Source organism: Lactuca sativa, chromosome 8, assembly GCF_002870075.4.
Source record: "Lactuca sativa cultivar Salinas chromosome 8, Lsat_Salinas_v11, whole genome shotgun sequence".
NCBI classification, from domain to species: Eukaryota; Viridiplantae; Streptophyta; class Magnoliopsida; order Asterales; family Asteraceae; genus Lactuca; species Lactuca sativa.
Genome location: NC_056630.2, coordinates 66,194,824 through 66,256,659, shown reverse-complemented (window position 1 = coordinate 66,256,659; position 61,836 = coordinate 66,194,824). Strand labels below are relative to the sequence as shown.

Genomic DNA, 61,836 nt, shown 5'->3' with positions numbered 1-61,836 from the left:
TTTTAAGTATCATTCATATATGAATATAACATATACTAAACATAGTATATTCATATTTAAATATTAGACGATTCATTCACTTGTGAATATTACATAGTATATTCACTTGTGAATATTAGATGGTATATTCACCTATGAATATTAGATAATATTTTTATATCTGAATATTACATAGTATTACATGGTATATCACATGTGAATAATACATAGTATATTCACTTGTGAATATTAGATGATATATTCACCTATGAATATTACACAGTATATTCACATATGAATATTACAATGTGTTTTCACAAATATATATAATTTTAATATATTATTCACATATGAATAACATCTAGACTTGCATATTCGTTTTTTTGTTTTAATAATCATATACTGATTTAAACGAGAAAACAAATTCATATATGAATATAACGTAGTAATTTAGTTTATGCATTTTATCAAACAGTTGGAGTGTATACAAGTTAACTATTTTAAAAATGTTAAAAACATCAAGTTATCAATTCCAAATCATCATATACTTCCGATTTCAACTTCAAATGCGACACCTATGTCTGATCGATTTCTCATTTTGATTTTGATTTCCGAAAATCAGATTGGGAACCTGTGAGTATCGATTATGAGTCCTTCAATGTCGACCGTGACTGTGAGTCAAGAACTCCGATTCCAATTTCATGAACAAAGAAGAAATTCCGATTCCAACTGATTTCGTTTGCGAATCTGGGAAATTCCAGTTCCAAACTTTAACAAATCGATGAAATTGATGAATTTGGATTGCGAATTTGTCTTGAACGACGAACCTCCCATCTATGAATATTGATGATTGATTAACACTGGATGACATTGATGATGGTTTAGGTGAAGAAATTTGGATGATTGTTGAAGGTTGGAGGAGAAATTTTGAGGATGAACGAACTGTTATCGAAATCTCTATAGTTACGTATTTGACATTGAAGGTTATTAACATATTTACAAGTTTGCCACCGTGTCTTTTTATGCTTATATAAATGAGTGGATGAGAATGATTCTCCCATTCTCAACCTTTTTTATTTTCTCAATTGAACCCATATATATATATATATATATATATATATATATATATATATATATATATATATATATATATATATATATATATATATATATATATAACATTACACATATTAACATTAATTCGTTTTTCTATATGTCATATTGACAAGAGTTGATTTGTGTCCATCAATATGGGATTTATTAAAATTTAGGGTATATATGTAAGCATAAATTTGAATTATGGCTTTATTTTTTTCTTTATATATATATATATATATATATATATATATATATATATATATATATATATATATATATATATATGTCATTATATATAATCAAAATTTATAAATATAAAAATTTATAAAAATAATATTTTATGTTTTGTTGATATTAAATTAATTCAAAATTTTATAAATAACATATTATGTCTTTTTTATATTACAATTATATATATATATATATATATATATATATATATATATATATATATATAATTGTAATATAAAAAAAACATAATATGTTATTTATAAAATTTTGAATTAATTTAATATCAACAAAACATAAAATATTATTTTTATAAATTTTTATATTTATAAATTTTGATTATATATAATGACATTTTGTTTGCATCAATATAAATTAAACATTTATCTAATGCTGATTGTTTTAATTTAAAAACTAAAGAATAACTATTCAATCAAGAAGCATGAGAATATGACTTAACTTTAAAAACTAAAGAATACCTACTATAAAGGTCTGAAAATAGAATCGGTAAAAGTGTAATGTATTTATGGAGCTTTCCCTCAATATATAAATTGTTGAAATCTTTGAAAAATCTTGGCATATATGTTGATCTTTGAAGGCTTTTAGCTACGTTTATGACTCCTGGATGTGTGTTGGTGAATCCCAAAAAATTCACGGGTCATGGTGGTTGCTTTATTATCAAATTCATTAATGTTTAAGTATTTTCTTAGGGCTAGGCTATTGTACTATTAAGCATTATCATGGTGACTTGAACTCATCATAAGTTGCTTTAATATGTGGTGTGAGTTCCTTGAGTTTTAGCTATATAAATTGTCTTCTTTTGTTGCATTGAGTTGAAGGGTATAGGGGTCATTATGATCAAATAATAGTTTTTTAAATATGAATTAGTTATTTATTCATCGTTTTATTTGTATTTATTTCAAAATTTTACTTTAAAAAATATTTCATGTTTATACCTTGATATTTAACTTTTTTTTTAATTAATTTATATAGTACACGAGTCTTACACATAGTAGAATGATAACTAACATTATTTATAATGTACCCTTGAGTGAAATGGGTCAAGAGCCAAATGACAAACCGACATACCGTAAATGCAACCTGATTGCATGTTAGAAAAAAGTTACTCAAATGGAAACCAACGAACCAAAGACATAATGTCTTCATGAGTTAGGAGATAGGTGGTCCCTGTAACAGCCCAAAAACCAGGATAATTTTTTTTTCATTTTAAAAGTAACAGTTACAATCATCACATTGTTCCAAAACCATCACATAATAACAACGTCAAATCATCAAAGTACAATATCGAAAAGTGCGGAAAACAATAAGGGAAGAATGTTGTGCCACCACGTCGGGCCCTTCCCTTTAGAACCAAAAGTACCTGAAACCAAAAATATAAACTGTAAGCAAAAGCTTAGTGACTTTCACCACATACTAACATAAATAAGTTAATGTTATGGGCCAAACCATAATATTACAAGTATTTTCTTGTTGGGGACCAAATCTTGGTCTTCTATACAGGTGTCAGGGGCTAGATCCTGGTCTTTCATACAGATTGTCAGGGGCCACATCCTGATCTTTCACATAATTTTCTGGGGCCACATCCTGGTCTTTCATACACAAATCACAAACACAGCTAGCATCCTATATCACAAGTAATGGGTCGGTCTTGGTGTCTTCGACATACTGTTACAGTGAGAAAACTCACCTCGGTCCTGCTGATAAATAACAAAATGCTCGGCTACCGAACCGAAGATCCCACGTTAAACATAAACAAATCACTCTAATCAGAAATATGTTATAAACCATAACCGTGGGCCCCAATCCCAAATCTAGACCCTTAATATAAAGGCCCACTTTGCCCTTCCCATAATAGGCCTAACCAAACTTGGCCTAATAACACAATAATGGACCCCAAGGCCTAAAAGGCCCAACTCTTGCAACAAACAGTCCAAGGCCCAAAACTTAACTAAGGCCCAAAGTCAACGGTCCAAACTCCAACAGCTGGTCCTTACGTTGTAACCAGCTCATGGTCACGTCGTAAGCACCAACTCGACCCAGTCCCGGCTCAGTGGGTTAACTCAGCCCATCATTACAATTCTAATCCTTGTTACATCCGACCACACCCTGAGTTACGTCGTGACCTAATCCGGACAAAGTGGTCCAGACGACTAGTATTGTCACAACACGATAGGCTTAATCCTCACGCCGTGAGATCTGTATTGACCATCTTTAAGCATTAAGCTCTTGTTCCTTACAACCATATCTTGGGACTTTCCATAGGGTCTTCTCTTACCTAAATGATGATAAAAATCGCAGCTTTTCAGTCATGCATGTCCAATGCATGACTCAAACTCTTACTAGGACAAGAGTCGAAAAAAAATGAGATCTAGACTCATGCTTGGAGTCTCAAACTATACCAAAACTCGGATCCAAAGACTATATTATAGAGAATGACTCAATGATCCATAAAGTTTCAAACTTTATGGATCCCAAGCATGCAATCCAGCACAAACATGCAAAAAGGAGCTTAGAACTTAGATCTAGCATGCAAGAGGTAGAAAGGTCCAAGCTTTAAGACTCACAATGGTCCAAAAGCTCCAAGTGGTTGCAAGGTAGAAGTCAAAACGCCAAGAGGTTGCTCAAACAAGGTCTTCTTTCACTTCAAAGAGTCAAAAACCACCAAAGAATGCTTCAATGATCTCAAAAATGACTAAGGACTTCAAGAGGGTCGAGATTAAGGTTTTCTGGAGGCAAAAGAGTGTTAGAGGCTAAGGATGGGCAACCCTAGCCCTCTATTTCCATTAAATACCCGAAATATTAGGGTTTAGTCATCATGCCAATCTCACGTCGTGAGCATTCAATGTCTCACGTCGTGAGAATAAAAATCATGGGTCAACTAGCAAATGGGCATTCACGATGTGACCATCATGTTTCACGTCGTGACCTTCAACCAAAGCTAACAAAATTCAAGAAATTAAATACCTCCATGATCAGAGTGTTACATTCCCCAAAGATTTTATTTTGAAAATATATAGTGAAATAGTTTAATTCAGGAATGGACATGTGTCAACACATAGCTCCAAGGAAAAACTATTAGAAACGTTGATACCATAACAAAAATATTAAAAGCCCATTCAATTTTAATAATAAATGTTTAATTAGTTTTAATCATTTAGCAATAATCTTTCCATTTATTTCTTACCATACGTGACATGTACCCAAAGTGCAAGAGTTGAGACTTTATTCATAACACTTGTGGACAATTAGCTATTACTACAAATTTTGCCTCCACAATATATAAAGATACTTAGTTGTGCATCTTTAAAGACTAACTAATAAGTTTGTCACCAAGGAACTAACATCCTTTAAATTTACTTTTCATATCCATCTTCCACTCTATATGGCCTATGTTCATAAAGTCTTGCAAGAGGAAGTCACTTTTGGTTAGGTACCAGATGCCCAAAAATGAGGTTCCCCAAAGATATCATAAATTTTTCTTGACTATGGGTAAATTAATTTCTTCATGTTTGCTTGGAAATTGGCACATAGAAAAGTAGAGAATACAATGACACGTCTCAGGTAAAGGAGTGAACTGATTATTCTTTGTTTATGCTTATGGTCAACTAAGTCTCTGTCATTAGTTTAAAATTCATCGCCTGCCTACTTTTTTTGAATTCAAAAGAAGGAGTTCATCTTGCCTGTTATGCTTAATTCAAACTTGCTTACCATAAGATTCGCAAAGTTTGTATACATAGTCTCTTCCATAGACCTAAAATTTTATGACATCCAGATAGATTTTCACAATCATAAAATGCTTATTATGAGATCTTTAGAAAAGGGTGGGGTTAGCATCTCCTTGTTTGAATCTAGAGTCATTTAAGATATTTTCACAAGGTTTCATACCAATCCCTCGATGTTAACTTTAAATCGTACATTACCTTTTCCAACTTGTATTAATAATGTGGAATTTGAGGATTATCAAACCACAATTATTGTTGTTTATAAACATCTTCCTACGGTTCTTCGTTAATTAATGCATATTTAACACCCATTTAATGGAATTTAAAGTTCTTGTGCATCACATATGCAAGGAAAGTATGTATGAACTTGAATCATGCAATGGGTGCAATTTTTTCTTTACATTAAAATACAGGCTTGCCATCATTTCTTGCATTGTCCACTTATATAAACTGATGCTCCCTAATTCAACCTAATAGGTTTGATGATAATTATTAGATTTCGTACATCATTTTAAGAGATTAATCCATACATTTTCAAAGGAAAAAACTCATATTCGAACTTAAAATATCATCTCCACTTACTTGTTTCGGTCATACCTGGTGGTGTGAATGCATTCAAGATCATTATTGTGTAAGTTTTTAAGAGTATTATGTGTGAGTGATATATTATCCTCTTGTAAAGAGTTTGAGAGTATTTGCTAAACAAATATTGTAAAAGGTTTTAAGACTACATAAAAGTATTAAATAGTTATTTAAGTGGACCAACTATCAATTTTGTATCGAGATGGAGATGGATTCTCCATCGAAGTGGAGTAAAGCTCTTGGTTAGAGGCCAAACACTATAAATACTCATGTTAAAATATTTTTCCTTAACTGTTGTGTATTCCATATTTACATATTGTTGTATTTTTGTATTGGTATTGGAAGAAAAACATTGTTTTCTTGAGTTACTATGTATCTTGTTGTTATATAAATCAAAGTATTTTGTTCATCTTTATAAACCTTATTCAGGGAGTTCAGTAATTTGTTAAAATATTTTAAAATTTCCATTAGCACGTCCTCAATGGTACACTTATAGAGCACTTGCGTCCAATTATAATATGTTACTCTCTCAATCGTTCTTTGCGGATGATGTAATTTTTCTCGATAAATATTCCTAAGAAACTACTAGGAATATTATATATTTCATTTTTTTGTCATTTTTTTGAGTTTGAAAATAGCCAAAGGTAATTTAATGAGAGTTGGCGTTTCATTTGAAGAGAAATTGAAAACGGTGAAATTTTGGGTTGTACAACATTAAAATTTCCATTGATTTATCTTTTTCTTCGGATTGCATGTAACATGTAGCAAATGGAAGGTTGGAAACTGTAGCACATGGTTCCTGGTATGTAAGATATATCTAAGGATTTTGTATTTTGGCCTTGGACTCGGCGAGTTGGAGGCCTAACTCGCCGAGTAGAGACGAGACTTGGGACGCGGTTAAGTTGGCGACTCGACGAGTCCATATTATGGACTCGGCGAGTCCGCGCTGTCTGATGAAACCCTAATTTCCAAGGGTTTGCACCCTATTTAAACGACCATTTGCGCCCCAACTCCGCCCCATTCACCCTCAGAGCCCTACCCCTCGTTCAAAGCTTTATTCCTTGAGAGTTTGAAGCATTCCTAGTGTGTTTTGAAGTTTTGGAGAAGGGAGAAGAGTGGATCAAGAAGAAGAAGAGGAGGTCAGCCATCTTTGAGCAATCTCAGAGTTTCCCTTGAGGTAAAACTCGATTTCCCCCTCTGTTTTCATGCTTATTGTTCCTTATAACTCCATTAAAGCCCTTTTGATCCATTTCTAAGCTTATGTATGCTTGTGGACTCGTAATAAGTTGGGTAACTCCTAGATCTAGGTGAGATCGAGCTCCAGGAGCTTGGATCTACTGCCTTTATGTACCCATGTTGCATGTACACCCTAGATCTACCCTTTTTGGTGCATTTTGAGCCCTAAAACCCTCATTAGTGAGTATCTACACGTAAAGTTGGAAACTTTACGTGTTATTCATGCTCTAGGAACCCAGATCTGTGGATAGCATAAGCTGGATTCAAGCGAAATCGACCATATAGAGACTGCATGGTAACGACTCGACGAGTCGTTCATCTGACTCGGCGAGTCTGCTCGCGAGTCTCCGAGTTGTCCCCTTTTCGTTGTGTCGAGTAGAGTAGTGAGTCACGGGGAGTGACTCAGTGAGTTGGAAGCCGGACTCATCCATGAAGGAACTCGGCGAGTCATTGCCCTGACTCGGCGAGTTCAAGGCAATCTTCTTAGATCAAGAACAGACTCGGCGAGTTGTTCATACAACTCGGCGAGTCTCAGCATAAGTGTTCATTGGATGAAGATGAACTCGGCGAGTTGTTCATACAACTCGGCGAGTAGGATGAAGGACTTGAACATCAGTTTGGAAGGAGAACTCGTCGAGTCAACGCCTAACTCGACGAGTAGAGACGGGATCCAGGTCAGTCGATCGGACAGGGACTCGGCGAGTTGGCGAGCCAACTCGGCGAGTCGGGTCAACTGAAAGTTGACTTTGACTTTGACTTAGGGCATGATTAGGGGTAAAATGGTCATTTTACACAAAGGGCAGTTAGCAGTGTTTGATTGAGTATCTTGTGGGAATTACAGCCGAAGGATTTCCGGAGCAGCAGCAGCAGCAGTAGACAGTTAGTTCCCGATCAGATCAACAACTACTTCGAGGTGAGTTACCTTCCAGTAGCGGTGGGTCTACGGCAACAATGTCGGCCCACCAGTAGGAGTTGTATGTAGATGATTGTCTCTGTGATATTCATCTAGGGATTACTACTACCTGTGATATGTTTATGTGCTAGTATGATATGATGCTATGTGCTAGTGACAGTAGGGGGAGATAGTCCCCGAGATATCCGGTCGATAGGGCCGAAGGGGTAGTCATACCCAACCATGATAGATAGATTCTGATATTGTGTTACATGTTATGTGGTAATAGTAGAGGGGAGAAATAGTTCCCCAGTATCCGGTCGAGAGGACCGAAGGGGAGGCCAACACCCAGATATGCTAGGCAGTATCCGGTCGAGAGGACCGAAGGGGAGGCCAGCACCCAGATATGCTAGGCAGTACCCGGTCGAAAGGACCGAAGGGGAGGCCAGCACCCAGATATGCTAGGCAGTATCCGGTCGAGAGGACCGAAGGGGAGGCCAACACCCAGATATGCTAGGCAGTATCCGGTCGAGAGGACCGAAGGGGTAGGTCGGGCACCCAAATATGCCTGACAATATATGTATGTTATGTGATTATATGGTATGTGGTATAGTGGGGGAACTCACTAAGCTTCATGCTTACGGTTTTCAGTTTTGGTTTTCAGGTACCTCTGCTTCAAAGGGGAAGGAGCCGGCACGGTAGCGGCCTATCACACACTCTCTTGTTTCCGCAGTTATGAGTTTATTCTGGGATTGATACTCTGATATTTTGGTTGTTCAAATGTTGTGGACTTCAATTTGGTTTTCGATGTGAAATGGTTTAATTAAACAATGTTTTAATTATTAATGTTTTCTAAGTAATGTTTTAAAAACGAAATTTTTGGACGTGAAAATTGGGTTGTTACAAGTTGGTATCAGAGCGGTGGTTTGAGGGATTCGGACACACCTTCGGGGGTGTCTGAACTCAAATCAAGGGGTCAAAAGATTTTGAAAAATAAAACGCTTTCTGAAAGGTCTAGTAAAGTATTTTAATAAGAAACGAAGTGTGTGATGTGCGCAACCGGCCGAGCTCAAGTAAGTATTCCCCAAAGTACCCATACAAGCTTATGTTGTGTTTATCAGTTTCAGTAGAACAGCATGCTAGAATAGGACTAAGGATCTAGTAGTGATGCCTTATGTGCCTGCTTTATGTGCTTCAGTGTATGAAAATCGCATGCTAGAATCGAGTAGACAACAGTATGATAGCCTGTTAGGTTATGCCTGATAGTATGAGTTTAGCTCTGTATGCTAGATCAATTTCTCTCTATGAGAGCGGATTTGCTTGAGATTGTTCCCTTAGTTCGAATGCTGCTTGCTTTGTGCTTTGTGGGACTCTGAGTGGTGGGAGTTAGCCATTAGGTGAATACGTCACGTCACATGTGATTAGGGTTGAATAAGAGTGCTGGATTTGGCCCTATTGCGCAGCTCTCGTTTGAGTCTAACCGTTGTAGGGATGAGCCTGTTACTCGAAGGATTATCCGAGCCTCACCACATGTGATGGTATTCAGGTAATGGTTAATTGGCACTACTAAGAGGCCTTCAGCAGCTGAGGACCTGGTAGGATGGAGCCTGAGATTCCCCTAGGGCAAGCCTAGGATGAGTATAGCAGTGATCAGCCGTAGTGGAAGGGATCTGGTGGAGTCGAGGCAGTCCTTGAAGAAGGTACGGATAGATGTGGAAGGTAGTATGGGCCCGTACTACTGAAAGCAGAGGATCCGTACCCGAACCAAGGAAGGCCAAGACAAGACCAGGGAACTTGTAAGTAGTTGTGATCCCTCAAGAAGTATCAGTATCACTAATGATTGTTATTATGTATTGCAGAATGGTGGTACTTCGATCGAGGCCGATAGATGGCGGTTTAAGAGAGGGGTCAGGTTCGGGATTAGGTTCCGAGCCGGTAGATGAGGGACTACGTGAGTTCATCGCGTCAGAGATCACCAGAGGTATCCTTGAGTCGACACGCATTCTCTTCGGGTCGATTAAGGAAGGGATCATCGAGTTGATGGAGGATCGCCTCAGGGCATTCAGGAGTGACATGGCATCTGGCCAGTCGGGATCTCGCACGCTGTCCTTTAAGGACTTCATGGGCAGTGGTGCGCCGGATTTCCACGGGGTGAAAGACCCCATAGCTGCCAGGCGATGGATTGCGGACATCGAGTCTGCACAGTTGACTAGCTTTTGCCCCGAGGGGTCGAAGGTGAGGTATGCAGCAGGGTGTTTACAAGACCGAGCTCAAGATTGGTGGGAGTCAGTGGGTGACTCGTTGGGAGCCTCAACTATTGAGGCTATGACCTGGTCGGACTTTGTGACCAGGTTCAGGGCAGTTTGCCTCGGCTGTCGAGCTTTAGCAGCTGGCCAGGGAGTTTTTGGACATGAGACAGACGACTGAGACTGTGGCGGAGATCACCGCCAAGTTCCGGGAGAGGGCACTATTGGTGCCCCAGTATGCGGGCGATGAGGACATGAGGATGACCCGCTATCATGACATGCTCCGAGCTGATATCCGGGAGCACGTTAGTTTTTCAGCTTGCCCCACCTTGGACTCTATGATTGTCAGGGCGAGGGAGATGGAGATAGATTTGGAGCACATCCGGAAACGGAAGGCAGAGGAGGGACATCCAGGAGGGGCTTCAGGGAAGAAGCCCAAGGGATCAGATTTGGGGCCAAAGGGCCAACAGGGACGGGGCCGCTGTAGGAAATGTGGCAAGTCGCACGAGGGGCCGTGCAGGTCGGGATCATCAGGCTGCTATAAGTGCGGCAAGTCTGGGCACTATAGCAGGGATTGCACTGCTCCGGCAGCAGTTATTCAGACGTCTGAGTTGCTGTGTTTCCACTGCAACCAGAGGGGCCACAAGAAGGCCAATTGCCCCCAGTTGACAGCATCAGCGCCGGTGAAGGCGCCAGCTCCAGCGACCCTGCGGATCACAGATGGCCGGTAGGGCAAGGCAATGGCTCCAGTGGTGAGGAGTCGGGCATTTCAGCTGACCGCCGAAGAGGCACGCGCAGCACCCGATGTGGTGACGGGTATGATTCTTTCCCTCTCATTTATTTATATGATGTTATGATATTGATATGTGCTCGGTGTATGTATATATGTGTTAGGATCGTTCCATGTGAATGGTATCCCAGTTCAGGTGTTGTTCGACTCGGGTGCTACCCGATCATTTGTTTCCCTTGCGCTTAGCAAGAAGTTTCCTGAGTCTTCGGGCATGTTGGATTTCCCTTTGGAGGTGGAGATTGTCGACGATCGATCGGTGCGGGCGTCATCAGTATTCAGAGATTGTGTTCCGAGGTTATTCGGAGAGCGCTATTTGGTGGATCTGGTTCCCATTCCGTTGCGTGGGAACAAGGTGATTATAGGCATGGATTGGTTGAGCCCTAATGGGGCGGTGATAGATTGCGCACAACAGCTAGTGCGAGTCAGGACCCCAGATGGGGGAGAGCTAGTGATTCATGGCGAGAGGCCGCAGTGTGGACCTGCAGTATGCTCAGCAGCGAGGGCTAGATGCTACCTTCAGCAGGGATGCGTAGGATACGTCGCGTACGTGATGGATACCCGGGAGGCGGGTAAGGCGACAGTGAGCGAGGTTCCGGTGGTACGAGATTTCGCAGATATCTTCCCAGAGGAGCTTCCTGGGATACCTCCGGAGCGACAGGTGGAGTTCAGGATTGACCTCGTTCTTGGTGCGGCTCCGATAGCCAAGGCACCGTATCGGTTGGCTCCTCCCGAGATGCAGGAGTTGTCTACGCAGCGGCAGGAGTTGCTAGACAAGGGATTTATTCGTCCGAGCAGTTCACCCTGGGGAGCCCCGATCCTGTTTGTGAAGAAGAAGGATGGGTCGCACCGGATGTGCTTAGACTATCGGGAGCTGAATAAGGTAACGGTGAAGAACCGTTACCCCTCCCGAGGATTGATGATCTCTTTGACCAGCTTCAGGGAGCGTCTTGGTTTTCCAAGATCGATTTGTGTTCGGGATACCATCAGATGAGGTTCAGAGAGGAGGATGCGCAGAAGACCGCGTTTCGGACGCGCTATAGCCATTATGAGTTCGTGGTGATGCCGTTTGGGCTCACCAATGCTCCTGCCGCATTCATGGACCTCATGAATCACGTATGCAGACCGATGCTGGATCGGTCTGTGATAGTTTTCATTGACGACATCTTGGTTTATTCCAAGACACAGGAGGAGCATGAGGAGCATCTGAGGGAGGTATTGGAGACCCTGATGAGGGAGAGCTTGTATGCCAAGTTCTCCAAGTGTGAGTTTTGGTTGCGCGAGGTGCAATTTCTCGGACACCTTGTCAACCAGAATGGGATTCTGGTCGATCCGGCCTAGGTCGAGGCCGTGATAAGGTGGGAGGTTCCGAAGTCTCCATCTGAGATTCGGAGTTTCCTAGGATTGACAGGCTACTATCGGAGATTCATTCAGGATTTCTCCTAGATAGTCGTACCCCTGACGCGGCTGACGAAGAAAGTCGTAGTCTTTCGGTGGGGACCCGAGCAGCAGGCTGCGTTTGAGACGCTGAGACAGAGATTGTGCGAGGCGCCAATCTTAGCCCTGCCAGAGGGCGTAGAGGATTTTGTGGTTTACTGTGACGCGTCCATTTCAGGGTTGGGCGCGGTACTGATGCAGAGGGGGCATGTCATTGCCTACGCCTCGAGGCAGCTCAAGCCTCACGAGGCGAACTACCCGACGCCTGATTTGGAGTTGGGGGCGGTGGTTTTTGCCCTCAAGATTTGGCGGCATTACCTCTACGGGGTTCGATGTACCATCTACACGGACCACAAGAGTTTGAGGTACCTCATGGATCAGCCGAATCTGAACATGAGGCAGCGTCGGTGGTTGGACGTGGTAAAGGATTATGATTGCGAGATCCTCTACCACCCGGGGAAGGCCAACGTGGTGGCCGATGCGCTTAGCCGCAAGGCGACGCCGATCAGGGATATTTGCATGAGGATGACCGTAGTGACTCCCCTGTTGGAGCAAATTCGGGAGGCTTAACGGGAGGCTATCAAGGAGGAGCATCGGAAGAGCGAGCGTGTTGTGGGTCAGGTTTCCTCCTTTGATTATGATAGAAGAGGACTATTGACACTACACCGTAGGGTGTGGGTGCCATATCACGGAGGCGTGCGTCAGATCTTGATGGAGGAGGCGCATAAATCTCGGTTCTCTATTCATCCGGGGCAACGAAGATGTATAGGGATCTTCGTCTAGATTATTGGTGGCCCTGCATGAAGCGGGATGTGGCTTGGTACGTCGAGCGGTGCTTGACCTGCAGGAAGGTCAAGGCCGAACATCAGAGACCGCATGGCAAGATGCAGCCGTTGGACATCCCGTTGTGGAAATGGGAAGATATCACGATGGATTTTATCACGAAGCTTTCCAGGATCGCGCGTGGAGTAGATTCGATTTGGGTCATTGTGGATCGGTTGACCAAGAGTGCTCATTTTATTCCGATTCAGGAGAGCATATCGGCCGAGAAATTGGCCGACATCTATATTAGGGAGATTGTGGCGCGGAACGGGGTGCTAGTATCGGTTATCTCAGACAGGGATGTGCGTTTCACTTCCAGGTTTTGGAAGAGGTTTCATGAGGAGTTGGGCACTCGTCTGCATTTTAGCACCACTTTTCACCTGCAGACGGATGGTCAGAGCGAGCGGACCATCCAGACTTTGGAGGATATGTTGCGGACATGCGTGCTAGATTTCGGTGGTAGCTGGGATACCTATCTTCCCTTGGCTGAGTTCTCCTACAACAACAGCTACCACGCGAGTATCAACCGCCCTCCATTCGAGATGTTGTACGGACGGAGGTGTAGGACCCCGATATGCTGGGGAGAGGTTGGTCAGAGGGTCATGGGGAGCACCAAAGTGGTGCTCAAGACTACCGAGAGGATTCAGTAGGTTCGAAGTAGGCTTCAGACCGCACAAAGTCGGCAGAAAAGTTACGCCGACAAGCGCCGGTCCGACCTGGAGTTCCAGGTTGGGGATATGGTTCTCCTGAAGGTGTCGCCTTGGAAAGGCGTCATTCGATTCAAGAAGCGGGGCAAGTTGGGCCCGAGATTTATCGGACCGTTCAGGGTTATAGCCCGGGTGGGCAAGGTGGCGTATAGGCTGGATCTGCCAGTCGAGCTCAGCCAGATCCACAACACTTTCCATGTTTCTCAGCTGCGGAAGTGCCTAGTGGACGATTCAGCAGTGGTGCCGATAGAGGATATACAGGTTGATGACAGCCTGAATAACATTGAGCGCCCAGTCGCAATCCTCGACAGAAAAGTCGAAGGATTTGAGGAACAAGCGAGTGGAACTTGTGAAGGTGCAATGACAGCACCAGAAGGGATCGGAGTGGACTTGGGAGCTGGTGGAAGAGATGATGGAGCATTACCCCGAGCTGTTTCAGGATCGAGTAACAGACTTCGAGGACGAAGTCTAAAATAAGTGGGGGAGATTTGTAGCACCTGGTTCCTGGTATGTAAGATATATCTGAGTATTTTGTATTTTGGCCTTGGACTCGGCGAGTTGGAGGCCTGACTCACCGAGTAGAGACGAGACTTGGGACGCGGTTAAGTTGGCGACTCGGCGAGTCCGTGCTGTCTGATGAAACCCTAATTTCCAAGGGTTTGCACCCTATTTAAACGACCATTTGCGCCCCAACTCCACCCCATTCACCCTCAGATCCCTACCCTTCGTTCAAAGCTTTATTCCTTGAGAGTTTGAAGCATTCCTAGTGTGTTTTGAAGTTTTGGAGAAGGGAGAAGAGTCGATCAAGAAGAAGAAGAGGAGGTCAGCCATCTTTGAGCAATCTCAGAGTTTCCCTTGAGGTAAAACTCGATTTCCCCCTCTGTTTTCATGCTAATTGTTCCTTATAACTCCATTAAAGCCCTTTTGATCCATTTCTAAGCTTATGTATGCTTGTGGACTCGTAATAAGCTGGGTAACTCCTAGATCTAGGTGAGATCGAGCTCCAGGAGCTTGGATCTACTGCCTTTATGGACCCATGTTGCATGTACACCCTAGATCTACCCTTTTTGGTGCATTTTGAGCCCTAAAACCCTCATTAGTGAGTATCTACACGTAAAGTTGGAAACTTTACGTGTTATTCATGCTCTAGGAACCTAGATTTGTGGATAGCATAAGCTGGATTCAAGCGAAATCGACCATATAGAGACTGCATGGTAACGACTCGGCGAGTCGTTCATCTGACGCGGCGAGTCTGCTCGCGAGTCTCCGAGTTGTCCCTTTTTCGTTGTGTCGAGTAGAGTAGTGAGTCATGGGATGTGACTCAGTGAGTTGGAAGCCGGACTCATCCATGAAGGAACTCGGCGAGTCATTGCCCTGACTCGGCGAGTTCAAGGCAATCTTCTTAGATCAAGAACAGACTCAGCGAGTTGTTCATACAACTCGGTGAGTCTCAGCATAAGTGTTCATCGGATGAAGATGAACTCGACGAGTTGTTCATACAACTCGGCGAGTAGGATGAAGGTCTTGAACATCAGTTTGGAAGGAGAAATCGTCGAGTCAACGCCTAACTCGAGGAGTAGAGATGGGATCCAGGTCAGTCGATTGGACAGGGACTCAGCGAGTTGGCGAGCTAACTCGGTGAGTCGGGTCAACTGAAAGTTGACTCTGACTTTGACTTAGGGCATGATTAGGGGTAAAATGGTCATTTTACCCAAAGGGTAGTTAGCAGTGTTTGATTGAGTATGTAGTCGGAATTACAACCAGAGGATTTCCGGAGCAGCAGCAGCAACAGTAGACAGTCAGTTCCCGATCAGACCAGTAGCTACTTCGAGGTGAGTTACCTTCCAATAGCGGTGGGTCTACGGCCACAATGCTGACCCACCAGTAAGAGTTGTATGTAGATGATTGTCTCTGTGATATTCATCTAGGGATTACTACTACATGTGATATGTTTATGTGCGAGTATGATATGATGCTATGTGCTAGTGACAGTAGAGGGGGATAGTCCCCGAGATATCCGGTCGATAGGGCCGAATGGGTAGTCATACCCATCCGTGATAGATAGATTCTGATATTGTGTTACATGTTATGTGGTAGTAGTAGAGGGGAGAAATAGTTCCCCAGTATCTTGTCGAGAGGACCGAAGGGGAGGCCAGCACCCAGATATGCTAGGCAGTATCCGGTCGAGAGGACCGAAGGGGAGGCCAGCACCCAGATATGCTAGGCAGTACCCGGTCGAGAGGACCGAAGGGGAGGCCAGCACCCAGATATGCTAGGCAGTATCCGGTCGAAAGGACTGTAGGGGAGGCCAGCACCCAGATATGCTAGGCAGTATCCGGTCGAGAGGACCGAAGGGGTAGGTCAGGCACCCAGATATGCCTGACAATATATGTATGTTATGTGATTATATGGTATGTGGTACAGTGGGGGAACTCACTAAGCTTCGTGCTTACGGTTTTCAGTTTTGGTTTTCAAGTACCTCTGCTTCAAAGGGGAAGGAGCTGGCACGGTAGCTGCCTATTACACACACTCTTGTTTCCGCAGTTATGAGTTTATTCTGGGATTGATACTCTGATATTTTGGTTGTTCAAATGTTGTGGACTTCAATTTGGTTTTCGATGTGAAATGGTTTAATCATACAATGTTTTAATTATTAATGTTTTCTAAGTAAACTTTTAAAAACGAAATTTTTGGACGTGAAAAATGGGTTGTTACAGAAACATATTGTGATATTTACTACAAAAATTTCTACTTGGAAAGTTAAAACTTAAAACATTATCTACGAGGGTCATCTTATTATCTTAAAGATGGTTCTCGGGACATGAGAGGTTTATTTCTTTTCGTTAGTTAGATCTATGTTATGGATTTGAATTTATTAAAGTCAATGCTTGAAACTTGTATTTTGTGTGATAAAATAGGAGATCATTAAATTTGTTGCATGATGTGGAAAATGATTCTTGCTTTAAAAGAAGACGACATCTTTAGGATTGAGGGTCTTTTTGCGACCAAGCTATTTAGTAAAATGGAGATGAAGATTTTTAATGGAGCAAAGTTGGTTTTGGTTTTTAGTTATTTTGGTTATTCATCATCAAAAAGTATATTCTAGCATGGAGAAACGATGTGTAAATTTAAAGACAATTTTGTTAGCCTAATAAGATATTGGGCTTTATTTTGTATTGAGTTTTATATTGTCTCATTAGCTAGAAAACCCTAATTAGCTAATCTATATACTATCTCTTTTTTCCTTTCATTGTATCTTGTACTTCTTATTTGATAATAATATGAAACCCTAGCCGTTTTATGTCTTGTTAGTTTACATGGTATCAGAGCTCGGTTGATCATCTATATTTTTTATTTTTGGGTATGGTTTTCCTGCTTGTTTATGTATTTTGTTTGGTTTAATTTGTTCATTTAGTTGATGTCGATAGTTTCGTTTCACATGTTGGTTTTGTTGATTTCGAGTTATTGATCGTTGATGCTGCTATTTGTATTTACTATTGTTTTGGTTATTCTTGTTTGACTGATATTGAATTATGGACCCCAAAGATGATTCTCTTCAGCCTATTAGTATCCAACTTAATGAGAAGAACTATGTCTATTTGAGTTATGTTATGAAGAATTTCTTGCGAGGCTAGACTATGTGGGGAATTGTTATAAGTGACAAGAAGAAACCAACATAAGAAAAGGCTGAGAATTTGCAACCTTACTAGATTCACAGGTGACTGATAACTCCAAGATCATTACTTGCATTAATAGTTCTATTATCCAGTCTATTGGTACTCAGTTGGCAAAGTATGACACAATAAAGGAGGTTTGTGATCACTTGGCTCGGTTGTATACTCAGTCTAACTTTCAAAGAAATATCAATTATAGTTTGATATTCAAGCCCTCCAACATAACAATCTCAATGCTTAAGAATTTTATGCAACTATGTAGGATTTGTGGGATCAGTTGGCTCTTAGAAAATCTGATGTATTGAAGGCTTTTAAGCCTTATATTGATAGAAGGGAAGAGCAACATTTGGTTCAGTTCTTGATGGCATTACGTTCAGATTTTGAAGGCTTGTGTGGGTCAATATTGCATTGCACACCTCTTCCCAATGTTGATTTGGTTGTTCAAGAATTGATTGCTAAAGAAACTCATATAAAGTCCCAAGCTGACAAAGGTCCCAAGACAGCCACTCCTGTTGGCTTTGCTGTTCCACAATGACCTCAGTCATCAAACCAGAATTTCCCCAAAGTTGCATTTGACGAGTGTGTTTTTTATAAGAAGAAGTACTATTGGAAGGCAAATTGTCCTTTTACCGACAAGAAATGGAAATCAACAGCAACAACAACCGAGATCACCTGCACACCCTCAGTCTTCACAGAAAACCAGGCCTTTTGGACAATCTCAGTCACGTCCCTCGTTTCCATCTTTTAGGCCACCACAGTATGTTGTTGTTGCACATTCAGTTGAGAATGACATAGAATTTACACCACCATCAGGCATCAGCCTTGGATCCCCAAATTGTTGAGCAGTTCAGACAGTTCATTTCTACCAATCCAACTGTCACGTCATCTTCCATGTCTCATTCAGGTCTGTCTTCATCCAACACTTCATGTATTCCTTCATTCTTGTGGATATTGGATTCTAGTGCATCTCATCACATGTTACTACATATTTCATCTTTTGCTTTGTTATCATCTCGTATATCTGTCTCTGTTATGTCTGCTAGTGCTACACCTATGTCAGTAGAGGGTGTTGGTTCTATTGTCACTCCTTATATATATATATATATATATATATATATATATATATATATATATATATATATAACAGAGGTCTATTACATTCCCACACTTCCTTTGAAACTTGTTTCAGTCAATCAGTTATGTAAGTCTGGTTGTTGGGTCTTCCTTTTGTGATTCATTATCTTGTGTACATGACATTCAATCTCGAAGGGTGATTGGGATAGGTCGTAGACTTGCAGAGCTTTATGTTCTGGAGCAGCTACATGTTACTGATGTTGCTGCATCTAGTGTCGATTTGACGTCTTTTCGTTTAAATCCTTCGTCGTCTATTTTTATCTTTGACATTCTCATTTAGGACATGTGTCAGCGTCTTTTTTTTAGTTTTTGGTTTCCAATGGTGTGTTAGGTTCTTTGAAAACAGATGATATTTCTAATTATGGTGGTTGTAAAATGGGAAAATTTTATGCTCTACCGTTTAATAAAAGTGTCATTTGTTTTGTTGCTCCCTTTGATATTGTGCATTCTGATATTTGGGGTCCATCTCCTATCACCTCTAAATCTGGATTTAATTATTATGTTTCATTCATTGATGATTAAACTCGCTACACGTGGGTTTACTTTATGAAGCGCTGATGTGTGTTTATTTCACTAGTTTTGGCCCTACTTTTTAAATATAATTTAGACACACAAAAGGGAGTGTACCTGTCAATTGATGGTATAATTAAGCAAGTAGGGTATCGAACACAGTGAACGGTAAATAAACTAACTACTAAAACTATCTAAAAATAATAATAAAAGAAAAGGGGTTTTATCTAGTTTTGCAAGACTAGAAACTTAAGCTCTTATCTAACACTTAACAAAGCAATTAACAGCTAAACAAGTAAAAATAAACTAAATTCAATAATAAAGGAGACTTCTGATCAGGTTCGACTTACTTATTCCTATGGTTGAATTTATGGCACGTGCAATGGATTAATTTGTCATTGGCTACCGATTAATGTGATTAGGTTCATGTTCACTATTACTAATCCTTAGAAAACAGATCAATTCAAACAGTGGCCAATTGGTTAAACTAATGTGTTTCCTAGTTTATTGATTCGGGTTTAGTAAGACTTGTAGTTAGCTAATCAAATTACTAATTCAATTAACTTCTTGTATGATGGTTCGTCACACAAGCTCACACATTGACTTACCTATTTTCTAATTAATCCTTAGTTTCATGTTCACTATTCCTAGGCATATAACATTGTTTTCAAATAAATTATATGAGACAAGCAATCAAGAGATGTTCATGCAACTTAATATACTTGATAATTAATAGAAAATAGTTATTAGCAACACATGAGGGTCTTTAACAAGCTTAACAAAACAAAATTCACCAAATTAAATTAATCCAACCACAAAATCAAATCATAGTCATAAATTTTTCTACCCTAAACAGAAGAAATGAGTTTTTAGCTCATATTCATAGCAGAAAACGTCTCATAAACTAAACCTAATGAATCAAACATGATGTAAACACTAGATTAAGAAAAGAGAATAAGGTTGTGCCTTTCGATCTCCTCAAAATTGAATGTTAGGATTGATCTTCGGTTTCCAGAGCTCTAGCCACACTTTCAATCGCAATTCAGTCTCCAAGGTTTCCAAAGAGGCTTTTAGTTTCAGACTATTATGTCCTATTTATAGATTTCTAAAATCACGGGCGACTCGCTGAGTCCAGTAACCGACTCGCCGAGTCCCTCAGTAAGAATACGTGTATGGTAAGGTACTTGATACTTCGCGAATCTTCGTGCCTACTCTTCGAGTAGGTGTCCAACTCGCCGAGTTCTTCAGGTTTTTGACTATTTTTCTTCTTTCTTCAATTCCCGAACTTCCGATTGCATTTCCCGCTTCCTTTTGCTTCCGAGCATGTTTTACGCTGAAAATATAATTTACACATAATTAGGTACCTTTTGTTCATTAATTGAAATAAAATAGCCAAAAAGTATTAAGATTCTATACAAAATATATAACTAAATATGCACATATCAAAATACCCCACACTTGACTTTTTCTTGCCCCCAAGCAAAACTGAATTTTAACACACTAGCATCACATAAGACAATCCCAATCAAACTCAACCATTATGCTAAGACCGCAACGCATGCATTTGTGTCATAGCACCACTTATGCTCAAGATCCTTGCTACTTTCTGCTCAAGTTCCCAATATGTTTTGGGGAGAAGTTGTTCACAGCACCACTTATGTTATTAATTGTATTCCTACTGCACCCACACTTTGGGGAAGTCTCCTTTTGAAATGTTGTTTGGGCAACTTCTAGATTATTCTTCATTATGAGTGTTTGGGTATACCTGTTTTGTCTTGAAGCCTCATGTAGAGAGAGATAAGTTGTCTTTAAAATCAGCCCTTTGTATATTTCTGGGATATGATATTGGTCATAAAGGTTATCAATGTTATGATCCATCAAATCAGAAACTGTATCTCTCGCAATGTCACTTTTTTGGAGCATATTTCGTTTTATAGCATTCATGTTCAGTCACAAGATGCAACCCGAGAGGAGCTTCTTACTATTGATTTGTTTAGCATTGGGATTGATGATCCACCACCTGTTACTGATTAACCACCTGTTGTTGATCCACCACCTACTGATGATCCACCACCTGTTACTGATCCTCTGCCTGCAGATCATCAGGATCCTCCACAATCGATGCCTTACCGTAATAAGAAGTCCACAAAGCCTTTTGACTTTGTCTATTCCTCTTACTCATCACTATTTGCCTCCTTTATCGCTAATGTACATCATCTCTTTGAGTCAGCATCCTATAAAGAGGTAGTTTCTGATCCTCTTTGGCAGAGCGATATGGTAGAGGAACTTGCAACTCTTTATGAGACTCATACATGGGATCTGGTTCCGCTTCCGTCTGAAAAGCACACAATTGGTTTTTGTTGGGTATATAAAATCAAAACCAGTTTGATGTATCTGTTGAGCGTTATAAAGTCAGACTTGTTGTGAAAGGGTATCACAAAAGTATGGTATGGATTATGAGGATACTTTTGCTCCTATTGCAAAAATGACTTTTGTTCTCACCTTGATTGCAGTTTCTTCTATTCTCCGATGGAAGATCTATCAGATGGATGTCAAGAATGTGTTTTTGAATGGTGATCTTCATGAGGAAGTATACATGTCTCATCCCCCTGGTATTGCTCACCAACTAGGTGAAGTTTGTCGACTTCGGAAGGCACTATATGGCCTCAAACAATCCCTTCGTGCTTGGTTTGAGAAATTTTCTACGGTGATTACTTCGCTTGGCTTTAAGCCAAGTAACCATAACGCGACTCTATTTTTTCGATGTATTACTGCAGGTCGGATTATTCTTTCCTTATATGTCGATGACATGATTATTACAAGTGACGATCATGATGGTATAGAGTCTTTAAAGCATGATTTGGCTCACCGTTTTGCTATGAAAGACTTGGATTTGCTACGATATTCATTGGGGATTGAAGTTGCCCACCAAAGGGTTATCTTTTATCTCAAACGAAGTATATTTAAGACTTGTTTGAATGTGCACGACTCATAGAAAATTGGACAGTTGATACGTCTATAAAGAGGCAAATTATTCTCCAACTGATGGTGTCCCCTTATCAGATCCAAGCCTTTATCATACCATTGTAGGGAGTTTGGTTTACATTACTGTCACTAGACCGAATATTGTTCATGCAGTTCATGTGGTTAGCCAGTTTTCCACTACTCCTTCTATTGTTTACTGGGGAGTTGTTCTTCGTATTTTGAGATACCTTCGTGGTACTTAGTTTCGTACCCTTGTGTTTCCATCTACATCATCTCTTGAGTTGCGTGTCTATAATGATGCTAATTGGGATAATGATATTTATGATCATAAGTCCACTATTGGGTATTATGTTTTTCTTGGAGATTCATTGATATCATGGAACAGTAAGAAACAAGATGTTGTCTCTAGTTTTTCTACAGAATCTGAGTATTGATCCATAGCTATCGCCACTTGTGAGATTGTTTGATTGAGATGATTTCTTGTAGATATGGGTGTTCACATCTCTCAGCCTACCCATTTGTATTGTGACAACGAGAGTGCGATAATGATTGCCAAGAATTCAGTATTTCATGAGCGCACAAAACACATTGAGATTGATTGTCATTTTACGCGACATCATCTCTAGAAGGGCACTATCTCCCTTCTTTATGTTCCTTCCATCTTGCAGATTGTTGATATTCTCACGAAGCCTTTGACTGCTCATCGATTTCATTTTCTATGTGACAAACTCTCAATGTTTATTGCTGTTGCATTGTAAGTTTGCAGGGGGATATCGGCCTAATAAAATTGTTGGCTTTATTTTGTACTGGGTTTTATATTGGTCAATTAGCTAGAAAACTCTAATTAGCTAGAAAACTCTAATTACCTAGTCTATATATTATGTCTTTACTTTCATTGTATCTTGTACTTCTTATTTGATAATAATACGAAACCCTAACCGTTCTATGTCTTGTTAGTTTACAAATTTGAGTAACAATGTTGCTTCTTTGAAACATATTCAATCAAAAGAACTTAGACTTGGATGTTTATCTTGAAAAAAAAAAAAGCAAATGTAATCATACTTATTTTCGAGAAGACAATTGGTTAGGAGAGTATTTGTTTAGTATAAGATTTTCTAGACTTTATGCTCTTGAAGTGAATACAAAATATATGATGAATTTACATATTGTTCATGGCGTATAGAGTTAGGAACGGTGCCATCGAGAACCAGGGGTGAATTTTTGAAATTATCAAAACTTAAATACTACCTTGAAGCTCTTAATCGAACCGAGGTTGATGATAAGTGGGAAATTCGACCCTTTATTAATGTTAATAAACCGTGAAAGGACACTCTAATTGACTCTATCGTGTCAATATTTTATTTTATTTTTGGTTTTCAAGTAGATACGAAAGTTAATTGGTTAGACTGGATCAAGAATCTAACTTCGATTTTATGAATTTTTGTACTTCTTTTTAGCGTCATTCTAATTTCATAATAAATTTTGCTTGTTCAAAAAAAAAAATAACCATTTAAAATACGATGATATCATTAAAAAGACAGCATAGACATTTAAGATCAAATCTTGTACCTTTTTGTCACAAAGGGTGAACATGAATACCCCTTGTAGATTCAATTATTGCTCATAGTATTCCTAGTTAATGTTCATCCAAATGTGTGTGTGTGTGTTTGTGGGGGGGGGGGGGGGGGGGGGGGGGGGGGTGTAACATCAATAAGTGAAAATTTACATCTACTGCTCATCATGAATGAACCCATCAAATTGTGAATATCAGTGCTAAATGAACATAAATTCATACCTTAATAATAAGAAACTTAAATGTATACTGTTACTTTTAATAGCCGATCTATTCTTTATAAGATTTTAATGATGTAAAATAAATAAACAAGTAAAACAAATAAATAACTACACACATAACATTTAACTCTAATTAAAATACCAGTTTTACATACTTACAAATTACACTTTGAAATAATGAAGAATAGGGTCCCTTCCCTTTCTTATCACTCCTAAACAATTTCATAAAAAATGAAAAATAAAAAATAAAATAAAAATCCTACACCTAACTACCTACAAAGAAACACACATATAAGTTCACCTTCCACCTTTTCCCTCAAAAGATGGAGATGATTTTACACCTACCCCACAAGAAAAAAAAAATGGGTTTTTAAAATTTTCAAGTTTTTCTCAAAACAAGTTTATCAAATTCAGAATAAACAACATATACTACAGATAGTAATATTTGTATATATTACTCTGAATTTAATTGTTTTAGCTTTAAAAATATGTTGCTTTGAAAACAAAATAATGAACAAAAAAAAAATCAAACCAAGAAAAGAACAAAAGTTTGGTGGCTTAGCCTTCCAAATACGACCTCTTCATTCAATTGATGGATACCCACTCAATTTCTCTAAGCTGTGGCCCCATTTTCACCTATAGAATGTGCCAAAAAAAAAAAAAAATGAACAAGAAATTACATAAATGGACCTACAAAAAAAATATATACTTTTACTAGGGAATCACATTTTCAATATGATAGTAAATTGCATTTTATCGAGTATATCGAGGCAATATATGTATACATGATGGAAATTCTATGATTGATTCGTATACATAACAATTTTTGTTTCAGAATGTTCTATTTTACGACTTTTTAGGAATCAAGAAAGAATATGTGTACAAATCATTTATCATAACAAAACATATTATTTTTACTAGGGAATCAAATTTTCCATTTAACATTAAATTGCCTCTTTATCGAGTATATCGAAGCAATATATGTAACATAAGATGGAAATTTTGATGTTTGAGTGATTGATTTGATGAATATAAAGAATAGTTTATTATGTTACCTTATAAAATCTTGTAGTTGATCATGTAAGAGTTTCATCAGTGAAATTTTTCGCTCTTAAATCCATGCTTTTAAGATCGCGTAAATGTTGCAAGATTTCTTGAAGAAGTTCCATCCCTTTATCCCCTTTTTTCAAAGAACCAAGACAATGTTTTAAGAACTCTCTATCTGCTTCTAAGGCTTGTAACCTTATATAAAGTTGATCAACCTCTTCTTCAATGTCGATTCTCTTCTTTTGTAGCTCGAATCTTGTAACCGCAATGTTTTCGATCTTGTCGGAATGGAATCCGTTTCCATTCCCGTTTGATGTAATTACACCGTCTTCACTCTCGGTATCGAGTGCATCAAAAAGAGGTAAAAGTCTCTTTCCCGTTAAACCATCCGATCTCCGATCTTGATAATGTGATTCCATCGGGAACATGTTCGTGATTCCATTCCCGTTTATATGTTTTCCGTTCTCTTCGAAGTAATCCTCTATTTGACCTATATCGTTAAAGTGTCGATCTTCTTCATCGCTCAAAGTGAAAAGCTTCTCTTCTAAAACCTTAAGTTGTTCAAGAATCGACAACCTTTCGTCCTCGAACTCCACAAACGAGTCTAGATTAAGTACGGTTTCAACCGGCGTATTCCGATTCCGGCTTTCGTGATTCCCGTTATCTTCCTTGGAATCGGAATTCACGTCGACCCACATTCCATCTCCATCCTCGGAATGACTACACGAAGCCGAACACGTCCCGCTCTTCAAACTACTCGCCAAAAACCGCATTCTTTCCTTCGTCTCGTATTCCGACACTTTCTTTCGACACGATTCCAATTCCTTTTCCTTCTTCATCATCAAATCGTTTAACAATTGCAAAGCTTCTTGATCGTATTCCGATTGTTCTTCCATCATTCTTTGGTATTGCAATGCCTCCATTTGCATTGCTGCCTTCTCTTCTTGAAGCCGATTTATCATCGCCATTGTCTCACTTGCAGCAACTGCTGAAGCACTTCGTTCTTCCTCTAACTCGGTGTACAATGCTTGTAATGCTTTCCTTTCGGCTCTCAAAGCTGATTTAAGTTTCTCTGTTGTGTTAATTGGATCACCATTGTCCATTTCACTTATCGATTCCGTTGTTGTTGTCAATTCCCATGTTTTTTCTTCTTCTCGAGCTTCGTCGAAACCTAGTACAAACAAAAAGACAAACAATATGGTCTCGTTTCTTGAAGTTTGACATTAATATGAATGTATAATGTACACGTTAAACAAGTTAAAAGATTACCATATTCCAGATTGAAATCCAAATCGTGAGAACTTGTTGAAGGTTCTTCATGAGATAAAGAATATAAAGTGAAGTTATCTTGAGCTTTGATCTCATCACATGAATCTAAAACTGGAATCTCTGTTCCAATAGAAACCTCTGCTTCTCCATTGTCTGCATGATTATATTTTATTTAATACAAATCGATATTAAAAATGAAAGTTATAAGTGTTAATTTCTTGCCTGAATGATTTTCCTCGGTTTCTTTAAGTTCTTCACTATCGAATGGAGTTTGATTTTCTTCAGACATTGCAGGTTTTTCATTTGAGAAAGCACTTAAATTTGCATGAAAAACAAGTGAATTTTCAGTTTCTTCGAATTCCATTGAATCAAGCTCTGCGAGTTTCGATGATTCCAATTCCTTTGAATTCTGAAGAACAGAAAGTGTTTCTTCGGTCGCCTTTACTAATTCCTGGGTTACTGTTTCTATTGTTGATTCTGACGTAACTTGAGCTTTCTGGAAATCCCCGAATTCATGATCTTCATGAACCTCTGAATTGTTTAGAAATTCTACAGTGGTTGCGTCGATTGATTCGATTGGAACTAATTGATGCCCACTATAATCTAAGAAGAATTCGAGATCTTGTGCGGGTGTTTCTGAATTTGAGTCATCTTTTTTCTCAAATTGAATCAAATCATCCTTAACCGATTCAATCTCCGTAGCCTCTGTTTCTTTCATCTGTATTTGAATTTCCTGTTTTTCCCCAAAATTATCAGTCTCCAAATCCGATCCGATTAGATCCATAATCGAACTTCCTTTTTTGGAAAACCCCAAAAAATCCCAGGAAGGATTAATCACGAAGTAAGAAGAATCATCAAAACTTTTCCTCTCAAAATCGACACCACAGCAAGAACACTTCAAACAAACCTCCTCTTCTCCATCACTCTGAACCAAATCAATCTGTTTCACTTTCGAAAACATAAAATTCCTCGATTTTTCTCGAAACCCAGATGAGCAATCCTCACACATATCATGGGATTCAGCTAACTTTCGATGATTCGAACAGAACCCCAACTGGGAAACCTCCTTAGCATGGAGCTCACATAGAAGATCTCTATGTGAATTCTTGTTTTGGGGTTCGAAAAAGCATTCCAGACGAACACACCAGAGGCAGGGTGGTTTTAGGCCAAAGAATTGGGCGAATTTGATGATGAGATAGGAGAAGATTGAGTTGAGGAGGAGGAGAATTATGAGTATCCATTCTAGAACAGCATAGATTAGAACAAGTGTGATCTTGTTTGTGTTGTTATGCACCATTGTGGCAAATTTGTTCGCAGCCATGGTTATTGATGATGCTCTGTTTTGCTGTGTGCATTTACACAGAGAGAGAGAGAGAGAGAGAGAGAGAGAATGTTTTTGACAGAGGTTTTAAGCAAGATTATCAATGGGGAAGAGCGTAGACTGTTTTTAATATTTTATTGGTTTAATTTGTTAAGCTAATTATCAACTAATTAGGTTAACAAATCAATAGAAATTGCTAGATTGTTCTTTTTTTTTTTTTAATTTTTTTTTTCTTAAAGTTAATTATTGTTTTTTTATTCGAAGATGTTTATATTTAATCAACAAAAGAATTAAAGAAAAATGTATCTAATTACCAATACCATGTTTTATGTTATTTAATATGAGGTTGAATGATTATGTATTCTAACTTTTTAAACCAAAATTATATGTTAGTATCATTATACCTAACGTTGTAATTAATACTTAATTACCTTATAACATACACTTAGATAAATCCTTGTGTTTTCTTTTAATATCAATTTAATAAATAATATTTTGTTTTTTATTAATTTATATATTGACATAAATTATACAATCGCATTTCAACTATTAAATTATTATCAATTTGATAAATATTATTTTGTTTTTTTATTAATTCATATAATTGACATAAATTGTGCATGAGATCGAAAGGTGATCACATATTTTGTCCAAAACCATTGTATCACATAAAATAAAAGAGTAAAAACGTTAGAGAATAAACAAAATTTTAACCATTTTTAGAAACTTCTTTTCGTTAGTTTTTTGTCAAAAAGTTCATCATTTGATTGTTTTTAATAGACATTATTTACTTAACACAAATTGGCTTTGTTACTAAGTAAGTTAAACATCGTTAACAATATCTATTTTACTGTATTAGTAAGTTAAAGTGTTTAACTTTATACATATAAAATTATTCTGGAAATGAAATTAGCCTTAAAAAGATGCAACATTAGTTCGCTCATATAAGTTTATGTACGCCTAGTCTTTTCTTTTCTTTTGATGTCTACACAAAGCACTATTTCTAAATTAAATTCAAAACAAGTAATAGTATTAAAGATATGTTTTTACAACGGTTTTTTATATTTCAAGAAAGCATTGAAGTTAAAAAAAAAATGTAAGTAGCGAACTTAAAACTTAATCTTTTTATTTAAAAAACCCTTCATAATCCAAAAACTACGAGTTTTTACAAGCTTTTAATCTTTTGCTTTTATGTTTTACATCATTTGATATTTTTTAAAAGTTTATAGTAATTTTTGTCCAATATTTTAGAAAAATAAAAAATTACAACTTTCGGAATATTCAGGTACCAACCAGTTCCGTCAAACACATTATTTATTCTTTTATTTTGCACTTCTTGATTTTTTTTCTTTCATAAATGAATAGAAATATAACATAAATAAATACTATGATTTACTCATTCCAAATAATTTTTTTGAAAGAGAAAGATGTGGTTAAACCCCAACTAAGCCTTAAGATTTTAATATTGTTCGGTTATTTTATTTTTCGTCGATGGGCATCAAATGGAGGGTCCAAGAAACAACACAATATAAGTAGGTGGACCACACACAAAGTAAGGTATGGGTTCCACCATGGATGGCATATGTTGGACCTAATCATGCTTCTCCATCTTTTTCTTTTCTTATTTTTGGTCAATAATCACCATGGTGTGTGCATACCTTTTCTTTCATTTTTCATTGTAAAATTATGTTTATACCCTTTTCATATATATATATATATATATATATATATATATATATATATATATATATATATATATATATATATATATATATATATATATATATATATATATATATATAATTTTAAAGAAAAAAAATATGATTTGTTTTCTTATTTATTAACTTCAAGAACACGAATGTAATTTTAATATGGGCCTTTTACGACTATTATGACTATTAGGAGGGTAACTATTTCTTATCCGTGTTCATATATTAGCAACTTCTTTTTTTGTGCATAATAAAACAACTAACTTGTTTTAACTGTTTAAATATTAACAATTTCTTCTTTTTTGTACATAATAAAACATCTAACTTGTTTGAATAGTTAAAACAAATTAGTTGCTTTATTATGTAAAAAAAAGTTATCAATATGTGAATACGGATAAAAGGTAGTTATCCTCCTAAGTCATTTTCCCCTTAAAATAATACAAAAAACTAACCTAAAAAAATTTTTGAATGACAAAAAGGTCGGCATATATATAAACAAAACTAGCAAGGAGATAGTCAAAACAAAACAGTACAAAACAAATGAGAAGAAGCGGATAAACAAGAAAATAAAAAGAACATCATAAGCAGCCAAAAGGCTCGATGCACTATTTCTCCCAGCAAATAGAGTTTTTCTTTTCTTTATGTTTTATCCACGTAAAAACCACCGTCATAGTTTGATCTATTATTTTCATAAGGACAATGTTTTACCTTCTAAAAATTACTACATTCCTTGATCTACAAAGATTCCATAAATTCGTCATTAGAGTCATATGAACGAGTTTTGTCGCCTTTTTGGTTTTGCCAATAAGATTGTTTCCACTGAACAAATATTTAATGTCCCTTGGGTTTATACCAGTTAACCTGGTTTATACAAGTTAACATGCACCAAATGTGAATTATATTTCAAACCTTAGTTATAAAATTACAATCCAATAATAAGTGCAAAGTATAATCTTTCTTTTTATGACAAAGAGTACATGTGGCTTGTATCAATGCCATACCCATTTTGATAAAATTTAATGTTGTGGGTAATCTATCTTGCCAAAGCTTCCAAAAAAAGGTGTTGATTTTTAATGGAACCAATTTCAACCAAGAAAAATGCATTGCTTCTGGATTTAAAAACATGTTAGATGCTAAATAGTGTAGGGACTCCACTATGAACGATTCCATTTTCACCTTTCCACTCCCACGAGTCAGCGACATCACTTAAAATAGTGTTCGACAACAAGTAGAGCATCGTAGAAAATTGTTGGATTTCGAGTGACTCCTTTGTTTCCGGATCCAATCCCATCTCCAAGTCACTCTATTGTCCACCAATGAGTACCTTGTTACTAACAACACAAAATTTTGCATTTTCAAGTGCAAATAGGTTAGGAAATAACTCCTTTAAACCTTGAATGGTTGGTTGCATCTACACTTATCAAGCCAAAAATAACACTTGCTTCCATTCCCGATTCTTCTAGTGAATAAAGCATGTAAGTCGGTATTAAATGATTTAAAATCAACCTTAATTTTTGTGATTTCTTTCGAATTTCTAGAGTAGCTCGATCTTGCCATTTTTGAAGAGTCATGTCTCTCCCATTTATGAATGAAGCTAACAACATTGCACCATAAGGCATCCAGATTCGTTTTGAGACGCCACCACCATTTAACACGTAATGATAGAATCATAATTCTTAGGCAAGATACACCAAGACGGCCTCTACTTTTTGGAGTTAAACTTTATTCCATGAGACCCAACATATTTTCTTACAATCTCATTTTCCGCTCCAAAGAAATTGTCTTCTTATTTTTTCAAAATTTTCAATGACCGTCAAAGGGGTTTCATATAGGGAAAAATAATAAAGCGGTAGGCTATGTAGGACGGAATTAAGCAAAGTGAGCCTCCCACCTAACGAGAGGTTTCTAGCCTTCCAAGTGTTGAGTTTTATTTTTATTTTTTCCATTACTAGTTTCCAAGATTTTATTAGATTCGTGTTAGCCCCAACCAAAATGCAATTTGTTACTTCAATCTATTTATTTTTCTTTCCAAAAAAGCTCCCAAGAGACGGTCATTGAGACGTTGACTATCTACTATCATTGTTGACTTTGTTTTTCAACTTATTTTTATGTTGTTTTTTCAATGTTGTTTCGATATAGCATTTCAAGATTCCGAAAATAGGAGTATCGAAGGAAAATGTTGTTTTGGAGTTACCTCCTGAATGAAATGAGGAATAAGCAAAAGGGGAGAAGTCGTTTACATATAATATCAAATTCGTCATGATGGTGAGGTGTCTAGACCGAGTGAAAAATAAAAAAAAACCCTAATGCACAATCGCTAGATAAAAAATCTCAGTTGCATAGTATATCATGAGTTTTCTTTTGTCTTGTTGGTATCAATGCGCAAAAAACATACATACATAGATATATATATATATATATATATATATATATATATATATATATATATATATATATATATATATATATATATATATATATATATATATATATATATATATATATATATATATATATTATTTATACGTGAATCATTAGGGTCACATGCTTAACAACATAAATGAACAAATAAGTTGTAACGCCTTATTTCTGGTAAGATTTTTATTCCAAGTATTTCATTTTTTCTTAAGAGCTCGTCGAGTTGGAAGCCCATGCTTAACAACATAAATGAACAAATAAGTTGTAACGCCTTATTTCTGGTAAGATTTTTATTCCAAGTATTTCATTTTCGACCTACGCTTGGAATAGTGGCTTTCTTGTAGTAAATGAATCCGAACATATAGGTAGCAACTATCTCGAAATGGATAAGTAAGCTCCCCCATTTTTGAATGAGTATGGGTGAAAGGCTCGCTTCCAACTCGACGAGCTCTTAAGAAAAAATGAAATACTTGGAATAAAAATCTTACCAGAAATAAGGCGTTACAACTTATTTGTTCATTTATGTTGTTAAGCATGTGACCCTAATGATTCACGTATAAATAATATATATATATATATATATATATATATATATATGTATATATATATATATATATATATATATATATATATATGTATGTATGTATGTTTTTTGCGCATTGATACCAACAAGACAAAAGAAAACTCATGATTTATGAGGCAACTCGATGAGTTGAGGAGTCTCAACTCGGCGAGTTGGCCGCTTAGGAGGAAACCCTAATTTTAGGGTTTTGCACTCTATTTAAACACCTTAAGTCCCAGGTGTTGGCCTTATTTCTAGCCTCCAAAGTCCCTAACCCTAATCTCGAAACCCTAAAGCCTTTTTGAGTGTTGTGAGCCCTTAAAGAGTGTGTTTTGGTGTGTTGAAGCCATTGGAAGAAGGAGAAGCTTTATGCAAGGTGGTGATTCAAGTTGGAGCCTTCAAGATCTTGATTCCTTGCTTCATTTCCAGCATGTTTCTGGTATAAAGTTCTAACCTTGCTCAATATTTGATTAGATCCCTTTTTGGGGTAGTTTTGAGGCTTTTAGCCATCTTTGGGTGATTGATGGGGTTGAAGTTCGTCCCAATGGCTATCCTTCCAGATCTATGGTTCTCTTGAGCTCTTTTGGCATAAAAGTGCCAACTTTATGGTCTTAAGAGCTCCACGCATGCATTAAGTCCATCTTATGGCTTCTTTTGGACATTTGAGTCTCTTCTAGGCATATTTGTGAGTAAAGTTGGAAACTTTACGTGTGTTAGCAGCCTTTAAGAACCAAATCTGTATTATAGAGCTTTGTCTTGATGAATATGTGCTTATTGTTTAAGCCTTAACCTTTTAAGCTAAGGGTTTGGGTTCCCTACCCACTAGGATGGTTTTTAAGGGTAAAGTTGGAAACTTTACCCTTCTGATCGATATTTTGGTCCAGATCTGAGTGGTGGACCATTTAGTTCGAGAATGGTGGCTTAATGGATTAAGCGGTGTGTTTTCCTGAAGGACTTGGCGAGTTCATAGGTGAACTCGGCGAGTTAGATCGATTTTTACCGATTCTACTGACTAAAGGGGAAACTCGACGAGTTGAACCGGCCTTTCGTGATTTTGTTGATTAATGAGGAAACTCGGCGAGTTGAATATACTTGGAACGTTGACTTTAACCAAGTTTGAGCTTTTGGGGTTTTGATATATTGATCGGTATCTGTGGGATTGTTTCTATTTAGGGGTTGAGTAGAGTTGATTTCTAAGGCCGGGATTTATCAAGTTATCATTTAGCATTTGAGGTGAGTTTCCTAATCCTGTTTAGCGGGTTGAAGGCACCAATGTCGACCCATGTTTATGTTATGTTGATAAAATGCTTGTTGTCTTTGTGACTCTTGCTTGTACCTATGTTTATATGTTATTGGACTAAGGTATGATGTCGGGAAAAGCTCGATGACTATCTATATGTTGTGTATATTACATGTGTATGTGTTTATATGCTTTCTAAGCTTAGCTCGATGACCGGGCGGGGCCCGATGATCGGGCGAGACCCGATGACCGGACAGGGTCCGATGACCGGGCGGGGTCCGATGACTGGGCGGGGACTACTGTACATTTACTGTATGTTTGGTATATGGTATTTTGGGGGAACTCACTAAGCTTTGTGCTTACAGTTTTCCGTTTATGTTTCAGGTACTTCTGGTTCCAATGGGAAGAGCTCGGGATGACTGTATCATACACACCATTGGGATTTTGTTATGATGTTTTACTCTGATTCATGACGAATTGATATACTGGTTTATTACAAATGTTTGAATGATATGGAAGTTTACTATTTTATCTATTATTTAAATCGAAAATTTTTGGGACCGTATTTTTGGATATTTCAAGTTGGTATCAGATCCTTGGTTTGAGGAATTCAGACACACTCTCGGTTGTGTCTGAAATCAAACTAAGGACTTGGTAGAAATTTTCAAAAAGAAACATTTTTATAAAAGGATTTCTAATAGAGATAAGGGTGTGGTGCGTGCAATCATTCGAGCTCAAGTAAGTTATCCCAAAATACCCATGCATGATTATATATGTTATGAGTTGTGAATTATGAATCGCATGATAGATTAGGGCTAAGGATCTAGGAGAGATTCCTTTATGTGCCTGTTGTATGAACATATAGATCTGCATGCTAGTACTGCTCAGTCAGTGATAGGATGGCTTGAATAGGTTATGTTCAATTTTGTTAACTTGATGCTCGAATGTTGCTTGCTTTGTAATTTTAGGAGTTCTCGCTAATCGCAGCTAGTTAGTGAGCGAGTATGTTAAGTCACATATTATGAAAACTAAATAATTTCAGAAGGTTAGGTTTAGCTTTATTGCGCAACTCTTCTTTGAATCCAACCGTTGTAGGGAGAGACCTCTCATTAGAAGAACTGTCTAGTCTTTGTATTATATAATTGTATTCGTGAGCTAGTTTGAGATGGTTAGCATGAGTTCCTTCTATAGCTGATGGGGGATAGTGGTGAGGAGTTGCCCTAGGAAAACCTAGGATGAGATTTAGTGCTGAGATCCCTAGCTGCGAGGGATTTGATGGATATAGAGTAGGCTACTTGGCTGATTGAAGGCACTTCTTCAGGAAAGTATGGATTGATGTGGAAAGTAGTATCGGGCCCGTACTATTGGAAGCAGAGGATCCGTACTCGATTCAATGAGAGTTGTAATGAAGCCAGGGAGTTAATGTAGATATGATTTCCCCGATATGCGCATTGATGTTTTCTGATAGCTTTATGGTTTATTTTTAGTATGGTGGTATTGCAAGGCAGACCAGTGGGTAATTCTGATGTCGGGGAGGGTTTAGGCCCAGGTTCTAGAGCGGGGCAGCTTGATGATCAGACGAGGGATTTCATATCGTCTGAGACTACACGCAGTATCCTTGATCAGACTCCTGTGATCGTTGGCACGGTTAAGGAGGGTATTTTGAAGATTCTTGATGAGAGATTGAGCGCCTTTCGTGCTGAGATTGTGGCTTTGATTAGGACGCGCTCTCTGACTTTTTGGGAGTTTCAGGCATGTGGAGCGCCAGACTATCTTGTGGCTAGGGATCCTATTGGGAGCAGCAAGTGGTTGGCAGATGTTGCCAACGCCTTCCGTACCAGTCGTTGTCCCAAGGGGACAATATCATACTAGCATCCTGCCTCCTAAAGGACTGGGCTCGTGATTAGTGGGAGGAGGTAGGGCATGTTGTGGGAGGTGATGATATTGATTTGATGACCCGGAGTGATTTCTCGACCAGGTTCCAAGTCGAGTTTGCACCAGTGATCGAGGTGCAGTAGCTGGCGCGAGAGTTCCATGATCTCTGTCAGACTACTGAGACGGTGACTGAGATCACCGTTATGTTCAAGGATAGGGCACTCCTGGTTCCGCAATATGTGGCGGGCGAGGAGATGAAGAAGTCCTGGTACTACGAGATGTTGTGGAGCGATATCCAACAGTTTGTAAGTCGATCCAGCTGCAAGACGCTGGAAGACATGATAGAGAAGGCTAGAGAGAGGGAGATTGACTTGGATATGGAGAGAAAGAGGAAGCCAGATTCTGCCATGAGTGTTGAGGGTTTGGGCAAGCGGCCCAAGGTATCTGATTCCAGGCCAAAAGGCCAACAAGGTTGTAGCCGTTGTGGCAGGTGCAACAAGGTACACGAGGGAATGTGCGGAGTGGGTAGTTCTGGCTGCTTTAAGTGCGGTCAGACTGGTCATATCAGCATAGATTGTACTGCTACCATCCATGTCACTCCAATATCTGATCTAATTTGCTTTCAGTGCAATCAGAGGGGCCAAAAGAAGGCCCATTGTTCGAGTTTGGCTGCGGCAGGACCGGTGTCAGCACCCGCTCCAATGACATTGAGGATTACTGACGGCCGCTAGGGCCGGGCAGATGCGCCAGCAACGAAGAGCATGGAGATCCAGCTGACGGCAGAGGAGGCGCGTGCAGCTCCTGACGTTGTGACCGGTATGTATCTTCTCCTTATCTCTTTATTTATATTGAATTGTTGCTTATGTTTTTGTGTTTCATCTTAGGATAGAAGACCACTAACTTTGAACACTTTTCTAGTTTTGTTATGTTTAATCTCGACTGCACCATGATCAAATACATTAGTAACAATGAACGGTCCCCACCCATCGGGACCACAACTTACTAGAAGGCCATTTAAGTCAAGATTCATAGAGTAATACCTTTTGATCAATCTCAAAGGTCTTACGGGAGAGGTACTTATCATGGAATGCTTTGGTCTTGTCTTTGTAGATGCGTGAACTCTCAAATGCTTCATTTATTATTTCCTCCAACTCTTGAATCTCTAACTTTCGGTAAACACCCGCTTCATCAATCTCCTTGTTTAGCTTCTTGACAACCCATAAAGCCTTTTGTTCTAGTTCAAGAGGGAGATGGCAGGCTTTGCCAAACACAAGTCTATAAGGTGAAATCCCAATTGGAGTTTTATATGCAGTTCGGTATGACCAAAGGGCATCTTCTAGTCTCAAACTCGAATATTTGCGGTTTGTGCTCATTGTTTTCTAGAGTATGGACTTGATTTCTCTATTTGACGCTTCAACTTGTCCATTTTTTTGCAGGTATTAGTTGTGGACACCCGATGTTGGACTCCATACTTCTTGAGAATTGATCCAAGATTTTTGTTGCAGAAATATGTGATTTTTCACTGATCAAGGCTTTTGGAGTTCCAAACCTACATAAGATGTTAGCCTTGACAAAATCCACAACAACTTTAGCATCATCGGTTCTTGTTGCCTTTTCCTCTACCCATTTGGAAACATAATCAACAGCTAAAAGGATGTATAAGTTCCCAAAGGATGAAGGAAAAGGACCCATAAAATCAATACCCAAAATATATCAAATATTTCACAAACCAAAATCGGGGTCAAATGCATTTGGTTTCGGGAACTCAAAGAACCAGTCATTTGACATATGTTACAACTTTTACAAAATGTTTAAGAGTCATGAAAGGGTCGAGGCCAATAAAATCCACAATCTAAAATTTTTATGGCGGTTCTTTGAGGACCGAAATACCCTCCACAAGCATAACTAACAAAAGTTGAGGATAGATTGTACCTCATGTTCTTCAACACATCTTCTTATTACCTGATCTGCATAATGTTTCCAAAGGTAAGGTTCATCCCAAATGTACCTTTCGCATCTTTCTTGATCTTATCTCTTTGTGATCTCATGAGATCGGGTGGGAACTTTCCCGTGACCATGAAATTGCATGTATCCGCATACCACAGTGGCGTTTGGATAACAAACAAGTGCTCGTCTGGGAATATATCATGGATGGGAGTCGCATCTTCGGGTTGAACTATTCGACTTAAATGATCGACAACCAGGTTGTCCTTCTCGCATTTATCTTTGATCTCAATATCGAACTCTTGCAAAAGCAACATCCACCGTATTAACCTCATCTTCAAATCTTTCTTGGTAAGTAAGTGTTTTATAGTTGCATGGTCCGAATATACGATTACTTTAGTTCCAAGGAGGTATTGCTGGAACTTCTCTAGTGCAAAAACAATAGCAAGAAACTCTTTTTCTGTTGTGGTGTAGTTGCTTTGTACCTTATCAAGGGTCTTAGATGCATAGTAGATGACATGATGTGCTCGAACCACATTTTGATCCACTACCGCCCCAACAGTCGTGTTGCTCGCATCACACATGATCTCAAACGGGAGATCCTAATTAGGTGGTTGGATGATTGGACTGGAGGTGAGTAAATCCTTCAAACAGTCAAAAGCATCCTTGCATGGCTGAGTAAACTCAAATTGAACATCTTTTTGGAGTAGTTAACACATCAGCACTGTAATCTTTGAGAAATCTTTGATGAACCGTCGATAGAAACATGCATGACCAAGAAACGGACGAACTTCCCGAACATTTGTCGGGTAAGGAAGACTCTTGATAACTTTTATCTTGGATTTTTCAACTACCAAGCCTTTTTGGGAAACAATATGACCTAAAATCAATCATTTGTCCACCATGAAATGGCATTTTTCATAGTTAAACACAAGATCTGTGTCAATGCACCTTTGCAAAAATTTTGTTAGATTTCTTAAACATTCATCAAAGGAGTTTCCATAAACCGTGAAATCATCCATGAAGACTTCAATGATGTTTTCAACATATTCAGAAAAAATGCTCACCATGCATCTATGAAATGTTGCTAGTGTATTGCATAGACCAAAAGGCATATGCCTATAAGCAAATGTGTCAAAGGTACAAGTGAAAATGGTTTTCTCTTGGTATTCCAAGGATACCAGAATTTAATGAAAACCTGAGAAACCATCTAAGAAACAGTAATGAGATTTGCCCGCTAATCTCTCTAACATTTGGTCAATGAATGGCAAGGGAAAATGGTCTTTTCTCGTTGAGGCATTCAACTTTCTATAGTCACTACAAACTCTCCACCCGTTTTACACACGGGTTGGCACTAAATCTCCCTCAGAATTCTTGACAACTGTGACCCCAAATTTTTTCAGGACTACCTAAATGGGGCTCACCCATTTACTATCAGAGATGGGGTAGATCATACCTGCATCCAAAAGCTTCATGATTTCTTTCTTTACTACCTCCATCTTGGGTGGGTTCAATCTTCTTTGTGCCTCTCGGGTTAGTTGGAAGTCTTCCTCCATGAGAATCTTATGCATGCACAAGGAAGGACTCAACCCTTTTATGTCAGCAATTGTCCACCCAATAGCCTTCTTATACTTTTTCAGCAAAGTCACTAACTCGTCTTCTTCTATGATGGACAGCTTATTGGAGATAATGACAGGAAAAGCCTTCTCTTCTCCAAGGTATGCATACTTCAAATGATCTGGAAGAGTCTTCAATTCTAGCTTAGGTGCCTACACAAAAGAAGGAAGAAGTTTTGTGTTAGAAATGGGCAATTTTACATATGTATTATCATACCTCATTTTCTTCCTTTCTTCCATGAACTCCACAATTTCCAGCAACTCTTCATCTAAATTGAAATTTTCTGCAATCTCATTGACTGAATCGTTATTAAAATTCTTGCTCAAAACTAACTCCAACAAATCATGGTTAGTCAACTCAAAACACTTTTCAGTCAAAGTTTGGATCATATCAACAAAAATTTTATAATGAACATCACTTGGGTACCTCATTGCTTCATAGATATTGAAGTTGATGACCTCCCCATCGAATTCCATAGACAATGTACCATTGTAGACATCAATTTTTGTTATTGTTGTTTTTAAGAATGGTCTACCTAAAAGTATGGAACTCGAGGATGGGTGCTCATCATCTCCTATATCAAGCACATCAAAATCGGCAGGAAAGACAACTTCATTAACTTGCACTAAAACATCCTCTAATACATCTTTTGGGTGTACTATAGAACGATCTGCAAGTTGGATAATCACCCTAGTTTTTTGTTAAAGTGCCTATGCCAATAGATTTATAAACAGAATATGGTAAAACACTAACTCTAGCACAACACGGGGGACATAAAGGTTTCTCAATTTACAAGGAACAGTGAAAACACCCTGATCCTTACTTTGAGGGCTTCCTTTTCTGCAAAACTGCAGAAACATTTTCACTTATTTTCACTGTCTCATTACCTCGCATCCTCTTTTTAGATGTGCAAAGTTCCTTAAGGAACTTAGCGTATCTAGGTACCTGTTTGATCCCATCTAAGAAAGGGATGTTGACTTCAACTTTCCGTAACATTGCTATGATTTCACTATTTTCTCTCTCTTTTTTGTTACTACTCAATCTTAATGGAAAAGGTGGTGGTGTGATCTTTGCTTCTTTCTCTTCTGACTTCTTTTTCTCCACCATTTTTTTCTTTCTTTTCATATTTCTTTGGTGGTTCTTCTATCACCAACTCCTCTTCTTCGTCTTCTTCGGGCATCTTCGGGCCATCATATTTCTTTCCACTCCTCAAGCTAATTGCACAAGCATTGTTCTTTAGTTTTTTTTTTCGTTTGAGGGGGCAACTTTTCTTGATTCTCCATTTTGCTCACCGATTGAGCAAGTTGTGCCATTTGTTTCTCAAGATTCTTGATGCTTGCCTTGGTTGGTAATTTTGTTGTGGAAATGGCAGCCTTTCTTGATAATGGGGTGGTTGTCTTTGTTGATAGCCCATGTTTTGGTTGTTGTTCCACCCTTCATTGTGTCGGGGTTGATCATAAGTTCTTTGATTGTGTATGGAATAGCCTCCCATAACATTTGCTTCTTCATATTCTTCTTCTTGCAACTAAGGACACATATTGGTCAAGTGTCCCACTTGAGTGCAAATACCACAAGGACGGGGTGTGGATTGCACACCTTTGTCCTTAGCAAGCATCATTAACACCTTAGTCAACTCGGATAGTTGAGCTTCAATTTGAGGTTTGTACACCTCTTTTACGCCTCGAGGTGCATCCGTGTACCAATCTTCATCTTGACTAGTATGCTTTGAATCCTCCACCATGTTTTTTATGAGATCCCGAATCTCAGTTGGGGTCTTATTGGTCAAAGATCCTCTACTTGAAGCACTAAGAAGTCTTCTTTACTAAGAAGTCATGCCTTCAATGAAGTATTGGAGGATTTGATACTCACTAATACCATGATTTGGGCAACGGGCACAAACTTTTTGAACCTCTGCCAATATGTATGAAAGGCTTCTCTCTTGTGTTGTTCGATCCCAATTATATCTTCTTAGGGCTGAGGCTTTCATTTTTAGGAAGTATTTGTCTAATAAGAGGCGTGCAAGGTCTACCCATGTGTTAACCGTCCCCGGTGGAAGGTCATAAAACCAATATTTTGCTAAGTCTTGCACTGCAAAGGGGAATGCCATAAGCTTGATTTGATCCTTTGTGACATTGTGTGGTTTCATGCCAACACACACAACATGGAACTCTGTGAGGAACTTCTGGGGATCTTCATTTTCTAGGCCTCTAAAGGTTGGGAGGAGGTGGATCAGACCAGATTTTAGTTCAAGGTTTGTGGTTGCCGGATAGATGATGCAAAGAGGTTGTTGAGTAACCTATTTCCTCGCCCATTGGCGAAGGGTTTGTGCGGGTGGTGGATTAAGAGGATCTTGGTTCCCTCCACGGTTGTCTCCCATGGTATGAGTATGACTTGTGGTTTTTGTGGGTGTGGAGTTTGGGATGTTATGAGTAGGTGAAGATGGTGGAGTGGTATTTCTGGATGAGGATGGTTGAGGTGAGAGTGAGAGGCCGGGTTTATGTTTCGGTTTCTGACATGCTTGAGAGGGGTATATCCTCCCAAATGTTAAGTACTTGTAACATCCCAAAAATATAGTCCAAAATTTTCATTTTTAATTATTAATAAAACCATAGTTATCAAATCATCACATAAAATCATAAGTCATTGTATCCCAAAACATCATAATCATCTGTCAAATATATCAAAGTAGAAACATCCCAGGCTAAAAACATGGTGTGTGCACTGTAATCATCTCGAGGTCTTCCCCTTGCTACCGGAAGTACCTAAAACCAAAACTGAAAACTGTAAGCACGAAGCTTAGTGAGTCTCCCCAAACTACCACATACCATACACATAAACACATAAGCATATAATAACATAACTTGGGCCTTGCCCGCTACATCGGACCCCACCCGACATCGGACCGAAGTCTAGCATCGGGCCCTACCCAACATCGAGAAAAGCTCGGTATACATATAACATATCAAAAAATACACATAAATAATCACATAACATAAACATATAAGCATTCCTCGGGCCCCGCCTGACATTGGACCGAAATCCGGAAGCATACAAACATTCCTCGGGCTTTCCTGACATCAGACCAAAGTCCGGAAACATATAAAACAAGCACATGCAAGAATCATGAAGACATCAAGCATACAAATATTCCTAGGTCACCGCCCGACATCGGATCGGAATCGGGAAACATAATAACCTACATCGGGCATTGCTCGTCATCGGACCTTAGTCCGGAACTTACTAACATACATAATAGACCGGTATTGGTGTCTTCAGCTCGTTCCTACATAAGGAAACTCACCTCTCAGAGCTGAATACAAAATCTCATGGTAAGGAATCTCTAACAGTTGCTCTCATGACTCCCCAAGCTATCATTACCAAATACCACTTAGTTAAAATCCAATAATCCTTCTTAGGGTAAAATAACAATTTTACCCCTGATCTACTTTGGTCCATGACCTAGGCCCAAATTCTTAACATGAAGGGCCCAATTCCATAAAGTCTTTTCAAGCCCACTAATAACCCACTTATGGCCCGATTTTTTAAATTGGGCCCAACTTCTCAAACGAGCCTTCCCTTAAGCCCAAACATGTCCTTAGTCCAATAACTGACTTCTGATAGCCCACTAAGGGCCAATAGCTAAGAAGCCCAAAGATTGGCCCAAACCGAGGCCCAAATGACGTGAAGCCCAAAATCAGCGAGTACGTAGGGCGTACTCCTCTGTACGCTAAGCATACAGACTACATGGCTTGTGACATCCCCATTTTCACGGCCAGAAAAGACCGATTTTGTTTACGCTTTGTAAAAATCTGAGTACTTCTTTTCATGAAAATGTTGCGGAATTTGTTCCCAGAAAAACACGATAAATACGTTATCAAAACATTTTAGAAGAAACGTATTTTATTCATTTTAAAACGTTTGGGATGTCATCGTCAATACAGAAATATAAGCATAAACGGAACCTACATTTATTTACACTAGTGATCTACATCTCTTTAATCTCTCAGTGTAATGTGACTTCATATCAACACTTGCGATATAAATAAACTGAGTGGGTCAGGTTGGTAATAGGTACTAAGTCCATAGCTACCAATTCCTAACAGGTACTAAGTCCATAGCTACCAGTTCCTAACAGGTACTAAGTCCATAGCTACCATTGTTTGTCCAATAGGCACTAAGTCCATAGCTGCCGATGTTATTTGTTAGGCACTAAGTCTATAGCTGCCAATGTTTACTCACATCATCTTTTATCTCTCATCATTCATCTACCCATCTCATACCCAACATACTTGTATATTTAAAATACATATACAGTTCAAATCATTTAAAACATGTATAAAAAAACGTTCATCCAGCATAGACAGCAAGTATTCAGATAATATGCACACATAGCACGTAGTTTATATAAAATACGTGATATATATGTGTAAGATGAAAGTAACTATGCACTCACCTGAGAAGGTGGTGACTCGGTACTCGGACGACGCTTCGTTTACTTTAAAATAATTTCCTTCGACGAAACCTAGTATTATCACCACTAGATTTTAGTCTAATTTTTACCGTGACTAATTATTAGTCTTATTATTATTATTATTATTATTATTATTATTATTATTATTATTATTATTATTATTATTATATAAGTGTTTAAACAATACTTTCCAACCACTATGTACAGACAGGGGCCATACATAAAACACCGGAGGGCAGGACCATTTTGGCGTATAGCACTTCTGAAATCCAACAACCCTATGCGACCCTTTAAACCAGATTCCCCGTACCGCGAGTAGTTAAAAAGATATTATAACGACACTTATATAAGTTATAATAATAGCTCAAATATTTATTATAAATTTATAATAACAATACTAATTTTAAATATAAACAATATTTAAAATAGGGTAAGCATAACTTACTTACAAGGGGATTTTAGCTAGGAGTCGGACTCTGCAGGGGCAGAACTTCGTCGCTGAATCTTTCTCAGAAAGATTCGTGCAGCGCTTCAGCGCTCACCTTATTATACTAAAACTACAGAAAGAGAAGTCGAATCACGAGGGACCGAAATGCTCGGGGGATAAGGAGAGAAAGACTTTCGAATCAAAAGAATGGTTCAAGAAATATGAGAGCCCAAGCCTCTTATTTATAGTAATTGAATTTACAAAAACTACCCTCCATAATTACTTAATGACCTTATAGTTATATAAACAACTAAACACCCCTTTATAATACTATTTTAAATAGATTTAACGATATTTGCACTAAACTAATGTCGAAAGAACTCAACATTAGTCTTATAATGACCGCATCGTCGATACCTTTCTAATGATATATACATATGTATATATATATATATATATATATATATATATGTGTGTGTGTGTGTGTGTACGTATATATGATTTATACTTTATTTTAATACGTAAATATGCTATTATAATTTGTAACTCGTTCATACGAACTCCGTTTTTGACGTTATTTATATCCACGCGTAGGTGGAGACGTACTCTAGAACTTTCGTTTAGACTCCGTCGGTTAATTTTGACTTTATTTTTAAAGTTATATTTTTAACAGGCCGGAACAGGATTGGTCCGTTAAAATCTCATAACTTCTTTATCCGACGTCCATTTTCGTCTGTCTTTTTATCGTTACGCTACTAATAACGAGATCTTCGATTCTCGTTTAGGTTGTGTCGGCTAAAAACCGCTCGATCTAAAACTCGAACTTCGGGCTGTACACCGCTAAGCCGAAACTTCGAAAAATCATAACTTTCTCATAAGAAGTCAGATTTGGGCGTTCTTTTTATGAACGCTCTCAGGTTAACATATTCTACGACTTTCATTTAGATTACTAAGGCTAAAAGAAGCTCTATCATAAATTCACTATTTACGTCTTCGCGGTGCCGTGCCAGTTTCGTCGCTAAACTTCGACGGGTCATAACTTCTTCGTTATAACTCGGATTTCAATGCTCTTTATATGTACGGAACCCTTGAGACATATTCTAAAACTTGGTTAAGATTATTTATTCTAAATAATCTTTTGTCGAAAAGTCGTTTTCGACCCCTATTATCTCTAAATTGACTAGCCTGGATCTACGGACGTTACAGTTATCTCCCCCTTAGGATGCTTACGTCCCAGAATCATCAATGAAACAGGACTCACATGATGAGTCCATATGATATCTCTTCATCCTAATTAATAACCGTAACTTTGATGTTTTCTTCGAATGAGTATCTAACTCTAAGACTTCCTGACTGCAGGCGGTGCCCGATCTTGGACCCACTCTCTATCTCATGTTAGACTTCCAAATCATTATCTTCATGGTGCGATCTCGATCTTTATTGGAGACTCCTTCTTTAACAAACTTGAGATAAGTTTCTTCCTTCAATTATCATAATAGACCGATGGGTCATGTTCTAATGACCTCCTCTCGTATGATGCATCGCTTGCACTCAGGTCTTTTAGAGTCAAATTCCAAAACAGACTATACCTTCCTTCATGTTCTAACCACATCTTAAAAGGTAGCATTTCTAGCTACAAGCAACCTTTCGTGATACCTCTACTGATCGCTTTTTATTTCAATCTTTCGTCTTAAGTCAGACGCTACATCGGACTTGATGCTCTAAACCACATAACATACTCAACGTAATCGGACTCAATTTGATATGACCACTAGGGTCGGAATAACAATCATCTTTTTAATCATTATCGAAACGATGGTAACGACATACTTGAATAAAACGGTATCAATTACTAGCTTCTTGGTAACCTTGTGACTTTCCCTGATCCAAGCGTGAGTCATGTGCTTCCGGTAGTATATGCATCTACTACCTTTCACACCTACTCATACTCGTCCCAAGTATTGTCTCACAGTTTTCCAAGTCACCATACAAGAAAATCACATAACAGTTTAACACATCAGATAGCAAAACGAAGGCTTCATTATTTCTTGAAACTATTACATAGGTGTTAAAGTTCACCCTAGACCATGCCTCTAATAGGCTACATCATATTGTTCTATCTCTTAGGCTACCTCATAACTCGGTCTTCGGGTATGGATTTCTCATCCTTGGTTCCTTGCATGGTTTTCTGCCTCGTCAAGGATCATGTGGAATGCCCTTGGCCTTGGTGGTGTGTTTGTCTTTTCTGCTTTGTTTTTCGTTGGGCAATTTCTTGACAGGTGCCCCTTGCCTCCACATCCGTAGCATACCTTATCATTATGTGTGCATTCCTTGGAAGAGTGACCAGTCCTTCCATACTTGTAACAAGTTACTTCTTCGTTGCACTTCCCACAATGCTTCTTCTTGCATTTATCACACCATCTCGCTTCACCTCCTTCTCCTCCTCCAAGTTCTAAGAATTTGCTCTCCTTGTTGGACCTTGAAGATCCTTCAAACTTCCGCTTCTCTCCTGCCTTATCTTTTTCTAGACCCTTTTCTATTATCTGGGTCTCTACGTTCTTAGATGCCCTAACAGCTGTTTTCAAGGTAGTTGCCATTTTGACCATTGGGCCAAAGTCAGTGGGCAATCCGTTAGCAAATCTATCAATCTTGGAGAGTTCAGTAGGAATTAAGTAGGGAAATAGCTTCATCCTCTCGGTGAATGCGGTAGCATACTCATCAACACTCATCTTCCCTTTCTTCAGGTTCTGAAACCCGTTGTTCAGGTCTATCAGATCTATCTCTGAGCAGTACTACATTTTCAACTGTTCCAAAAACTCTTCCCATGACATCCTTAGGGCTTCTCCTCGTGGCATCGTATCTGCCAGCAGCTTCCACCAGCTCAAGACTCTTGTTTTCAGCTGTCTTATTACTGCGAAGACAGTCTTCTGTTTCTCGCTACAGCTGCAGCTCTCAAACACCATCTTCATCTCGGAGATCCAATTCATAATCTCAACCGGCTTTAGGCTTCTTGAGAGACTTGGTGGTTTCGCACCCAAGAAATTCTTGTACATTCTCCCATCCTTGTCGTTTCTCCTTTCCGGGCCATCCCTTCGTTCACCTTGAGTCCCCACTTGACTCACTTGGCGGCTGTAGTTCCCTTCCTCCGATTGCTCGGGAATTAGTTCGGGTTGCTCAATGGGCATAGTAGGTTCGTCCCTATTCAACATCTGCCTCATTTCTTCCCTTTGTTCAGCTAACATAGCCCGAACCATGGCTTGTACTCCAGCCATGGTGATTGGCTCGGGTACATCTTCTACTACGTCGAAAGAACTCAACATTAGTCTTATAATGACCTTATAGTTATATAAACAACTAAACACTCCTTTATAATACTATTTTAAATAGATTTAATGATATTTGCACTAAACTAATGTAGAAAGAACTCAACATTAGTCTTATAATGACCGCATCGTCAATATCTTTCTAACGATATATTCATATGTATATATATGTGTACGTATATATGATTTATACTTTATTTTAATACGTAAATATGTTATTATAATTTGTAACTCGTTCATACAAACTCCGTTTTTGATGTTATTTATATCCACGCGTAGGTGGAGACGTACTCTACAACTTTCGTTTAGAGTCCGTCGGCTAATTTTGACTTTATTTTTAAAGTTATATTTTTAACAGGTCGGGATAGGATTGGTCCGTTAAAATCTCATAACTTCTTTATCCGATGTCCATTTTCGTCTGTCTTTTTATTGTTACGCTACTAATAACGAGATCTTCGATTCTCTTTTAGGTTGTGTCGGCTAAAAACCGCTCGATCTAATACTCAAACTTCAGGCTGTACAACGCTGAGCCGAAACTTCGAAAAATCATAACTTTCTCATAAGAAGTCAAATTTGGGTGTTCTTTTTATGGACGCTCTCAGGTTAACATATTCTACGACTTTCATTTAGATTACTAAGGCTAAAAGAAGCTCTATCATAAATTCACTATTTACGTATTCGCGGTGCCGTGCCGGTTCCGTCGCTAAACTTCGACGGGTCATAACTTCTTCGTTATAACTCGGATTTCAGCGCTCTTTATATGTACGGAACCCTTGAGACATATTCTAAAACTTGGTTAAGATTATTTATTCTAGATAATCTTTTGTCGAAAATTCGTTTTCGACCCCTATTATCTCTAAATTGACTAGCCCGGATCTACGGGCGTTACACGGGTCCATCTTCTCTTCATGCTCCAAAGCTCCAAGTTCCATGCTCCATGCTCCATGCTCCATGCATCTAAGCTCCAAGCTCCACACTCCATAATGTCTGAAAAATAAATCAAAAAATAGTGAAGTGTCAGACATTATTAATGAAATATGTTATTGCCCAAATAATTAACTAAAAGCAAGAATTATGAAGTGCAATGCTATGAAACAACAAAAATAAACATACAAAATAGGTGCCTAAAATGCACCTATCAATATTTTAGTCGTTCCAAAAAAAATCCTAACAACCAAGTTGATCAAATGGACTAAGTTTCTAACAAAAAAAAATGACGGGGCAAATCAAACCTTAGTAAAAATCGAGACAAAGTGGGTTTCATCCTAAAGAGATCTTAGTACATGGTAGACCTAGGTCGACTAGCGACCTCAAACCACGGTGACGCTCGACTGAAAACTGGAATCTCCTCTCATTTTTGGTTTTAGCAACGGATTCCAACAGTAGCGGTGGAAAGCCAACACCCTTAGCCCGCCAACATCGGCGAGTTATGCTGATAGCAATAGGACTACAAAAACCTTTTTTTGCAATTAGTTTTAATTATTTTCTGAGTTTTTCTAATTCATTAGGAGTACTTAATTAATATATAATCCTTTAATACTTTTCACTAAAGGCTCAATAAACAATTTTTTTGAATCGGGCTTAGGCAACACAATTATTTTATTTTGTGTAGGGCTGTAAACGAACCGAACAAACACAAACGGGGCTTGTTCATATTTGTTCGTTTAAGTTAGCCGAACAAATGAACGAACAATAACGGATAAACGAACGAGTTTTCTTTTTCATATTTGTTCGTTTAACAAATTGCATTATTCATGTTTGTTTGTTTATGTTCGTGAACATGTTAAACGAACATAAATAAATCAAGAAAAACAAACATATATGTTCATAAATGACATATAATATACTAATGTAATAAAATACAATTAAGCATATATGAACATTAAAAGAACTTATATGAACGAACATAAATAAACGTAAATGAACATAAATAAACGGATGTTCACGAACATAATTGAACGAACAAGATCATTGTTCATCTTCGTTCGTTTAACTAAACGAATGAGAAATTTTTGTTCATGTTCGTTCATTTGATAAATAAACGAACATAAGCGAACTTCTCGCTGAACGGTTCATAAATAATTCACTAAACGTTCGGTGCGTTTACAGCCCTAATTTTGTGAATATGAATTGTGTGGGATGTGTTGCTTGCAATGTTTTAAGTCTATTTGTGACAAGAATTAAGCTATATTTTTTATTTTAAAACCTAAAAATAGAGTTAAAATTATTTCAATTAAAATGTGTTTTACGAACACATTGTATGAATGTAATTTGTTTTGCCACACTATATTTTGCAAGTGAAAATAATACTCAGAATATTAGCACCATATTTGAATATTTTCATCAAAAAGTTGAAACAATTTTTTTGTAACACATGCAACCCATGGTAATTTCTCACGTAAGCGAGTTTACATGTTCAAAGTTGGATGATTGACCATTGTTAGAATTAATTGGGGAGGGGTATATATATATATATATATATATATATATATATATATATATATATATATATATATATATATATATATATATATATATATATATATATATATATATATATATATATATATAGACTTAGCTTATTCTATTTAAAGTAATTATTGTGTTATGGAGTGGGGGGGGAGGGGGAGGGGGGAGGGGAATATATATATATATATATATATATATATATATATATATATATATATATATATATATATATATATATATATATATATATATATATATATATATATATATATATATATATATATATATATATATTGGGGGAAGGGGGGGGGGGGGGGGAATATATATATATATATATATATATATATATATATATATATATATATATATATATATATATATATATATATATATATATATATAGAGAGAGAGAGAGAGAGAGAGAGAGTTAGGTTCAAATGTTTTCAACAAGTATTGTGTGCCTAAATGCACCAATCACAATTTAGCAAATTATTAATTAATTTTTTTAATCCATGAGGGTAATTATGTAATCTTTCATTTTAATTCCTTATTTATTCTGAATCTTATCTCTTTATATTATGCAATGTTTTATGATTGATTTAGTTATCTTTAATGTAATTTTCTCTATATAATCGATTTTAACGTCCGATCCACAAACACAGATCACAATTGTCGAATACATAACCTGCCGATCAATTTGTGTTACTCATTTGATGGATGTTCATACTGGAAATCGGAACCAGGTATTGTTACATATTTACAAGCATATGTCAACGATAATCCTGATTTTGTTTCAAATGTCCCCCACACACCCTTTTACTGTTTTTATATATACATATGTATTAGATCTAATAATCTTCCAGGAAAACGATGATCAAAATCCCGGGAAGGATTTGGGTAATGTCAATGATCCCAAGAATCCGGTGAATCAAGTTGTGAAGAAAATAAGAAGATGTAAAACATGCTTTGGAGTTGGTCATAGAACTACAAGAACTTCATCAAATTGGTCGTTTTTAGATATTATTTAGTTTGATTTCAGTAAAATAAAAGTAATTTTTGATGAATTATATGGTATTATCAAGTTTCAGTTCAGTGTAATAAAGTAGTCGTTTGATGAATTCTATGTGTCTTTCTTTAAGTATTATGGTTAAAATTAATAAGATGTTCGTGTTCTCTGCTATATTTATGTGTTATATGATCATACAGGTTATCATTCCAACAGAATATCAGAGCAGATTCGAGTTAACAAAAATTATTAATGCGTGCATTGATTCGAGTTAACAAAAATTGATACGTTTTATAAGTCATACTTGCTATAGTATTCTGATAGAATTATTTCATTCCGATAACATGCAAAGTTTTTTAATGCATATTTATATAACATTCTAATAGAATAATTTCATCAATAAAATATTCTGCAGCTTTTCTTTAAAAAAATACATAATAATATTGTTAAGTAGTTAATATAATGTACTGTTGGAATTTTTTATATTTGGAATGTGAATATAGTACCGTATGAATATTTTTTCCTTTATCATGTTTTTAAAAAAAATCAAATCGGAATCATTTATTTTTATCAATGATCCCTAATATCAAGGCTTTTAATTTGCATAGAATCCGTTTTCATCCCTATCTAGTTTGTATGACATTTTTAAATATTTTAATTTTTCAATTAACAAAGCATATACAAACACTCTCGGAATTTCTTAGCAATGGGCGATCAAGAACCAGATGTCAATAATCATATTTATGAGGAACATTATTTAGCTAGTGATGATGACAATGGAATTGAAGATTTCGATTTTCCTGATAATGATACACTATATAATGACGGATTTCAAACAGGAGAAAGCAGTAATCCTAATTTAGGTTAGTTTTTTGATATTTTGTTTAATTTTTCATTCTATTTTCAGATTCTATATTGTAACAAACATGTTTAATGTTAAATGTTAATATTTTCATTGTTGAACATACAGAGGACGCAAATAATGATGAAGACGAAAATCACTTCGTTGATGAAGATATAGAGGTTAATTTTGATTACAGTGAAGGTACTAAATTCAATTCAGGATACTGAAGTTGTTACAGAAAAAAGTTAATGCTTTCAGAATAATATTTATATAATTCTTTCAGAATGATTATGTATTTTCTATTTTAAACAGGACAACCACATGTTACTCATGAAGATACATAGTTTAATATTGATTTCAGTGAAGGTACCAAATTCAATTCAGTATATTTTAATTTTTACAGAAAAAATAAAATTGTGTCAGAATAAAATTTATATAATTCTTTCAGAATAATTTTGTATTTGCTATGTTTAAGCAAGACAACCACATGTTACTCATGATTATGTTTCTCCTGGTGGCACCTTATATTGGACTCCGATTGTTTTAGACAACATCAAACCAAAAGTTTCATCAAAATTTAATTCATATGGTGAAGCAGAAACAATGTATAGAAAATATGCATTAGAATCTGGTTTTGATGTCAGGCTTGGAAGAGTCCAAAAAATGAAAAATGGGATTATTACAAATAGACATCTTGTGTGCAATCAGGAAGGTAATCTGAATACTAGTAAACTAGATACTCTAGATATTCAGCATAAAAAGACTCAAAGAAGGAAAGATTTATTTAGGAGGAATTGTAAAGCGAAAGTTATTTTAGAAATAATTTTCGGTACTCTTATATATGTCGTGAGTGATTTTGTAGAGCGACATAATCATGAGTTGTTTAGCAAAGGCAATATGCACTTATCTCGTTCAAAAAGAAAACTTGATTATTCCCAAGAAATTTTCATTCATAATTTGTCAAAACAAAACATTGGTCCTGTAAAAGCACATAGACTGTATAGTGCTCTTCAGGTGCTTCGGTTCGAGGTGGATTGGTTACTGATTTCAAGAATGCTAGGAGGAATCTTAATTGTTACATAGGTGGGAGGGACGCGAAATTCCTTGTTAACAAGATGAATGACAGGAAGAAAAATGTCCCATCATTTACTTTTGAGTATAAAGTGTCGAACAAGAGATTGAATTCTTTATTCTGGGCTGACGAAACAGCAAAGTATAATTATAATTCATTCGGAGACATTGTATCACTCGATGCCACATTTAGCATGAATAAGTATTTACAACCTTTAATACTTTTCAATAAGAATTTCATTATTTTCAGTTATGTAAACTAATATTTTATTTTCTAAATAGGTATGATATGGTTTTTGTTCCGTTTACTGGCATCGATAATCACAAAAAATGTGTAACATTTGGTGCTGGTCTTTTAAGTAAAGAAGATGGAGTTTCTTATGAATGGTTGCTTAGAGCTTTTTTGAAAGCTTTTAGAAAAAGACCTCAATTGGTTTTATCTGATCAAGATCCAGCTTTGAAAAAAGCTATAGATAAGGTTTTCCCATTGGCACATCATAGGTTATGTATGTGGCATATAACGAAGAAGTTGCCAAATAAGGTATGCATAAAAAGAATATTATTCTTATTTTTTTGGTATGATTCTACAATCATTTTCTCATATTCTACCAAAATGTTTTGTTTTAAACAGAATCAATTGCATTAACTCTTAATTTTTCTTATCATTCTTCAATGATTTTTTAAAATGCTGCATTCATTATCTCATAATATACCAGAATCAATTCATTCTAACAAAATCAGTGTCTTTAACTCTTACTTTTTGTTATGATTCTACAATTATCTCATATTCTGACAGAATCAATTAGTTTAACTCTTATTTTTGTTATGGTTCTACAATTATTTTTTCATATTCTAACTTCATGATATCATATTCTAACAGAATAAATTTATACAGATTTTATCAATTGAAGATGCAACAACCAATCAAAAATTTTGAAAGCGTTTTCACTCTATAATTTGGAATTCTAAGTTGGAACCACATGAATTCGAGAATGTGTGGCGTCAGATGTTGGAGGAGTTTAAAATTACTGATAACACTTGGATGAATACAATGTATGGATTGAGAAAATCTTGGATCCCCGCATTTTTCAAGCACATTCCAATGTCTGGTCTTATGCGAACTACATCGTTGTCTGAAAGTCAGAATTGGTCATTTCAAACCACGACATTAACTGGTTCTTATCTTGTCATGTTTATGATGACATTTGAATCAGTTATGGAACGACAACGACATAACCAAATTCTCAATGATTTTAATACTGCCACCACTTTTCCTAAATTCATTACCCGTACTCCGTATGAACCTCATGCTTCAAATGTATATACACGAAAGATTTTTTATCAGGTTCAGAAGGAGATATCAAGATCTGAAGATAATTGTTTCTAAAAGAATGTGATATCTTCCAACGGTGTTGACACGATTATTGTTATGGAGAAAACAAAGAACATAACTATTAGGCAAACAAATGATGTCGATGTTGATGACAAAGATGAGGAATACAATTACGATTGTCTTATAAGGGATACTGAATACACGGTATATTTTTTTTCACATTAATTGTCATTTTATCATTTGCGTTTAAACACTAAAAATTTACAACTTAAACATTCTCACTAATCATCTTATATTTTCCAGGTCACACACTCAACCAAAGATGGTTCGTTCAAATGTACTTTATGCATTTTGAACATGTAGGTATCTTATGCAGACACATATTATGTGTGTTTAAGTTTTATGGCATCGAACAAATTCCTGAAAAGTACAGATTGAAACGTTGGCGTAGGGATGTCATTCCAACATAATTACTGAAAAGACGCTTCAATAATTCTTTTGACGATTCTAATTCCGACATGACTGCTATTGATATATTTTCAACTGTTGACCGTTGTGTGTCTTTTTTGAGCCATGATGCAGCAAAGTTAAAGTTATACCTCGACGAACAGAATAAGTTGAAAAAAAATTCGTAGACGACTGTCCAAATCATGATCTACCGACCAGAGCAGATCATTTGAAGAAGCTTTTAGGTGTGGTTGGTCCTGATGTAGAATCTGATGTTAATGACATTCAGAATCCTACAGATATTCGTAACAAAGGTTGCGGTAGTCGTGGGAAAAGATTAAAATCTACAAAAGAGATGATTGAGAAGGAAATCTCGAAACCTAAGAGAAAATGTGCTACATTTGAACAGATGATTCATCATGACAAAAGAAATTGTCCTCTAAAGAACACCCAAAAATAAGTTCCTTGTTTTTTTTGGTTTATTAGAATGACATTTGATTTAATTTTGTCGATTCACACTCATTTTTATCTTTTATGTCGTTCAATAAAGTATTCACTTTGATTACTATTGACGATGACATTATCAATCAACATAACAATATTTATCTTTTCTTATTACTTAAAAATAATCATAAAACGTAATACAAAAATTCATTCCATCGACTGTATAAATTCATTATTTTCAAAAATTTTAATACAAAATTTCCATCGATTGTATAATTTACAGCAACATATACAACTTCTTTCAATCATTTTAAGATTGATTTTAATGTTAACAAAAATGTTTTATTGTTTAGTGTAGTACACAAACGATATCTGCAATTTGTATACAAGAATTCATTATATTTATATTCTATTTCAAAATAACTACATATTACATAAACATATTCATTCCAACAGAATTTTATATATACACATACATTTACACACACATACTTACTTTTAAACAGGGTACATTTTAATGAAAAGAGATACTTTTAAACAAGATACAATTTAATGAAAAAAGATCCAATCGTCATCCACATCCAATTAACATAAATTTAAATCAATATAACGTATTCTACCAGAATCATAACAAATACTACATTGCACCATCATCATATGATCTGTAAAAAAACATTCTAGTCACAATAGTCACAAAACATTATTAACCACAACATTGAATTATATTAACAAGATTATTAGAAACTACATCAACACATGCATTAGTAATGTTAATTTGCATTATATGAAAACTACATTACTAACAAGAACCTTTGATTTTCACAATGCATAACATCATCATCCCAAAATTTAAACAACGCATCAACACACCCTTTATACGAAAATTAACATTCCATTATAAGATATAAGCTTAAAATTGATAACATTACTTCATAACTTCTGATAGACAAACTACTTTTTCAAACATCTAACATAAGGCAGAGTCATGTTTCAACATTCAAAAAAACAAGTTCAGCTCATGACATATCAAAGTTTATCTTACAACTTATTAAATACCACACCAAATTCTTACCTACGACCCTTTGTTTTTCTTTTTTTTTCTTCCTGTTTTCAGCTGACTCTCTTAGAAGCATATCTTGTTCCAAAATATCAAGCTTACGAAACGCTTCAAAATCTTTAACTGTCATAGTCTTGAACTTATTGAAATCAGAGGTCAACAATCTTGCCATGTATTTCGTCCTTAACTTAATTGTAGCACTCACATCAGCAGGCATTTTACCTGTAAGACCACACTCCCAACGCCCTTCATTTTCCCCCATGTAAGTTTCCATATGCCTCATGAGGTATATTCCACATTCTGTTCCAGCTTTTTCGACTAGCCAAGATATGTTCATTACACATGCCGCTTTAAAAGTTAACGTTTTTGCCATTGGATGATGTTGTGATGTCAAGTAGTTGCAAAAAAGTTTTTTCTGTCATTAATTACAACAGATACATCAAACATACTCTTATAATATTCCTTAGAATGGAAAACTATTGATCAGAAATTTATTGATTATCTTACCACCATGTTTGGTATCATGCCATACTTTCTTTCCAAAGTTCCTGTTCTCTTCACATGATCTACTATGTAGTACAAACTTGATCTCAGATCAAAGATGAGTAAGTAATACTTTCCATCATCAACTATTGGGAAGAAAATCTTGTACACATTAAAAGAAGAGGTTAAGTTAATATTAATTGATGCCACAAATATTATATTGATAAAATAAACCTACAAGTGCAACATCTCTAAAACTTGGCTTCACATCAAATTTCTTAGTGTAGATTTGCAATAAAGTAGCAAAAAGCCTACATTTCATATCTTCCGACTTTAGCTCATTCAATATATCTTCTGTCTGGAAAACCCCACCTCAACATCAATATTAATTCTACAAAAATAAATTTGAATTAAAAAATATTTTACAAAATAAATTCATACCACAATAGTTGTATCGAAGAAAAATCTCGAAAGCGATGATTCATCCTTGTAGTTCTCCATTTTATTTAAAAACGTAGCCCAACAATCAATTATTTTAGAATGCAAAAACATTCCATGATTGAATTGATATGCAAAACCCTGGTGCAGCAAATGACCTGTTCTAATGTCCCAAATCTCATCCATGTGACAAAAATTATGTATAAAATCAATCTGAATACATTCATTTTAAAATTATAGAAATATAATAGGTGACACATATATAAACATATATATAAATACGGACCCATCATCTCTTTTAGATGCAAAAACTGAATTGCATATCCATGTTTTATCCTTAGTCAGTTTTTCCCCAACCTTAACAATTCTTTCAATATAGGGCGAATGAAATACTTTTGCCTTTTTAGGAATACGTTTTTCCCTTTTGTCATTATCATCATATCCTGCAGCATTATCAACAGCTTCTCCTATATTTCTTTCTACCAGATTATCCCCACTGATTACTGACATTCGCTTTTTCTTTCTATACACCTGTAACTCAGTTTCATCCAACAACTTAATCATTTCCTCATTCACACCTGGAAGTCGATGAAACTGAGTCATTGTTAAAGAATTCGTATCAACAGGTGTGGTATAATTGACTTCTTTTTCTGTATTAACTTCAGTAAGTATCAATCCTCCAACGGGTGAACTATTTCCTTCACCGCCATCACTTATATCATTCATATTTACCTCATTAAAGCAGACAGGATCATGCACTTTTTTGTTACCTGCCCCTTCAAACACTCCCTTGAAAAGTTCATTCATTTTCTCCATCCACTCATTCAGCACCACACTATGAGGGAATTTTTCCAACCCATCCTTCAACGCAACCTCCATAGTACTTTTCTCTGTTAGAATTACCCCATAACTATGCTCTATAACAGCAGCGTACGCCTGCAACACATATAATTAATAAATAATAACATTACAAGAATATGTACTATATATTCTATTAGAATATATCATTAACTATTAGTTTCAGAATATGTACTTCATATTCTACCATAATATTACCTCCTCATCTCCAAAATCCCTCTTAAAGCTTAGCATTTGTTGTTCTTCAGCTCCTGTTTCATCGCCTATATCGACATCATCATGCTCATCCCGAAACTGCCTCCCGAACCCTCTCAAACTGATTTCCAATCGTTGAACCTCTAACAATTTAGCACCGTTTATATGCCCAATAAAAGGAAGCCTTTTGTCAATCTTGATAGAATACTTCATGTTATACACGTACACCAACTAAAAAAAAAACATTAACTTAATCAATACATCAATAATACGACATTCCCATAACAGCTGCAGTGATGTTATCACATTTCATTCTGGTTGGAATGTATCTTAAACCAGGTGGGTATTCCTTATTTGTTTTTCTAACATTATCTTCTTTTTCCTCTTTGACAGATTCAGCAATTCCCTTATTTTTTAAATGTTTTACAATTGGAACTCTATCAAATTGCCTCTTCGACCTTATCTCTCTTTCCAAAAGTAGTGCATTTAAAGGTTTAGGAGTTGTCTTTTGTTCAACTGATTTATCAATTTTTTTCTTTGACCTTCTTTCTCGGTTCACATGTTCTTCTTCCTGAATTTGTTCTGATACAACACACAATAGATAGCATAAATTTTCATTACAGAGTTAACTAATAAAACAAATAGGCTAATTCTACAAGAATCAAATACATTTAATTTAGAATTCTATCAGATTCATACAATCGAATTTCACACTCATATATAATATTACATTCTATTATAAGTGTTAAATACTGAAACAAGTAGACTTATGCTAGCAGAATATCAACCATTTTCAGTTTCATATACACAGAACATTCTATTATAATATGAAACATGTAAACTTATTCCACATACAATAACTATGATTTTTTCAGTTGAAGTCATTAATCATCTACAAACTGTGATTCCATTACAATTAAAAATCTGTATAAAATGCTAATTAACTACTTCAATATAGAAATTTAGCGTACAATGTTAACTAGTAAAACAACTAGACTTATGCTAGCAGAATATCAGCCACGTTCATGTTCGTATACACATAAAATTCTATTAGAATATGAAACATGTAACCTTATTCCACATACAGGAACTATCAATTTTTCAGTTTCAGTCATTAATCATCTACAAACTGTGACTCCATTATAATTAAAATTCTGTATAAAATGCTAATTAACTACTTCAGTATAGAAATTTAGCTTACAATGTTAACTAGTAAAACAAGTACACTTATGCTATCAGAATATCAACCATGTTCAGGTTCTTATACACATTACATTCTAATAGAATATGAAACATGTATACTTATTCCACATACAAGAACTATGAATTTTTCAGTTTAAGATGCTAATTAACTACTTAAATATAGAAATTTAGATTACAATTCTACCAGAATATCAACAATGTTTAGGTTCATATACAAAGAACATTCTATTAGAATATGAAACATGTAACCTTATTCAACATACAATCACTAAGATTTTTTCAGTTTTAGGTACTAAATCATATACAAACTGTGATTCCATTACAATTAAAAATCTGTATAAAAAGCTAATTCAATACTTCAATATAGAAATTTAGCGTACAGTGTTAACTAATAAAACAACTAGACTTATGCTAGCAGAATATCAGCCATGTTCATGTTCGTATACACATAAAATTCTATTAGAATATGAAACATGTAACCTTATTCCACATACAGGAACTATCAATTTTTCAGTTTCAGTCATTAATCATCTACAAACTGTGATTTCATTAGAATTAAAATTCTGTATAAAATGTTAATTAACTACTTCAATATAGAAATTTAGCTTACAATGTTAACTAGTAAAACAAGTACAATTATGCTATTAGAATATCAACCATGTTCAGGTTCTTATACACATTACATTCTAATAGAATATAAAACATGTATACTTATTCCACATACAAGAACTATGAATTTTTCAGTTTATATTGCTACTTAACTACTTAAATATAGAAATTTAGATTACAAATCTACCAGAATATCAACAATGTTTAGGTTCATATACACAGAACATTCTATTAGAATATGAAACATGTAACCTTATTCAACATACAATCACTACGATTTTTTCAGTTTTAGGTACTAAATCATATACAAACTGTGATTCCATTAGAATTTAAAACCTATAAAAAAAGCTAACTAACAACTTAAATATAGTAATTTAGTTTACAATTTTAACCAGTAAAACAAGTATACTTATTCTAGCAGAATAACAACCATGGTCACGATCATATAAACAGAACATTGTGGCAGAATAACATACACAGTAACTATTCTTAATAAAATACGAAAAAATGACACATTTTTCTTCCAGACCACAAATCATACATTCATATAAAAGATTTTCAAAAACACTTCCTAAATTCTACTACATTTTTCGAACTAAATAAACATTAAATTCCACAAAAAAATTGTTACCTTCAGGTTCAGCAACGGAATCATCATTGTCGTCTTCAAGATTCAACGTCGTTTCTACTGTGTTCTTGAACTTTGACTTAAATGAACTGGATCGTGTACTCCTCATTGTTGCAGAATACCATTAATATAAGCCCCCAAATGTCGATTCCGTCTTCTAGGGTTAAATGTCGATATTTATAAGAAAAACCTTCAAACGATCTTCCGATTTTTGAAGACTGATTACAATAAATCGGAATGTTTTTCAACCTCCTAAGGATTTGGGTTCTTGATTATGAGAGTAAGCGAGATATTTGGGATTATCGGTTGATCATTCCATATTATCCACCGTTTCCTTAAATGACGGGGCAAAATATCATTCTACCCTTGTTTGACCGGTCAATTGATTAAACCTCATTTATTTGATTTTTTCTATTTAATTTAAAAAGAAAATCACTTTCTTAAATTACCATAAATGATTGGCCTACAATCATTTACATGGGCACACAATACTTAACAAAAACAAAATAACCTAACCCTATATATATATATATATATATATATATATATATATATATATATATATATATATATATATATAGGGTTAGGTTATTTTGTTTTCACTATCTATTGTGTGCATGTATGACTGATTCTGGACCAATCATTCTAGTTATTTTAAGAAAATAATTAATGCATATTACATGTTGAAGATATAATGAATATTAATTACATCTTCAGCATTTAATTCGTAAACGAACATAAATAAACGAATGTTCACGAACATAATTGAACGAACAAGATCATTGTTCATGTTCGTTCGTTTAACTAAACGAACGAGAAATTTTGTTCATGTTCGTTCATTTGATAAATAAACGAATATAAGCGAACTTCCCGCTGAACGGTTTATAAATAATTCACTAAACGTTCGGTTCGTTTACGGCCCTAGTTTTGTGTATATGAATTGTGTGTGATGTGTTGCTTGCAATGTTTTTAGTCTATTTGTGACAAGAATTAAGCTATATTTTTTATTTTAAAACCTAAAAATGGAGTTAAAATTATTTCAATTAAAATGTGTTTTACGAACACATTGTATGAATGTAATTTGTTTTGCCACACTATATTTTGTAAGTGAAAATAATACTCAGAATATTAGCGCCATATTTGAATATTTTCATCAAAAAGTTGGAACAAATTTTTTGTAACACATGCAACCCATGGTAATTTCTAAGCGAGTTTACATGTTCCAAGTTGGATGATTGACCATTGTTAGAATTATTGTGGGGATATATATATATATATATATATATATATATATATATATATATATATATATATATATATATATATATATATATATATATATATATATATATATATATATATATATATATATATAGGGTTAGATTATTTTGTTTTCACTATCTATTGTGTGCATGTATGATTGATTTTGGACCAATCATTTTAGTTATTTTAAGAAAGTAATTAATGCATATTACATGTTGAAGATATATATATATATATATATATATATATATATATATATATATATATATATATATATATATATATATATATATAGGATTAGGTTATTTTGTTTTCACTATCTATTGTGTGCATGTATGGCTGATTCTGGACCAATCATTTTAGTTATTTTAAGAAAGTAATTAATGCATATTACATATTAAAAATATAATA

The 61,836-nt window shown here is 36.4% G+C and overlaps 1 protein-coding gene across 1 annotated transcript; it reads right to left on the bottom strand.

The window, feature by feature from the left end:
- Positions 1-23,963: 23,963 nt before the first annotated feature.
- Positions 23,964-27,593, bottom strand: LOC111881451 (myosin-binding protein 3). The gene is made up of 4 exons (XM_023877845.3): positions 26,393-27,593; positions 26,171-26,323; positions 24,910-26,072; positions 23,964-24,490 (listed from the first exon to the last, which is right to left on the bottom strand). The coding sequence occupies exons 1-3, from the start codon at positions 27,489-27,491 to the stop codon at positions 24,931-24,933; spliced, it is 2,394 nt and encodes a 797-aa protein (XP_023733613.1). The 5' UTR covers positions 27,492-27,593; the 3' UTR covers positions 23,964-24,490; positions 24,910-24,930.
- Positions 27,594-61,836: the final 34,243 nt, after the last annotated feature.

Bases quoted from the DNA above. Each gene is read 5' to 3' on its own strand.
- LOC111881451 (XM_023877845.3), bottom strand. From the start codon at position 27,491: ATGGCTGCGAACAAATTTGCCACAATGGTGCATAACAACACAAACAAG. The intron at 26,324-26,392 runs GCAAGAAATTAA...ATAATCATGCAG, and splicing joins AACCGAGGAAAATCATTCAG to ACAATGGAGAAGCAGAGGTT. The intron at 26,073-26,170 runs GTAATCTTTTAA...TGTTTGTACTAG, and splicing joins GGATTTCAATCTGGAATATG to GTTTCGACGAAGCTCGAGAA.